At 48.6% G+C, this 70,764-nt stretch overlaps 2 protein-coding genes across 3 annotated transcripts; both read right to left on the reverse strand.

Annotated features, from left to right (window-relative positions):
• Nucleotides 1-23,507: 23,507 nt before the first annotated feature.
• Nucleotides 23,508-28,318, reverse strand: LOC128410339 (retinitis pigmentosa 1-like 1 protein). 2 transcript variants are annotated; one of them, XM_053381590.1, is made up of 2 exons: nucleotides 24,936-28,318; nucleotides 23,508-24,899 (listed from the first exon to the last, which is right to left on the reverse strand). In XM_053381590.1, exons 1-2 carry the CDS (start codon nucleotides 27,948-27,950, stop codon nucleotides 23,805-23,807), a joined length of 4,110 nt encoding a protein of 1,369 aa, XP_053237565.1. In that variant the 5' UTR covers nucleotides 27,951-28,318; the 3' UTR covers nucleotides 23,508-23,804. The 2 variants fall into 2 exon arrangements, with proteins under 2 accessions (XP_053237565.1, XP_053237486.1); XM_053381511.1 differs by having other exon boundaries at nucleotides 23,508-24,755; nucleotides 24,792-28,318.
• A 4,906-nt stretch (nucleotides 28,319-33,224) lies between these two features.
• On the reverse strand, nucleotides 33,225-48,258 carry LOC128402064 (uncharacterized). Its single transcript, XM_053365842.1, has 7 exons — nucleotides 48,138-48,258; nucleotides 44,153-44,325; nucleotides 42,140-43,493; nucleotides 39,508-42,031; nucleotides 34,947-35,254; nucleotides 33,974-34,106; nucleotides 33,225-33,279 (listed from the first exon to the last, which is right to left on the reverse strand). The coding sequence occupies exons 1-7, from the start codon at nucleotides 48,256-48,258 to the stop codon at nucleotides 33,225-33,227; spliced, it is 4,668 nt and encodes a 1,555-aa protein (XP_053221817.1).
• Nucleotides 48,259-70,764: the final 22,506 nt, after the last annotated feature.

The following is a 70,764-nucleotide window of genomic DNA, read 5'->3' on the forward strand; positions in this document are numbered from 1 at the left end:
TCGTTCCGATAACAGCAGAGGAATGTGGCAGGTAAGAAGACAGCGAATAATAATAATAAAATTATTTCTGGTGGAAAGTGCAAATTTCATTCGAGCTTTCGGCTCAGTTTGGAGGGACTTGAAAAGAAACAGGTAGCTCTTGGAATCGCATTTGCTTTGTCTTTGGCCTAATGCTGTTTGCCCCCATTGTTTGGGTACTTCTGGCAAGACAACATAAGAACAGCTTGCTGGATCAGGCCAATGTCTGCCACCCTGCTCTCATAACCAGGTGACCATGGTAAGCCAGAAAGCAGGATTGGAGCACAAGAGCAAGTCTCCCCTCCTGTGGTTTGCAGCAACTGGGATTCAGAAGCATGGCTGCCTCCAGCTGTGAAGTGAGTTCCTTTAGGACACGCTACAGAGTAAATATAAATCAGATTAGCTGTTTATTCTCTACCCAGTCGCCTTCTGCTCCTCCAGCGCCCCCACCACTTGTCATTCAGCCACGTCCTTGAAAGCACTTACTCAACCTATTTTTTTTACTGTGTGTATTAGAACCCTCCTTGTACCTTATCGAGAGTTGTTTTATACTCTGGCATTTAGCCATTAGGTTCCTCCTAGGGACGCGGGTGGCACGGTGGTCTAAACCACTGAGCCTCTTGGGCTTGCCGATCGGAAGGTTGGCGGTTCGAATCCGCCCAATGGGGTGAGCTCCTGTTGCTTGGTCCCAGCTCCTGCCAACCTAGCAGTTCGAAAGCACGCCAGTGCAAGTAGATAACTAGGTACCGTTGCGGCAGGAAGGTAAACGACGTTTCCGTGCGCTCTGGCACTCGTCACGGTCCTCCGTGCGCTAGTAGTGGTTTAGTCCTGCTGGCCACATGACCCGGAAAGCTGTCTGTGGACAAACCCTGGCTCCCTCAGTCTGAAAGCGAGATGAGTGCCACAACCCCATAGTCACCTTTGACTGGACTTAACCATCCAGGGGTCCTTTACCTTTACCTAGGTTCCTCCTAAACCAGAGGTTCTCAACCAGTGGGTCCCCAGATGTTGTTGAACTACAGCTCCCATCACCCCTAGCTAGCAAGGCCAGAGCTCAGGGATGATGGGAGTTGTAGTCCAACAACATCTGGGGACCCACAGGTTGAGAAAGGCTGTACCTAAACTGTTCTTACCAGTTTTGTGGCCAAGCACTGACCTCATCGATAACAGGCCTAAGAAAAACCCCACATCAGACGGCAGTGGAGACGGGTGCAAGTGTGTGTCCAAGACAGCAGGGCAGTGGCATCGCCCCACCTCACGTTCCACAATTGCAAGAGCTGTTGCTTTCTGAATGGTCTGCAACAAGAAGAATAATACCATTTCAAGGCTTTTTCAGATGACATGATGGAGATCCGGTAGTGAAATTATTCCTCGGGCCTTATTAGCATCTCGGTGGTGATGCTTTTGTGACGAGAAGGGCAGCTGTTGAAAAACAGGAGGTTGGCAATTAGGGAGGGGACTCAGATGACCGTGGTGTGGGTTGCCATAGCTACCTTGGCACATCTGTTCTGCAGCGTCCGCCCACTTGAATTCCTTCCGCATCAGGATTTCGCCTGTGCTGGGCTCTGCCTCTGCTCCCCAGCCAGACTCTGCGGAAATGTTAAGTCATGCAAATAACACTGCTTCATGGCCACAAAGAAGGGAGATGGCTGCAAAGGCAGCAGGTGAGCTGGGGAAGGGGGGAGGCAGACGTTGCGCAGAGTGGGCAGGTCTCCACTGCAAACTTCCATCTTCCTTTCAACTACCACGGCTTCCCCCAAGGAATCCTGGGAGTTTGCTGAAGGAAGTGGGAATTACTTTCTCCTCCAACATTTCGCCAGTGAAAATAAGGACGTCCGAAGGAAAAGCAAGACATTACGGGTTCAGATCAGAAACGGGGACAGCTTCTGTAAATCTAGGACTGTCCCTGGAAAATAGGGATATTTGGAGGGTCTGTAATCATGCATTGCAGACCCCCACTTCCATTCATAGACATCTTCTTCTTTCTTCTTCTTCAGCGATCCCTTGTAGCCAAGTAAGATTGTCTTCCATGAACACGGTTTTAACAGTGAGTCCGTAAGTGACTGTGGAGGCCAATTCTGGATCCACACGTCCTTCCACAGTGGGGACATAGGTTTCTGGGTGGGAGATGATCACGGTGTGGATTTGCCAAGCGTGCCTTCCTCTTAGCACGTTTCTCCCTTGCGTCCTGAGTTTGAGTGTCTTCAGAGCCCATGACACCTTTGGTCAAGGCTGTTCTCCAAGTGGAGCACTCACAGACAAGTGTTTCCCAATTGTTGGTGTTTATACTACATTTTTTTTTAGATTTGCCTTGAGACAGTCTTTAAATCTCTCTTGTTGACCACCAGTATTACGCTTTCCATTTTTAAGTTTGGAACAGAGTAGTTGCTTTGGAAGACAATTATCGGGCATCAGCACAACATGACCAGTCCAACGAGGTTGATATTGAAGAATCATTGCTTTGACACGGATGATCTTTGCTTCTTCCAGACCCCCACTTCCATTCATAGGCATAGAAGACCCCAGGATTCCCTAGGGAGGAGAAGACTTTCTTTTAAAAAAGTAGTTTTTGAAAAAATAGTAAGCAAGAACTGACAAAATATGAGCAAAGAAAGGAAATAATCCAACAATATCCCCCAAGGTTCACACGTGTTCGGCAGTGACCATCTTTGGGTGCTAAACAGGGTGGTGGGGTGGTTGCGCATGGCTAAACTGTGGCACAGCACATAGTTCCACAGGAAGGAGTGACGGCCACCAACTTGGATGGTCTGAAAGAGGGTTAGACAAATTCATGGAGGAGGAGAAGGCTGTGTTCTGCCTCGGCTGTCAGCCGTTCTCCTCCTGAATCCCATTGCTGGGATCTTCTGGTGGGCAGGAAGCTGTTGAGCTCATGTCCAGCTTGCAGGCTTGATGAAGGCATCTCCCAGGAGGCAGGGATGGCCCCTGTTATGGTTTGCCCAGGGGCTTGCCGCTTTGCGTAGAAGGCATTTTGACGAGCCACCACCGAGGGCTGCGGCGAGAAGTGCTCCTTCAGCCGTTCCATTATTGTATTGTAAGGAACAGTAGCGACGTCTTCAGGCGTAAGGAGAGCCTGGGCAATTTCGAAGGTCTCCTCTCCGCAGATGCAGAAGGATATCGCTATCTTCTTGGCATCGTTGGTGACCCCTTCTAGGAGGAAGGTGAAATGGGAGGCGTACGCTTCCCAGTCTCCGGATGCTGGGTTGAATGGCGAGAAGCTGTTGTCGGTTGCCATTGTGAGTTCCTTGGGTCCTGGAGCTGAAGCCTGGATACATGGTGTGAGGCAGCGGTGTGGCAGGTGGCAGTGCTGTGGTGCTGTGTGTGGCGGTCAGCTCAGCAGGATCCCATCCTCGTCACCAGTGAAATATACTCGGAGTCGAGAGTGGATTTCATGCTTTTTATTCATCTCATAGTGGTGAGGAGGAATGGAAGTTCCCCCAGAATGTCTGCTTTATATACAGTATTTACACAATGGGCCCCACATGACTGGCTAATTCTGGGATTCTCCTGTAGGCCAATCAGGTTGCGGATTCCCTTCCACCTGGAGCTGGATTGGGTGGCTCCTGTGGACCAATCAGACTGCTGCATTCTGAATCCTATTAAACTCAGTACATAACAGCCCCCAACGTGCATGGCTTTAAAAGAGGATTAGAGGAGGAAAGGGCTTTCGATGGCTCCTGGAGAAACTACAGGAGGCGAGAATTGCTCTTGTGCTCAAATCCTGCTTGCTGGTTTCCCCTTGGGGCATCTGGTCGGCCACTGTGAGAGCAGGATGCTGGACCAAATGGCCCATGGGCCTCATCCAGCAGCTTCTTCCTCTGTTCTCTCCAGCTTCAAGTATTGTGCAGATTAGAGATGCACACTGTTGTTCTGGGGTTTCCTCTCGGAATACAAACCGGCTGCACAGTGGTGATTATGGGGAAACAAATGAGCGAGGTAAAGAGATAAGACTCTCAGCCCAACAATACGGATTTGTACTCGCTTCACATTATTACCGGGGGTGGGAGGGGTGGGGGGTGGGCTTGAAGGGGTCTGTTGGGAACTGGGGGAATCGGACCTTGTGAATTATTCATCGGGAGGCGGTTGGCACCCTCATTATTTCTGGCACTCCAGGTTAGGCTGCATTGCCAACTTGCCAGCTTAATGATGACAAGAATAACGACTTGGCGGTATATCTCTTTGCATTAGCCCGGGCTATTACTCACTCAAACAAACCTCAAGGTGTTTGCAAGAAGAGAAGAGCCCACACTCCATAAAAATAGGGGAGGGGGGGCATTCTGCTGGGGGGGGGAATTGTACGTTTTATAAATTTGCAGGGGGAGGATTGGGAAAGCTGCGCAGTTGCGGAGAGATTCTGCCCCACGTGATTTGGATTGATACGAATTCATCTCTTTATGGCTTTCTTGTTTACCTTGCAGAAATGAGATTCTGGGATATTTGGGTCGCTCCCTTTTTATTGCATATACGAAAGAGGGAGTGTGTGGAGAGAAATAACTTTTATTTGCAGAATGTTGGCAACTTATATTGCAAGCTTCCTTATGGCCCTTCTGCTTCATTACTGCTGTTTTAATGAAGTCCCTTCTCCCCTACCCCACATGTTGCTGGTCTGTAGGCATAAAACCAACTGGACTGAAGCAGGGCTGGCTCTGTCCTCCACCTGGATGGGAGCACACCTGGGAACCCAAAGTCTGCTGCCCTAAGAACCACTCAGTGGATCAGGCCATTCGCCCATCTAGTCCAGCATTCTGTTCTCGCAGATGCCTGTGAAGAATCCTGGAAGCAGGATTCAAGCACAAGAACCTCCTCCCATCCTGTGACATTGCTGACTCTGACTGTGGAGGCAGAGTGGAGCCACCTGATCTTCTGACTCGCTTTAACTGGTTTTATTTTTATTGTCTCTCTTTAATTCTCAATGCAAACCTAGACAGCATCTTAAAAAGCAGAGACATCACCTTGCTGACAAAGGTCCTTATAGTTAAAGCTATGGTTTTCCCAGGAGTGATGTATGGAAGTGAGAGCAGGACCATCAAGAAGGCTGATCGCCGAAGAATCGATGCTTTTGAATTCTGGTGCTGGAGGAGACTCTTGAGAGTCCCATGGACTGCAAGAAGGTCAAACCTCTCCATTCTGAAGGAAATCAGCCCTGAGTGCTCACTGGAAGGACAGATCCTGAAGCTGAGGCTCCAGTGCTTTGGCCACCTCATGAGAAGAGAGGACTCCCTGGAGGGGACCCTGATGTTGGGAAAGATGGAGGGCACAAGGAGAAGGGGGCGACAGAGGACGAGATGGTTGGACAGTGTTCTTGAAGCTACAAACATGAGTTTGACCAAACTGCGGGAGGCAGTGGAAGACAAAAGTGCCTGGCGTGCTCTGGTCCAGGGGGTCACGAAGAGTCGGACACGACTAAACAACAACAACAACAAGATCACGATGGAAGCTTAGAGGCTTATAGCAGCTCAGGTTATTTGTTCACCCCACCTAGGATTGTCCACTCTGGCCTCCCCAACCTGACACCCTCTCGCTGTGATTGCATCACATTTCCCATCAGCCCCAGCCAACTTGGCCAGTGACAAAGGATGATGGGAGCCACAATCCAACATCTGTCAGGGTGGCACCTGGTTGAGGGAGGCTGGTTCAGTCTGTTTCGCAGTTGCTCTCCAAGCTCTCTGGCAGACAGAAGCATTTCCCCGTTACCAGCTACCTGAAATTCTGTTAATAGGAGATCTCAGGGGCTGCACCTGTTGCCTTCTGCCTGCAGGATGGGCGTAACAACACCATCTCATGACTGAAAGAAGATGCAGATCACAGGCCCTCTGCCAGAAACATTCCTCCTTTCATTTTTTCACTTATTTATTTCTTTAAAAAACACCCTGCCTCAAGTTTTCTATGTAATTCCAAAGCTGGCACACCACATTATGGATATTGATTGGTCCTAATTTCAGCATTAGTGAATTTTCTTCTAATGGGATAACTGTTTTGATATTCCCCTCTCTCTTTCTCTCTTTGCAAACCTTTAAATACATTGAGAGAATACAAAGGAGCGAGCCACAAACAGACTCCCTACAGATGCTTTCATGAAACCCTGAATTCTGGGCCATTAATCACCTGTCGGAGGTTAAAATGGTGTGTGGGTGTGGGTGTACGCACACACGCACACACCAGTTAAAAGTCATGGTGTTTTATGCAGCACAGGTTTTGTGATGGATGAAAATCTTGCGGTGTTGATGCCCCGGTTAATAAAAGGTGAGGAGTGAAAACAGCATCTCGTGCAAACATGGTATATCAAAGGCCCCCTTTCCCTTTGTACTTGAGGCCCAGAAGCCAAGGCAGCAAATTGCAATGAAAGAAAGAAAGAAATATAAAAACATGCTGAGCTTGGGGGGATATTATTTATTTATTTACAGAACTTATATAGCCAACCCAGGATCTAAATTCTCTGGGACGCAGACCTTGAGCACGTCAAATAAGGAGAGTAATCCTGAGCTGATATTCAATGACTTGGGGTTGTTAGTGTTCAGAGTAATTGTTTAATTGACACTGAAATGGAGAATGTCTGAATGTGTATTACTGAAGGTTTTCACATGGGGATTTCCCATGTGGCTATATTAAGCTCCCTAAGCAGTTGTATGGGTTGATCATTAAGTGTTGTTGTTTTCTGCTAGCCAACACGTGAGTGTTTAACCTTAGATCAGGTGGCAAAGGTACTTGGTTGCCAATCTCCATTTTGAAAGGGAGTTGCCTTTGGTCTTTGTTCCCAGGCTCTGTAGAAGTAAGGATGTGCAAATGAGCCTCTCCTGAAGCAGGAGAAAAATAGAGGCTGTAAGGAGAGAGAGAGATCTGTGCTTATAGGTCTGTTTGGAGTTATCGTATGTTTTCAAGATGCTGAACCTGTGCTGGACGTGCACAAGATATAGCATGGAATTATTTGCGTGTATCTTTGATGTTTTGGTTCTGTTTTGAAGATAGCGCTGCAAGTAAAGTTTTGCATAAAATCTAATTTTTCATTCCAAGAGGAATGCAGTTTTTATGCACCCAGCCACTTCAAGCTGCACAATATTAATATCCGCAGTAGTTTGCTCCCCTACAGACACCACCACATTGGTTTATCATTATGTATTCCATTATATTTTATTTCAACAAGTATTCACTACTTAACCCCTTACACAGGAAGTTGCCTTATACCAAGTCAAGACATTGGTTCATCTAGCTCTGTACTCTGGACACTGACTGGCAGCAAGGGCTCTCCAGGGTCTCCGGCAGGGGGGTCTCTCCCAGCCATACCTGGGGATTGAACATGGGACTTTTTGCATGCAAAACTGATTCTCTGCCACTGAGCCCTGGCCGTTCCTCTTAGTCTCAGAACAGTGTGCATTGAGATTTTGTTGTTGTTTAGTCATTTAGTCGTGTCCGCCTCTTCATGACCCCATGGACCAGAGCACACCAGGCACTCCTGTCTTCCACTGCCTCCCACAGTTTGGTCAAACTCATGTTGGTATCTTCAAGAACAGTATCCCACCATCTCGTCCTCTGTCGTCCCCTTCTCCTTGTGCCCTCCATCTTCCCCAACATCAGGGTCTTTTCCAGGGAGTCTTCTCTTCTCATGAGGTGGCCAAAGTCTTGGAGCCTCAGCTTCAGGATCTGTCCTTCCAGTGAGCACTCAGGGCTGATTTCCTTCAGAATGGAGAGGTTGGATCTTCTTGCAGTCCATGGGACTCTCAAGAGTCTCCTCCAGCACCAGAATTCAAAAGCATCCATTCAGCCTTCTTTATAGTCCAGTTCTCACTTCCATACATCACTAGTGGGAAAACCATGGCTTGAACAATACGGACCTTTGTCGGCAAGGTGATGTCTCTGCTTTTTAAGATGCTGTCTAGGTTTGTCACTGCTTTTCTCCCAAGAAGCAGGCATCTTTTGATTTTGTGACTGCTGTCACCATCTGCATTGATCATGCAGCCCAAAAAGGTAAAATCTCTCACTGCCTCCATTTCTTCCCCTTCTATTTGCCAGGAGGTGATGGGCCCAGTGGCCATGATCTTCGTTTTTTTGATGTTGAGCTTCAGACCATATTTTGCGCTCTCCTCTTTCACCCTCATTAAAAGGTTCTTTATTTTTTTTAAAAGATATTTATTAAAGTTTTCAATTTTTTATACAAACAAAAAACAAACAACAAGATTAAAAAAACATATAGTTCATAAAACATACTTTTCAATAACAAATTTCTCTGATCTCCTCATACCTCCCCTTCTTGTATTCCATTTCCAATTATTTGTTCAGCAAATCCTTAACTTAAAGCATTACAGCTTATAATATCACCTTATTTTCTATCCAAACCCTTTTTTTCATCCATGTTCCTTTATATCATTACAGCTAGAAACCACTCAATTTCAATCCAACATCATTCAGCATTCCTTAATTTTACAATATTTCTGTAAGTAGTCCTTAAATTTTTTCCAGTCTTCTTCTACCAACTCTTCTCCCTGGTCACGGATTCTGCTCGTCATTTCTGCCAATCCCATACAGTCAATCAGTTTCATCTGCCATTCTTCCGGAGTGGGTAGATCTTGCGTCTTCCAATACTTTGCGATGAGTATTCTTGCTGCTGTTGTAGCATACATGAAAAAAGTTCTGTCCTTCTTTGGCACCACTTGGCCGGCCATGCCCAAGAGAAAGGCCTCTGGTTTCTTCAAGAAGGTATATTTAAATACCTTTTTCAATTCTTTATATATCATTTCCCAGAAAGCCTTAATCCTGGGGCACGTCCACCAAAGGTGAAAGAATGTACCTTCATTTTCCTTACATTTCCAACATTTATTATCGGGCAAATGATAGATTTTTGCAAGCTTGACTGGGGTCATGTACCACCTGTATACCATTTTCATAATATTCTCTCTTAAGGCATTACATGCCGTAAATTTAATCCCGGTGGCCCACAACTGTTCCCAGTCAGCAAACATAATATTATGTCCAACGTCTTGTGCCCATTCATTAAAAGGTTCTTTAATTCCCCCTCACTTTCTGCCATCAAGGCTGTGTCATCTGCGTATCTGAGGTTGTTGATATTTCTTCTGGCAATCTTAATTCCGACTTGGGATTCATCCAGCCCAGCCTTTCGCATGATGAATTCTGCATATAAGTTAAATAACCAGGGAGACAATATACAGCCTTGTCGTACTCCTTTCCCAATTTTGAACCAACCAGTTTTCCATATCCAGTTCTAACTGTAGCTTCTTGTCCCACACAGAGATTTCTCAGGAGACAGATGAGGTGATCAGGCACTCCCATTTCTTTAAACTTGCCATAGTTTGCTGTGGTCGACACAGTCAAAGGCTTTTGCATAGTCAATGAAGCAGAAGTAGATGTTTTTCTGGAACTCTCTATCTTTCTCCATAAGAATTGTAGAGCTGGAAGGGACCCCGAGGTCATCTCGTCTGTTCCATGCAATGCAGGAATCTCAACTAAAGCATCCCTGACAGATGGCCTGCGGTGGTTTTGCTGGAAACCAAAGGAAGGGAGGGTTGCTCTCATGCTGGGATCCTGCCTCCTGGTTTCCCATTGGGGCATCTGGTTGGCCACTGTGAGGACACGATGCTGGACTACATAAGAATATCGGAAGAGCCTGCTGGATTAGGCCAGTGGCCCACCTCGTTCAGCACCCTGTTCTCAGAGTGGCCGACCAGATGCCCCAAGGGGAAACCTGCAAGCAGGATTCGAACACAAGAGCGACTCTTTCCTCCTGTGGTTTCCAGCAGCTAGTATTCAGAAGCATTGTTGCCTCCAACCGTGGAGCCAGAGCTGTTATGTACTAAGCTTGGATCCTAGAACAATAGGCAAGTAGGATCGTAGAATACAACAACTGATTGGCTTGCAGGAAAAGACCAATCAGGCTCCAGGAGGGAAGCAGAATCAGCCAATCAGATGGGACTCATTGTAATGTGTATAAAAGCCTGAGGTTTGGGGGGCAATTCAATCACTGTTTTACAAGCTGCATTAAAGAGCATGAAATCACTACAGCCAGTGTGCTTCAGTGGTTAAGAGCGGTGGACTTGTAATCTGGGGAACCGGGTTTGCGTCTCCGCTCCTCCACATGCAGCTGCTGGGTGACCTTGGGCCAGTCACACTTCTCTGAAGTCTCTCAGCCCCACTCACCTCACAGAGTGTTTGTTGTGGGGGAGGAAGGGAAAGGAGAACACAAAATGAGAGCCAGTGTGGTGTAGTGGTTAAGAGCGGTGGACTCGTAATCTGGGGAACCGGGTTCGCGTCTCTGCTCCTCCACCTGCAGCTGCTGGGTGACCTTACGCTAGTCACACTTCTCTGAAGTCTCTCAGCCCCACTCACCTCACAGAGTGTTTGTTGTGGGGGAGGAAGGGAAAGGAGAATGTTAGCCGCTTTGAGACTCCTGAAGGGGAGTGATAAAGCGGGATATCAAATCCAAACTCTTCTTCTTCTCCGAGTATATTTCAATAGCCATCCTGGCTAGCAGCCATCAACAGCCCTCTCCTCTATGAATTTGTCTTATCCTCTTTTAAAGCCATCCAGGTTGGTGGCCTTTTTTGCTTCTAGCATGGACTGGATGGGCCATTGGCCTGATCCAGCAACGCACTTCTTATGTTCTTATGATGAGACCCCATGACGCCTGCCTCCTCTGCAGCTACTCAAAGGGTCTAACTTGGCTTTGCGTCTTGGAGAGAGCCGCTTATTGTCCTTTTCTTGGTATTATGGGTTTTGTGTTTTTATGTTGTAAACCACCCTCTGATCTTTGGATGGAGGGCAGTATATAAACGTAATAAAACAACGACAGCAATAATTTTCTGGATTCCTGCTTGCAAAACAAAGGCTGCCTGCTGTCCACCTGTGGGCTTCTTCTGGCTTTCTTTGGAACAGGAGTTCACCGTAGCATGTAAGAAAACTTGGAGCCCACCCCCCCCACCCCCGAGATTTGAAAACTATTAATCACGGCTAAATTAAGACAGTTAATCAACCCCCCAGAAACTGACAAAAGATTGTCCCTCGGGCATTTTACCTTGAACATCTTTAGAAAATGATAGTTCCAGCTTTCCACTTGGCTACTCCCATAAGCTAATTCATTTTCTCCCGAAGCAGCTCAAGGTCAGCTTTTATGACAGTGTCAGCCTTAAATGATGCCTCGCCTCCGTCCCGCTCAGCTGTTGTGACCGACACTGATAGCTGAGTTGTCAAGGAGATGCCACCGGCCACTCAGGCGGGAGGTTAACTAAGGAGAAGGAGCTTATTGCCTCAGACCTTCATCCATCTTCATTTGGGGAGCAAAAGGATTCCTGCTGCAGCCACCGCCGCCGAAAGGTGATTGGGAGCATTTGCAGGGAAGGTGGAGAAACGAGAGAAGAGGGCCGTTCCTTTGCTGGTGCCCCAACGCACGTGTTTGATCTCTGCCGCCATTCCCCACTCCCATCTCATAAGAAGAGTCTGCATCAATTCTCCATCAATCAACAAGAAAAGAAACTGCAACTGAAACTTCGGCAAAATTTCAGTGATGGGGATCAAGGTTTTGGGTGTGGAGCTGTGGGTTAAATCACAGAGCCAAGGGCTTGCCAATCAGAAGGTCGGCGGTTCGAATCTCCACGACGGGGTGAGCTCCTGTTGCTCAGTCCCTGCTCCTGCCCACCTAGCAGTTTGAAAGCACGTCAAAGTGCAAGTAGATAAATAGGGAAGGTAAACGGTGTTTCCGTGCCCTGCTCTGGTTCGCCAGAAGCGGCTTAGTCCTGCTGGCCACTTGACCCGGAAGCTGTACACCGGCTCCCTCGGCCAATAAAGCGAGATGAGCGCCACAACCCCAGAGTCGGTCACGACTGGACCTAATGGTCAGGGGTCCCTTTACCTTTACCTTTACTTGACTTTAAAGTACAGTGGATGCTCGGGTTGCGAACATGATCTGTGCGGGAAGAACATTTGCAACCCGCAGTGTCCGCAACCCGCAGTGCCTTGTCTGCACATGCACGGGTTGCAATTCGGCACTTCTGTGCATGTGCAAAGCGTGATTTAGCGCTTCTGCACAAGTGCCAAAACCCGGAAGTAACCCGTTCCGGTACTTCTGGGTTCAGCATGGTGTGCAACCCGAAATCACACAACCCGAAGCGTCTGTAACCCAAGGTATGACTATATGTATAAGAAAACAATAAGAGCCTGCAAGATCAAGCCAATGGGCCATCTAGTCCTCTAGTTATCACAGTGGCTGACTGGATGCCTGTGGGAAACCAGCAAGCAGGATTTGAGCACAGCAGCAACTGTGGAGTTGAGAAGCATCTCTCCCTCTGACCATGGAGGCAGAACATTGGCATCTTGGCTAGCAGCTGTCAGAAGCCTGCTTCTCCTCCATGAATTTGTCCAACTCTCATTTAAAGCCATCCAAGTTGGTGGCCATCTGCCTCTGCATAGTCTAACTATGCTCCCAGTGAAGAAGTAAGCTCAGTCCCCAATGGCATCTCCAGACAGATGGGGAGCTCCTCTTCTGCATCTCATCTCTGCCTCGGCTTCTTCATTGGCCTGTGGAACCAAAGACTGCTATCGCTGAAAGTCCAGAGTGAAGCCCACCTCAGTGAAGCAGGTAGCGCTGACCCAGGGTTCCAGCATAGGTCAGCCAAGGGTGAACACCTGGATGAACAGAAATCCGGGAACGGGCCATCTCCGCCACCCAAATGTCCCCCTGGACTCAGCCACAGGCACAACCCCCTCTCAGGGGTTGACCAAACCACTGAGTCCCTGGATTCCTTTAGCGGAATACCCTTCACATAGGGATGGCGAGAGCGTTCCCCCATCCCTATCACCTGAACCAGAGCCTATCCGCAACCTTACAAGTTGTGACGATTTGCTACCGGCAGGCGAAACCCAAATGGCAACAGCCAATCAGCCAAGTGGGGAAAATTCCTGCCTTGCCCCTGTCCCAACGACAGACGACACACGACGGCATAGCAAGGTCAAGCGCAAAGCCCTAAAAGTAGGGAGAGGTGGGCAAGTGTTCCGAATGCACACACTTAAAGAGGAAGCTCTGGGTCACGTGCATGGGCATAAATAGGTCCCTTGATCCGTTTGGACTGCGTCCCATTGGCCAGATTGCACCCAGCTACGAGGGACCTACTAATCGGGTGTTGTGGCTGACTGATCATACCCACTCACAACACAGGGTGTTGGTTTCCAGGTCTCACTGCAATACGTGCCCTCTTTAATGGAGGACCCGATTTCTCACATCCCATCATGTGCACAAGGTCCAGAAATAAAGATTTAGGTGCATCTCTTCAAAAGGATGCAGAGAATAATTGTGCTAGCATTTTAGAGTTTTGTTTTGTTTTTCAAAGAGGCACATGTACCAGTAATTGAACGTAACAACCTAACATGAGCCTTCTGACTCAGGCCAGTGGTCCATCTAGTCCAGCATCCTGTTCTCACAGTGGCTGACCAGATGCCCATTGTGGTGAAACCTGCAAGCAGGATCTCAGCACAAGAGCACTGTCTCCAGCTGTGGCTTCCAGCAACAGGCATTCAGAAGCATGGCTGCCACTGACCGCGGAGGCAGAGCAGAGCCATGGAGGCATGGATATGGAACACAAAGAGAAGAAGTGTGTGCAGGGGGAGAAAGTAATTGGAAAGCCTCAGCGTAGAGCAGCTGGATGCAGATTCTGTTGCTGAGCACCTAAAGAACTGAGCCCACTCATATTTATTATTGAAACTGATCTTAATGATTTGTTGTTGTTTAGTCGTTTAGTCGTGTCCGCCTCTTCGTGACCCCCTGGACCAGAGCACGCCAGGCACTCCTGTCTTCCACTGCCTCCCGCACTTTGGTCAAACTCATGCTGGTAGCTTCGAGAACACTGTCCCACCATCTTGTCCTCTGTCGCCCCCTTCTCCTTGTGCCCTCCATCTTTCCCAACATCAGGGTCTTTTCCAGGGAGTCTCCTCTTCTCCTGAGGTGGCCAAAGTCTTGGAGCCTCAGCTTCAGGATCTGTCCTTCCAGTGAGCACTCAGGGCTGATTTCCTTAAGAATGGATACGTTAGATCGTCTTGCAGTCCATGGGACTCTCAAGAGTCTCCTCCAGCACCAGAATTCAAAAGCACCCATTCTTCGGCGATCAGCCTTCTTGATGGTCCAGCTCTCACTTCCATACATCACTACTGGGAAAACCAGAGCTTGAACTATACGGACCTAATCTTAATGATTACTCCCTATATAAGGCCATCTGGTTGATTTGGTCTGCTAGATGCCACTGTTACATATTCTGTGAAACCAAAGGACACCGAATAGAGATGGCAGAAGATGGCTTTTGGGTTGTTTTTAGTATGTCACCACTAGGATCGCCATTATTTCAAACCCAGGCTGAAAAGTTGTTAAGCTTTTTTGGCATATTAGCAAAGGGAGACCAGCAATTTCCTGGACTTTCTAAGCAATCTTTTGCCTGGACACTGCTTCCGACTGCAGTATTCCAGCAGATATGTCCGGGAAATTGCGAATGTATGCCAACCTTGGTCACCACCTGCTCTGAGAATTGTTTTCACGATGGAAGGGATAGAATTATTCTGCATAGTTGTAATAATAGCGATCGGTTGCACATGCACCGGTCTGTTAACAGTGCACAAAGCACATTTCCCTATGGGTACCCAAAGAGGCCTGGTCCATATTTAACAGCTGAACATATCCTTATATTGTCTACATATATTGGCTGGGAGAATCATAGAACGGTAGAGCTGCAAGGGTCCCCTAAGGATCATCTAGACCAACCCCCTTGCAATGCAGGAATATGCAGCTGTTGCATACAGGGATCAAACCTGCAACCTTGCTGTTATCCGCACCACACTCTAACCAACCGAGTTCTTGTATTCCTGTCATTCTTATGAAGAACCAGATAATAAGGAAGCAGCTGGAATTTGAGAGATGAGAAACACAAAGGTTTTGTCACCCATCGCAACCATGATCCCTCCACTGCCAGGCGACAGGGAACGTTTACAGATCGAAAGTCCTTGGGGATGAAGACTATATGACAAATTAATACGGAAAAGAATAGCACATTTGTTGTTGATGCATCTCTATCCCGTGGCTGGTTGATACAACAGCTTCACTGCATCGCTTGGGCAGATTATGCTCAGCAGGCAGCGATATGAAAGGCTGCGTCAGCTCAGTTTTGAAATGTGAATGCCGATCGCAGGGAAGCACATCAGTTGCCGGGGGCTTATCTCAGCGGCGCAGCTGAGTTAGACGCAGCAGGAAGGGAGGAGGGCAGGAGCAGATCCGGGAAGGGGCAAGAGGAGGGCAGAAGGTCTGGGGTGGATGCCACACGAGGGCAGGCTGGGGGAGGAAGGAAGGAAGAAGGGAGTTTACGCCCGGCCAGTTTTCAACTCTTCAGGTGGAATCCAGCAAGAAAATTCCCTTTCTGGGTTTAAGTATGGAGCCAGATTCCCAATTAGTCAGACTTTTACATCAGTTTTGCATTACAGGACAAAAGTGTCTGTGAGACCATATCTATTAGTACACCACCAACAAAACAAAACAAAACAAAACAAAACACAGCACAGCACAGCACAGCACAGCACAGCACAACACAACACAACAACACAAAACATCATTTTTGCTACTTATTCTTTGCCCAGCCACCTTTGGTCATCATCTGCCACCCAACCACAGCCCTTGAAAACACTTACTCAACCCAAGTTTTTGTGTTTTTGTTTTGCTGTGCATGCAGAGCCCTCCTTGCACCTTATCTGTCAGTTATTCTCCATTCTAGCATTGAGCAGGAAAGGTAAAGGTAAAGGGACCCCTGACTATTAGGTCCAGTCGTGACCGACTCTGGGGTTGTGGTGCTCATCTCGCTTTACTGGCCAAGGGAGCCGGCGTACAGCTTCTGGGTCATGTGGCCAGCATGACTAAGCCGCTTCAGGCGAACCAGAGCAGCGCACGGAAACACCGTTTACCTTCCCGCCGGAGTGGTACCTATTTATCTACATGCATTTTGACGTGCTTTTGAACTGCTAGGTTGGCAGGAGCAGGGACCGAGCAACGGGAGCTCCCCCCATCGCGGGGATTCGAACCGCCGACCTTCTGATCGGCAAGTCCTAGGCTCTGTGGTTTAACCCACAGGGCCACCCACATCCCTGCATTGAGCATGAGGCTCCTCCTAAAACTGGTTCTTACCAGTTTTGTGGTTGGGCCAGACCCTCGTGTACCTGAAACTGGCCTCACTGGTTTCTTAGAATTTCTCCCTCACATGCCTGCTCAGAAGTAAGGCTCACCGTAAAGCAGAAGAGTACTGCTCACAACACATGCCTTTGTGGGGATTGCGCAAATGTTCCATGCTTTTAATTTTAAAAAGTTGGGTTTTCTGCAGCCTGAGAAGCGATGGAAGGAACCTGGGGAAAACAAGGCTTAGATGACTGAGTCATGAAGACTTGTGGCATTTCTACAATGAATGACTTCTGCGAAAGCAGTCCTGGGGCTGGGAAACATTCCTGGACAGAACAGGTAGGTTTCCGGTGCCACCACTGAGAAGGCCCTTTCTCTGGCTGTCCCTTGCTTGGCCTCTGAAGGGAGCGGCATCTGGAGAAGAGAACTAACTTTTAAAAGAAGCCCTTGCTTATTTATTTATTTTATTTCATAAAACTTGAGACACTGCTTGATTGTTAAAAGAGAGAGAGCGAGTGCCCTCAGAGTGGTTAAAGAAAAAGATTAAAAAATAAAACTACTAATAACAAAAACAAACAATAATTTGAGACCAGTGCACACAGGAAGTCATTGCCTACTTCCACAGTAATTGAATCACAAATCTGAAATACGGTGTTTTGAGGTTCTTTCAGGATTTAACACAACATCTATCGAGAATCATGACCTGGTGGAATGGGCGTGCAAGAAGCAGACATGGAACAGAGTGCTACAGGTTGTAGAGGTTCCTTTGAGCCCAATATGGAAAAAATACAATTCAGCGATGCTTCTAGGACTACAGTTCCCAGAGTCATCTGAGTTTCTTCTAAAGACTCTCCTCCCTGGAAGAGAGGGGAGTGGTTGTGGGCGGGAGCCCGAGCTCCGCCTCTGGCCGGGGGCCTTAGCCCCCGCCCCTCCTCACCTGGCTGGCGCCCACACCCACCGGAGGCAGCCAACCAGGTGTCTCCGGGGGGCATGTTTAGCAGCTTAATGCTGCGGCTCCAGCTCCGCCGCCTCCTCAGTCGTCATCGTCCCGCAGTGAGTCACCCACCCTCCACTCCCATTTAGCTCAGGGTCTAGGTTTTTGGTCTTGCTATGGACCTTAGGTTGGTCGCCCCGGTTGTCTGGGGGGCCTGGTAGGAATTTTTCCATTTGGCATTAGGTTTTTTGGTTTTTTCACCTACCTCGTAGCAATCGTCACAACTTTTGTGGTATTGGTGGGTAGGTTAGGCATTGGATTCATGTGTGTCAAGGGCTAGGTGTGGCCATCGCCTATGCTATCTACCGTGGGTTATTCCGTTAAAGGAATCTGGCGGTCGTGTATTCCGTCCGATGCCTGCTTGGCGGGAGGCCATGGCACGACCCTCGGTGACATCAGGGGTGAGCCTATAGTTGGATGAGCATCAACAGGCTCCACCTTCTGGTGAATAAACCCACCTCCTATACTCATCCAATGCCTAAGCCAATACCTTTTCACTGCTGTAATCAATAAAGTTGTGGCCTTTTCTTGCCCATTAACCTTATATCACGTGTCCTTGTGTGTTTATTTCACATAGCGGGGGTCGGGCCCTTGATCCACAAACCAGTTTAAGGCTGAAGAGTGACGCATATGCCCACCAAATTCAGTGCCAGCCTCCAGCCACTGCACTTGTCAATGTGCCAATGAGCCAAAGGTCCAGGAATATTTATTTCGACTGCTGGGGTTGAGCTAATACCTCATCACCCCTAATAGATCACTCTGCATTACTGCAACTAATACTTTTCAAACATTAATTACCTGGTTACTCTAATACGTGGGTGCTTGGTTTTTTTTTTAAGCAGTTAATGAAAGCCAGCTGTAGTGGCTCAGAATAAAGATTAAGTAGCTGTCGAGTTTGTCTCCTTAGAATGGGCTTTTGCTTTTTTTTTCTATCAGCAAGCGAATCCAGCTGCCCTCGAAATGATTGACAGCCCTGTGATGTAATTAGCTGCATCTACAGTTTGCAAAACTCATTAAGAAGGGAGTGAGGTGTGGGTGTAAAGTTCAGAAACGTTCATATCAGAGCCATAGGTCAGTGACAGAACATTTGCTTTGCATGCAGAAGGTCTCAAGTTTAACGTGGGTGGCACTGTGGGTTAAACCACAGAGCCCAGGACTTGCCGATCAGAAGGTCGGCGGTTTGAATCTCCGCGACAGGGTGAGCTCCCGTTGCTTGGTCCCTGTTCCTGCCAACCTAGCAGTTGGAAAGCACATCAAAGTGCAAGTAGATAAATAGGTACCACTCTGGCAGGAAGGTATACGGCATTTCCGTGCGCTGCTCTGGTTCGCCAGAAGAGGCTTAGTCATGCTGGCCACATGACTCGGAAGCTGTATGCCGGCTCCCTCGGCCAATGAAGCAAGATGAGTGCCGCAACCCCAGAATCGTCCGTGACTGGACCTAACGGTCAGGGGTCCCTTTACCTTTACCTTACCTTTGGGAAAGACTCCCTGCCCAAAATCCTGGAAAGCAGAAACCAAGAAATGTTTAAATCTCTCTATTCTGCAGTCTCTGAATCATGTTAACAGGGAAATCAAAATGGTCTGAAACTATATGATCTATCTAGGTGCTAAACACATAAACCCAGATATTGCACAGCTATAGACTTCCATCTACCTCCAAACATCGTTTGACTTGTATTCTTAGCATTGTCTTCTAAGCACCCACCCCAACAAATTCATTTTTAGGTCCAATTATTTCACCTCCGATAGGATCAGAGTAACATAAAAAATACGATGTGATCCACAGCATGATCTTACTTTCTGGGGAATGGAATCTTACCTTGATTATTTAAAATGGCCAAGGCCAAACACTTGAGTAAAAATAAGAAATAATGCAGATTAAAGGGGGCCCCTTGATGCAGAGCCCCTTTCTAAATGACAATATTCCATTTTAGAAAATTTAAGGTTTTGTACTATCCTGCTCTCACTTTTTTCTGCCCCAAATTTACCTTTGGAAGTTCTCTTTCAACCCTATTATGAGCCTTTTCATACGCAAAAATATAAAAATAGCAGACCCTTTAAGCTTATTACTCTTACAAATTAACTTTATTGTACTCCTTATATGATTTTACAAAATCGCTTTCGCAAAACAGTCTTGATCCTCCTTAATCTATTAGCCAATAATTAAATTGATCCTCTTTGCAATTGTTGTTGCTGCCACAGCCTTGTAATCCTGGTTAAGAATTGCTGTTGGATAGTCTGATTTCACATTAGTGAGTTCTTTCCTTTCTTTCAATATCAAAACAATTTCTGCCGGTGGCCAGGATTCTGGTAGGTACTTATCATTTACTGTACTATTTATTACTACAGTCCAGTGGCGGAGGAACCCTCTCCAGCACCCGGGGTGACATAGCCCATACGGACTGCGCATGTGCGGCATCCTGCGCATGCGCATTCCATACGGAATGCCACACATGCGCAGTCTGTACAGGCTGCCGCTCGCAAGCAGCATCCCATACAGACTGCGCATGTGCGGTGATTCTGCACATGCGCAGTCCGTACGGGATGCTGCACATGCGCAGTCCGTACGGGCTGACTCTTGCACAGTGACCGTACAGACTGCCACATATCGGAATCTCTGCTCAGCCAGGCTGATAAAGCCTCATCTTCCAGCCGAGCCTTCGGAATCGCCTCCCGACGAATAATTAACGACCTGAGCCTTTGATGAGGCTCCAAGGCACGTTCCCACCCATTAAGCAGAGTTTCTGGCACAGGAAAGAGACGAGAGGTATGGGATACACTGCTATGCTTTATTTCTAAGCTACGCAGACAGAAAAGACATCCTCTCTCTATGAAAGCAGAGAGCAACCGAACAAAGGAACAAAGGAAACAAAGGAACAGGAAACCACTAACGTCAAATCCCGTCTCCTTTCCCGTGAGACTTCCAACAGCCTGGAAGGTCTCTGGAATGTAAACAGAGTCCTGTGACTCTAAGCAGCTGCTCAGTGGCAAACAGAAACTAACACCGCATGAGCGGCATCCTGTATGGATTGCGCATGTGCGGCAGCCCGTACGGTCACCGTGCGAGAGGCAGCCCGTACGGACGGTGCACGCATGGACGGCCATCTTGTCACCCCTCCCAGAGTGGCACCTGGGGCGGCCCGCCCCTTTGGCCCCCCTTCCTACGACACTGCCACAGTCAATCTAAGAACTATCTTCGTTATAAAAATGCTGAAGGAATTTTATGTGCCAGACCCTCCCCCTGCCCCAGTTGTGCTCATTTATTCCTGATGGTTCCAGCCTTTCTTCCAATTCTCCTCCCTTCCACTAAACTTATCCTTCAATTCCAGATTCTTAATTTTAAAAACGATTTCCTCCCACGCACCCTCCTGCTTTCGCTTACAATAGATCATTTCTCTTATTAATAAATCCTTCGTGTAAGCTTTACCAGCTTCCCAAATTATAAATGTATGCATCCCTGGGTAAAATTCAGTACAAAAATTGTTTTATTTTTCTTTTAAGTTAATTCACAAATAAATCCTGAACCACCTCTGATTTGTGTGTTCCCCATCTTCTCTACCATGTAAACTGCAGGTTTCAAGGCTGTGTAGTCAAATATTATTCTGGCCAAAATCTCACATCGTGTCATGTTTTTAAAACATTTCTGGAGTTGCCGAGTAAAAAGATCTACACTTGCTCAGTGACTAACCTATTTTTCTCTAACCAAAAGCCCCATTTTCTCTTTGTTCCTGAGTTAAGACCTCAAGAATTTACCGAGCCACAATCAAGTTCCAGATTCATTAGTCAACTGAAAAAAATAAACAATCACATGTTTAACTAGGGCTTATTTTCTTAGTCGTTATATAACAGCTGCATTTGCCCTGCTTATGAAGTCCCTTTCTCAGCCTCTGCCACAAACTCCTTAGCGCCTTTTCCCGAATTAGTCACTGTCCGTTTGCAAAACATTTGACAGTCCAACCACCTTGTTCCATTTATATTTAATGCTTTGCTCCTCATAATATCCATTAAGAATTTATCATCTTTGTCCTGTTCAAAGTCACCAAAACAAGGTCGGCTGATGCCAAGGGCAGGATCCAACAAAGCGTTGAGTGGACATTCTGTCAGTGGTAGGATTTCTAGTTGCACAGTGGAATGGTCTCCTCTGTGCCTCCCACATAATAATAATAATAATAATAATAATAATAATAATAATAATAATCCCCTTGGAGCAGATTTGGGGAAGGTGGGGTGTGGGAGCAGAGGGGCAAAAGTCCCAGTACATCAGCAGAAATCCTTGCACTGACAGGATGAGATAACTGAATACTATCCTAAAATTTCCAAACAATTTACTGTTAATCGGTTCCCTCATCCGAAAATTTCGCCCATTATTTGGTCCCCAGTAGACACGTTCTAAAACCGAACTAAAATCACCAAAACGATGCTATTTCTTTTCTTGTGCACACTGTAGCTATTTCACAGAATAATAAACTTATAGGGCTGGAAGGGACCCAAAGGGCGGAGTGCCCAGCCTCAGTTCCAGATTTGTCATTGTCACCTGTGGTCATCGAACATGGATTGCTGCACAAAGCCAATCATTTCTATTGTGGGTGTTTTTTGTGGTTCTCAAAAGAGAGAATCCTTTGGTTATGGAGATGTATGGCATAGGGTGGGCCAGAGCTTATTTCGGATGCAGTATTGTAACACACCCTCCAACATTTCTCTGATGAAAATAGGGACATCCTGTTCTATAGTAGTAGGAGGAGTAAATTTATTGTTTATACCCTGCCCACATAACTGGGTTGCCCCGATGAAAATAGGGATATCATAAGGAAAAGCGGGACATTTTGGGATCAAATCAGAAACCGGGATGGCTTCTGTAAATCTGGGACTGTCCTTGGAAAGCAGGAACACTTGGAGGGCCTACTGTAATAATAATAATAATAATAATAATAATAATAATAATAATAGTAATAATAATAATAATAATTTATACCCCGCCCTCCCTGGCCAGAGCCGGGCTCAGGGCGACAAACACCAATAAAATCACAGTAAAAACATAATGGGGGGGGGGAACCAATTTAAAATACAGGTTAAAATGCAATTTAAAATGCAGCCTCATTTTAAAAGTAGCCCATAGATCAAGACCATAAGGGGAGGGAAACATAAGGATGAGACTGAGTCCAAACCAAAGGCCAGGCGGAACAGCTCTGTCTTGCAGGCCCTGAGGAAAGATATCAAGTCCTGCAGGGCCCTGGTCTCTTGTGACGGAGCGTTCCTCCAAGTTGGGGCCAGTACTGAAAAGGCCCTGGCCCTAGTTGAGACTAATCTTGCGACTTGGGACTTCCAAAGTGTTGTTATTTGTGGACCTTATTTGCGGGGCAGATCAGGAGAGGCGGTCCCATAGGTACGAGGGTCCTAGGCATAGCTGTCAACTTACAGATTTGAAAATAAGGGATCAGCAGCCTCGAAAATAAGGGATCCACAGCCAAAATAAGGGATTTTCAGAGCACAGGTATGTTCAACTTCTGAGCCCCTCCAAGCCAAAGGCAGAAAGCCCAGCCAGCAGCCAAACGAAGCCTCAAGCGGTGGTTCCCACAGCGCAGCAACCTGGCAAAGGGGATGCAGCAAGGAAAACCACCGTCATCTCTCCGCTGGGAAGCGCTGAGCAAAGGAGTCCCCAGGCAACGCGGCCAATTTGATCGGCACAAGGCATGCAAGCTCCACCCCCCAGTCGTTCTTAGACTCCTTATTGGGTGAGCAACGCAGCCAAGCAACACAGTTGGAGCTGTGAACCCGGGAAATTTAAGGGACATCATCAATAAGGGACAGCAGTGGGACACAGCGCTGGGATAAGGGACTTTCCTGCCAAATAAGGGATGGTTGACAGCTATGGTCCTAGGCTGCGTAGGGCTTTAAAGGTCAAAACCAGCACCTTAAACCTGACCCTGTACTCCACCGGGAGCCAGTGCAGTTGGTAAAGCACTGGATGAATGTGATCCCACAGCAAGGACCCCATAAGGAGTCTCGCCGCGGCATTCTGCACCCGCTGGAGTTTCTGGGTCAGCTTCAAGGGCAGCCCCGCGTAGAGTGTGTTACAATTATCAAGAACCTCGATTGCTTATTACTGAATTTCTTGTTTTTGAAAATTTCACCAGGAAACCTTGCAAGATTTCAACCAGCCGCCCTTCAACCCCATAAAGTCAAAACTGCATGAGTTAAATGTGCCCATGATGTGGTCGTGCTGCATTTCTTCCTCAGCTGAAAGCCCCTGCCTCTTAAGAGCTTCCTGGGTATGTTAAAAAATTAACCGAAAGGACAAGAATTTTGCATACGTTGAAAGACAAAGGAAGGTACACATTTCCCATGTTTGTTTTTTATTCTGCTTCTTTCAGCCTAAGGCTTTTCTTTTCTGACGAAAGAGGCCCACCATGCTCCCAGGAACTTTGCTTCCCCTTGCTAGCCACTGTGCCTTCTGTTCGGAAAACAGGACATGGTGACTCCTGGGGATATCTCTTGGGGATACAGGTGGCTCTGCCACTCAGGTCTCTACGATTCCAAGAACAGGTCATGACTCACAGGGTAAGCTGGGCCTTAGCCATCGACTAACTGTCTGCTCATATAAGGACCTTCTTCTCTTTCCCGCTGTTGCACCTGCTATTCCCCGGGGTTCTCAGGTTCACTCGGCTCAGGATTTTCAACCTGGTCTTCTTCAGGTACTTGGTCACCGTCCTGGGGTTCTTCCACTGCTTCTCCAGTGTTATGAAATGAAGACTCTTCAGTCTGCAGTTGCTGAGATACCAGCGACCTGCCTGTTCTTTTGTTGACAAAGGATCCTTTCGCTAGAGAAATGGAACTGTAAGTCCGCTGAGATACGTTGTCCTCTCCATCCGCGGCTGCTGCTGCTATGCTCTCCAGGGCTGCTTCACTCAAGCGATGGCTCAGCTCTCCCTCAGCATCCTTCGCTTCCTGGAGCCCCTCTTCCTTCTGGTCATCAGAAGTTGGCTGGTTGACAGGACTGGGTTCTTGCTCCAAAGGAATCTGGCTGCCACGGCGGGATCCTTGGCTGTGCCTCGACTGCTGACTAGCACGGCGGGATTCCTGGCTTAAAGGTGGCGGCTGGTCTTCTTCAGGCTTTGCTTCAGCTGTAGCACTGTCCTGATGCACTTCCAAGGCCTTGGCCACCACTCCCTCGCCGCCAGCGCCAAGTCCAGATGGCTTTGAAGCAATTGCGGCCTCTTCCAGTGCTATTTGATTCAGGGCTGAAAGTGAAGTGACTGTTGTCTGCTGACCGTGGCTTACCAAAAACTTGCCTGTCTTCCTGTTCAGCCAAATTCCGTCCGGGAGAGAAACTATGCTGTACGTCTGCAGAGCTACATCCTCCCCTTCGGTAAATGACACAATGCTCCCTAGCGTTCCTTGGCTTTCGGAGGGACCTGGTTGTTCAGTTATTTCACCCACAGATAGGTGCGTATGTAGTGGAGATTCATGCTGTGCAAATAGCTGGCTCTCTTTGCGGGACCCTGGCATCTCCACCTGTTGGCTGTCTTTCCGGGACCCTGGCATCTCCACCTGTTGGCTCTCTTTCCGGGACCCTGGCATCTCCACCTGTTGGCTGTCTTTCCGAGACCCTGGCATCTCCACCTGTTGGCTCTCTTTGCGGGACCCTGGCATCTCCACCTGTTGGCTGTCTTTCCGGGACCCTGGCATCTCCACCTGTTGGCTCTCTTTCCGGGACCCTGGCATCTCCACCTGTTGGCTGTCTTTCCGAGACCCTGGCATCTCCACCTGTTGGCTGTCTTTGCGGGACCCTGGCATCTCCACCTGTTGGCTGTCTTTGCGGGACCCTGGCATCTCCACCTGTTGGCTCTCTTTCCGAGACCCTGGCATCTCCACCTGTTGGCTTTCTTTGCGGGACCCTGGCATCTCCACCTGTTGGCTCTCTTTCCGGGACCCTGGCATCTCCACCTGTTGGCTCTCTTTCCGAGACCCTGGCATCTCCACCTGTTGGCTGTCTTTGCGGGACCCTGGGATCTCCTCCTGTTGGCTCTCTTTTGGGAACCCTGGCATCTCCTCATCTTGGTTATCTTTTGGGGACCCTGGCATCTCCTCCTGTTGGCTCTCTTTCCTGGACACTGGCCCTTCTGCCTGTTGGCTCTCTCTCCGGGACCCTGGCCCTTCTGCCTGTTGGCTCTCTTTCCTGGACACTGGCCCTTCTGCCTGTTGGCTCTCTCTCCGGGACCCTGGCCCTTCTGCCTGTTGGCTCTCTCTCCGGGACCCTGGCCCTTCTGCCTGTTGGCTCTCTCTTCGGGACCCTGGCCCTTCTGCCTGTTGGCTCTCTCTCCGGGACCCGGGACCATCTGCCTGTTGGCTCTCTTTCTGGGACCCGGGGCCCTCTGCCTGTTGGCTCTCTCTCCGGGACCCGGGACCATCTGCCTGTTGGCTCTCTTTCTGGGACCCGGGACCCTCTGCCTGTTGCCCACCTGTTTGCAACTCGGTATCTTGGGGCTCTTGGGCCTCTGGTTGGGGAGGCTGCTGTACTTCTGCCTCTGCTTCATCACCCCCATCAGGGACTGGTTCTTGTTTTTCTTCCTCCTCTACCTTAACTTCCCCCTGGATTTCATCACTCTCTGGGGGCTGATCCTCTTTAGCCTTTGGTTGATCACCTACTGGAAGAGGAGCCTCACCATATCGAGGGCCATATATTTTTGTTAGGTAGTCTATGAACAAACTCTCGCTGGTCTGTTGACTTGCAGATCTGACTTCTACACCAGTTTTTCTGTCCAGGTAGAATGTTTCCTCTTCAGGAAGTTTCTGATGGTCCTCTGGCTGCACTTGCTCCTTTTCAAGTTGTGCTGGCTTGTTCTCATCTGGCTGTTGTGGCTGTTGGCTGCCTCTCCGAGATTCCTGTCCAGTTAGCTGTTGGCTTTCATGTTGAGATCCTTGAGCATCTGGTTGCTGGCTTTCAGCCGTCAATTCCTGCCCTTCTGGTTGTTGACTCTCCAGCTGTGACTTCTTGCCTTCTACCTGTTGACTACCACGTCTTGATCCCTGTCCTTCTGCTTGTTGATTACTATGCCAGGATTCATGCTGGTTTTTGAGAGAGGTTCTACTGCTGGGTAAAGTGTCAGGAGGAAAGTCTGTCTGTTCATTTTTATGCATCAGTTCTTTATGTCTAAAAACGCTTATTTTGCTATCGGTCTGCAGTGTTTTGTCTACGGACATTTTAGTAGAAGCTTTTCTCTTTCCTTCCACCTGTGATTCCTTTCCTTCCACCTCTTGATCACCTTGCTGGGATTCCTGAACTTCATGGCTGCTGAGGCGAGCCTCTGCCACTTCTACTGGTTTAGCTTCCGAATCTTTGGGAGCAACAATCACTTCTTCGGCAGTTTTCACTTTTTCTCCAGCATCACTATCTGCATCTGGTTGGCGAGAAAGACGAAGAACTTCTGCCAGAGGCTTTCGCTCCCAGATTTTACTTGTCTGCTGACCTGTGCATTTCAATAACTTCCCTGTTTTTTTGCTGATCCAAGACCCATCCTCTGTCGGTTGTTGCTGCTTTGACTCTTGGCTGCTGACACGAGCCACTGCAGGTGGTTTTCCTGCTGCTTTCTCTACACTTTTCGGGTAGCCAAGAGGTTGCAGAATTTCAGAGAGTGGCTTGTGCTCCCAAATTCTACTGGTCTGCTGGCTTTCACATTTCATAACTTTCCCTGTCCTTTGGCTAATCCATGTCATGTCCTCCTTGGTTTCAACTTCATTTATAGGTTGTGTTGTGGAAGGTCTATGGCTTTGTAGGACCTGGTGGCTAATGGATTGATGACTGCCTCGGCGGGATTCATGTCCTGGAAGCTGTTGGCTATGCCGGGATTCCTGGCCTGTGAGCTGTTGACTTCCGCGGTGGGATTCATGTCCTGGAAGCTTCTGGCTATGCCGGGATTCCTGGCCTGTGAGCTGTTGACTTCCGCGGTGGGATTCATGTCCCGGGAGCTTCTGGCTATGCCGGGATTCCTGGCCTGTGAGCTGTTGACTTCCGCGGTGGGATTCATGTCCCGGAAGCTTCTGGCTATGCCGGGATTCCTGGCCTGTGAGCTGTTGACTTCCATGGTGGGATTCATGTCCCGGAAGCTTCTGGCTATGCCGGGATTCCTGGCCTGTGAGCTGTTGACTTCCGCGGTGGGATTCATGTCCTGGGAGCTTCTGGCTATGCCTGGATTCCTGGGCTCCAGCTGGTTGACTACCTCGGCGAGATTCGTGTCCTGGTTGCTGCTGGCTATGCCTGGATTCCTGGCCTATTAAAGGTTGACTTTGACTGCCTCGGCGGGATTCATGGCCCGGGAGGTGCTGGCTATGCTGGCTGCCACGACGGGAGTCATGACCAAGTTCCTTTTTGAGAGATGACATGCTAGCACTTACGCTGCCAGGAGGCAAGTCAGGCTGCTGGTTTTCCTCTATCAGTTCCTTATGCTGAATAATGCTGATTTTGCTCTCAGGTCGCTCCACCTCACCTTTATCAGAACTTGTTGTCTTTGGGACATCTTGGTCCATTGCTAGGCCGTTATCTCCACTTTCCTGGTGTGGTGTCAACTCTTCGATTTCATCATTATGTTTCTCCTCCTCACTATCTTTGATTTCATCACTTTCTTTCTTTTCCTCATTGATTTCATGTGCATCTTCTTCATTAATTTCAACAGTTTCCTCCTTGATTTCCTCCTTGATTCCATCATTATCTCCCTGTTCTTCAGTATCTAGCCCACCTTCATTTGCGTCACTGCTCTCAAGAGTTTCCTCAGGCTCATCCATTCTACTCCCATCTGCATATGGCTATGCTAGGTTGTTCAGTCTCCAGAGCAGGACTTCTGGAGTTTCCCAAGGTGTCTGTTAACTACTCCAGTATGATGCTCTTTTCCTTCCTGCTTCTGTTCTTTATTCAGGGCTGCTCTTTACAAAAGCTATTCTGAGGCCCAGATGGATTCATGGCTCTTATATTTAAAAGCCCTGTGACTTAGTGCTTCATTCTGAGTGTGGCTGCCTTCCTCCAATGTGTTCCTTCCTTTCCGTTGCTAATAACTACCATGTTGTTCTAGAAGCTTCAGAACTTGGTTTCCATATATCTATGACATCAGTTATTATTCTGCTCCATCTGTCCTTTTATTTAACAACAAGCAGGACCCAAAGAGGGCTTCAGATAGAACCATACACTTGGAAAGTTTGTAAATGGCATTGGAGCCATTATCCTGAGGTGACAACAAGTGCAATTTAATGAGAAACCTCTTGTATTTTAATCCTGAGACCTAAGCTTCTAGATCCTTAGATCACGGTCAGTTTTCTCATTTGTAAAAATGGGAATAGTAGTTTATCATTGTTGTCTGAATTGATTTTATATGCGATTTTTTAAATCACTAAATCACTTGGAGTTGTTCTATATCATTACCTCATTTCATGATTAATACACATGCGCAATAAGCACTAGCAATTTCTGCTGATTCCCACCATATTCTGTTACATTGTGTTAGTATGCATGTTGGGAACCTGTGCTACGTACAGTAGAACCTCTACTTACGACCGCCTCTACTTGGGCCTGATCCAAGTTGCGACCACGGCAAACCAGGAAGTAAATACAAGGTTTGCCCTGATTCATGCACACATAGAAGCGGCTTCTGCCATTTGCGTATGCGCAGAAATGGCTGCCGCTGTCTGCACACACGCAGAAGCGGACTGCTGCCGAATGTGCCTTCGCACAACGGCGCTTCTACCAGCAACCCGGATCGATTTACGGACGGACATCCGGAATTGTTTATGTCCGTAAGTAGAGGTTCCACTTTATAGCCATTTGCACCATGTAGCAACTTATGTTCTAGCTTTGAGCTGAATCTTTGTGGTTCACATATTAGCTGTATTTCTGCCCCAATGCGTGGGGGGGGGGGGAGGGCCTGCAACTTGCAAAATCATCAGTTTCATAAAGCAACAGGTTACCATAACTTCTCTATTAGAAGCGCACTCAAGGATTTCCAGGGGTACAGATTATCACATTTATTGTGGTCCTTTGGGCCACTACCACAACATCACTTACTAGTGTGAGTGAAGGAAGGATAATACTTATTCAGTAAAATCATACCTCTTGTTACATTTGCTTCCGGTTAAATCTTTTCAGGTTGTGTCCCGCGGCGACCTGGAAGTACCGGAAAGGGTTACTTCTGGGTTTCGCCGCCTGTGCACGTGCAGTCGCTCAAAATGACGTCATGCGCAGAAGCGACGAATCACGACCCGCGCATGCACAGACATGCAGACGGCGGGTTGCGTTCTGCTCAGTTGAGAAACACGGCTCCGGAATGGATCCTGTTCCCAACCAGAGGCACCACTGTATATCCTTCCCTACTGTCTTTAACATTTGGGCCATGGGCCTGATCCAGAAGGCTCTTCTTACATTCTTATGTTAAGAGGATGGGTGCCAAAGAAAATAAAGATGGCTCCTGCCCAATATTCAAGGGGAGGAGTTCCAAAGGGTAGGGGTCATGACACTAGACGCCCCATTACTACACTGTGGGGCACAGAGCTCCTGATAAATCTGCAGGAGTCTGTCACCTGCAGACTGCAAACCCATTAACATGGGCAAGACATTAGGATTTCTCTTGCCCAGTGTCCATCACTAGACACTTCCTTATGTGGTGGTGGCCCAGAGGGCCACAATAAATGTGATAATGTGTACCCCTGGAAATCCTTGATGCCACCTGGAGCTCCTTGGCGCAAAAGGTGGCATATAAATGTAGTAAATAAATTAATAGCAATGACTCACTGATGCCAGCCATCGACCAGCTCCCCTAATCCTTCACCCCGGCTAAATTTCACTCAACTACTGGGTACAATCTGCCTCCAACCCCCCAAATCTCCTCAGGATTGTGCTTGAAGAGTTTAGCAGATAAATGAATAATTATTAGAAAGTTGAGGTCATTTTAATCTGTTTAGCAGATAAATGAGTAAACATTAGAAAGCTGAGGTAATTTTAACCCATTTTGGTATTTTAACTGTTGTACGTTTTAAAGTATAGTTATGAATTTTTATTTTATCGTAAACTACTTCTCGGGGTTTGTTTTTTTTTAAACCCGCAATCAAGCGGTGACTAAATTTTATGAAACACACACACACACTTATGACACTTTCTTCTGGCAAGGCCTTCTCCTCAAGGCCTTCACCCCCCAAAATCCTTAATGCGCTGAGGGATGAAGAGCTGACTATTTCCCCCTCATCCGCCCATTTTCCCCTCAGCTTTCTCTGGCTTTTGCCTCAGGCAGATTTTCCCTCAGCAACTGACTTTCCCGCCTGACCGTTAGCTGCTTTTCTTCACCCAGGAGGCAGCCCTCCGGCCAATCAAAGCCTGCTCTTTCCCCAGACCCAATCAGAACGTATCTTACCTCAATGCAGGTGCCGCCCCCTGCGTATTAAAAGCGCCTGTCTCTCCCCGGCACAAGGCCTCAGGCGGACACAGTTATGGCGGCCTGACATCAACAGAGGCCACAGAAATTAATAATAATAATAATAATAATAATAATAATAATAATAATAATATTTATACCCCACCCCTCTGGCTGGGTTTCCCCAGCCACTCTGGGCAGCTTCCAACAAAAGATAAAAATTATTTTAAAACATCAGTCATTAAAAACTTCTCTAAACAGGGCTGCCTTCAGATGTCTTCTGAACATCAGATGGTTGTTTATTTCTTTGACATCTGATGGGAGGGCGTTCCACAGGGAGGGCGCCACCACCGAGAAGGCCCTCTGCCTGCTTCTCTTTCTTTTAAAAAGGTCCACAGGCTGCTTCAGCTCTCCCCACGGAGGAGGGCATTGTCTGTGTAGGGAATCTGGACCCCAACCGCTCTAGGGAGCGATAAAAAGCCAGGCGTCGTCGCATTGGCAAGGCAACGGTTCCTTCTCCTTTGTTTCTGATTCTTAATGGGTGGATAAATCACAGAGGGTGTCAGAGGCTGACCTGATACTCCATAATGATAGTTATTATATTGCAAGTGTCCCTCAGAGAGCCCGAACAACTGAAGTGGGCAATTGCTTTCTTTTTAGATTTAATTAGAAAAAGAAAGATCTGCAGATGAAAAATGTCCAGGCGAGAGCAAAGTTCCATTAAAACAAGGCCGTGTTTTTGGTGCCTCTCACTTCGGGACTTTGGCACGCCTTAAACTCTCCCAGGCAGAGCCTGCAAAGTTGAGGGGTTTGTCGCAGGGAAAGAAGTGGCCACAAGCCGTGCGGAACCCAGGAATTCAGAGTGGCATGGCTGTTTGCACATGCACGAGGGATGAGAACGCAGCAGGGAGCAGGAACCTACGGCCATGCCAGCTGGGGCTAAGAGGAGCTCTCCAGCTCTGCCCTACAGCATCCTTGTAGAGTCTTCTTTGGCAATCCCTCATAGCCGAGTAAGATTGTCTTCCATAAACACGGTTTTAACAGTGAGTCCGTAAGAGACTGTGGAGGCCAATTCTGGATCCACACGTCCTTCCACAGTGGGGACATTGGTTTCCGGGTGAGAGTTGATCACGGTGTGGATCTGCCAAGCGTGCCTTCCTCTTGTGTCCTGAGTTCGAGTGTCTTCAAAGCCTGCAATAAACCCAGATGCCAACTTTGCTGCCACATACACCCGGACAACACCATTACTGGCCCCAACAACATCACACATACCATCTCGGGACTATTTAATTGCTCATCGTCTAACATTGTATATGCCATCAAATGCCAACAGTGTCCTTCAGCTCTCTATATTGGACAAACAGGCCAAACCTTACGCCAAAGAATAAACGGACATAAATCGGACATCAAGAATCACAAGACAGAGAAACCAGTAGGAGAACACTTCAATCTCCCAGGACATTCTATACAAGATCTCAAAGTAGCTGTTTTACTACAAAGGAATTTCAGAAATAGACTGGAAAGAGAAGCTGCTGAATTGCAACTCATTACCAAACTTAAAACCATGGAGAGACCTGGTCTGAACAAAGACATTGGATTCTTATCTCATTATACATGACAAAGCCATTTTTCACCTTCTCACCCCTTGCTTTTTCCTGTAAGACCTATTGCAGTCGTTAAGAGTCGTCAACAGGCTCATCACAGCTATCTGCCAATCACCCATTCCCACCACCCTTCTGAGTAATACCCCTCCCCACCTTCTCACTATATAGAAGGATCTGGCAACTTCTGTTTCAGTGTATCTGAAGAAGTGTGCATGCACACGAAAGCTCATACCAAGAACTAACTTAGTTGGTCTTTAAGGTGCTACTGGAAGGAAAAAAATTTTTTGTTTTGACTATGGCAGACCAACACGGCTACCTATCTGTAATTCAAAGCCCATGACACCTTTGGCAAAGGCTGTTCTCCCATTATAATTAAATATGAAGCCTGAGCCCCCTTTTTACCTTGGGATCCAGCAGGCCCGCCAACCCCAGGTCGCGGAGAGTAACAAAGGTTCCAGGGAAACGAAGGTTCGAAGAAAAGAGATTTATTGGATAATGCTGCAGCAGGCAACCAGCAGAATAACTTCTGAAAACTGGCTGCGTCACATAGCTTCAGACAATAACATTTATACTTTCACCCCACCCTGGTTCCCCATACATTGTTGCATATGGCTCGTGATCAGCTTGAGTGTCTATTCCTGATTGGTTCAAGGGGTGCATGGGTGCCTCGTGGCCTTCTGCCAGATTGGTGTAGAGGGGCATGGGTGCCTCGTGCTCAGAGGTGGCATGATGTGGTGTGACAACAGGAGGGGGCCATGCAGGTGCATCCTCCACAGTTCGGCAGTTAGGCCATGACCTTATTTCCTTATATGGGTAATTAGGGCAAGAGGAGTGCTTCTCGAAGCTTCTCCTTCTCAGTCTAAGGAGAGTAAAAACTTTCCCTTCAAATTGCAAAGTTAGCATTGTCATAGCAATATAAGTATACTCTCTATTAGTAATATAAGTAGATACTATAAGCAAAAAGCTCTATATGTAATCAGCTCCCTACAATCCCTCCTCTTCTTCTGGATCGCCATTTGGCGCATCCATAGGCAAACCATGATACCCTCGCATAAAAGCAATCACCTTTGGACCAAGGAGCTGAGATGTAACGCGGTGTACCATTTGTTGCAAACACTGCAGCAAGCAGGGGGTACAGAAGCAAAGAAGCAATAAGATTAAAACAGGTCCAGCAATTAAAACCATAACATGACGAAGCCAGCTGCCGTCAGGCAACCAGGAGTACAACCATCCCCAGGGATCCCCAGTATCTGAGGGTCCCATGGGATTTTGAGATACCATCTGTTCCATCTGGTCAATGGTTGCAGAGATGTTTACTGACTGGTCAGAAATGTACATGCAGCAATGCGAATGAATTAGTGCACAAACCCCTCCCTTAGATGCAAGAATAATATCCAAAGCAAAGCGATTCTGGAGAGATACTTCTCTCAGATCAGATAGTTCCTTATTGATGAGTCTCAAAGATCTAATAGTGGAATTAAACAGGGCCTCAGTCCAATCTGCAAGCCTGTGCAAATCACGGTAGTTCATGGCAGCACCAAATGAAGGTAAAATGCCTCTAGAGACGGCAGTCTCGACATAGCGGGTAATAGGTGACTGCACTTCTCTTTTGTTGCGCAAACGGACCGCTGGGAGTTTGTTCACTTTATATACCAGGGGTATAACTACCCCCAAGGTGCAGGTCCCAGAGAAGGTAACAGGGACCGCTTTGTAGGCCCTAGTGCCACAAAATAACCACAAATCAGGTTGGAGCAAGAACGAGGATTTTTTGCTCCTTTTCATCCAAGTGAACCATCCGCTAAAAGCTGACCCTCTGTAGGCGGCCTCATAGTCATTACATAGGGCCTGCACCTCACGGGGTGCCTTGGCGCAAGGGGCTGAATGGTTCCAGGCTGCTGTGGTATTAACGTAGTTGTAGGTGCGGTTACAAAACGGGTATTTACCTAAAAAGGGACCAGATTTAGAAGTAAACACAAAGCAAAGTGGTGCCTGCTCTGTTAGAGAAAGAAATACAGCGGGCGACCTTGTCCGTTTGTCAGGGTAAGTATTATTAATATAATAGGAAACATTTATCGGGAGCCCATGTAATAACAAACCAGGTCTTCTGGACTGTGGGGGAATGTGCATACATACCCAGCACTCAGAGAGATTGAGGGTAGATGCAAAACTGTTCATATCCTCAATATATGTATTGTTTTTCCAAATTTGATGGTAGGGCTCTGACCGTCCGGTCTTCCGCATAGGTGTATCATCTCCTAGACCCATCCCAAGTAGGGCCAATAACAGGAGGGTTAAGGGAATAGGTGCTGACCTTTTCCTCCCACAAAACCGGTGGCGTTCATGCCAGCAGAAATAGACAAACATCCAAATGACCAGGGCAAGAAGGAGCCCTCCTATCCACCATTCCCACTGGCTCCACAAGTCAAACATTGTGGAAAATATTTTAAGAATTGGACCCCAAACTGTAACAGTAGTGACCAGAAATCCCAGGAGGGTGTACGTGGCTGAAATGATCTGGGGGAAGAGACTCTCTAGGTTGGAGAAGCGGGGAGGGAAAATAACAAGCCACACACCCGCAAGAGAAGACTGCCACCCGTACCTTACTTGAAAAGGGAGACAAAATCTCCACAGGGGAATTCCCACTCCAAACTACAGCTATACAACACCTTGCTCTTGCATGGGGCAAGATGTTCTCTGGGGGTTTGGTTTCCAATACAGGTGCGTTGGGGACGCTGCCCGCGGGCGCCCCTCCCATCCACTTCTTCAGCCGTGCGTTGAGATACCAGCGTCCGGAGTGGTATCAGCAGGGCGGTCGTCCGGTGCCTTTCTGGAGATGGTCAGCTTCAGAGGATAGTCAGGATTCGGTGTAGCTGTCCAATTAGGCAGAACCTTCTTAACACGGGTGTGGTGGACCCACGGGGTGATGCCTGCGACTTTAACAGCGGTGGGGGTGGATATCAGCACAGTATGCGGGCCTTTCCAGCACGGTTGCAAGGGTGCCTGGGCCCAGTCCTTGATCCACACCTCGTCGCCTGGCTCAAACTGATGCAGGGGCTCGGTTAAAACACAAGGCGTGCGAGCCTGGGTCCACCTATTGAGAGAAGAGAAAACTCGGGAGAGTGATTGTACATAGTTTTCTAACTGGACATCTCTGCTCGCGCTTGGCGTTATCATCCTGACGTAAGGGACTGGCCTTCCAAACATCACCTCAAAAGGTGACAAATGGGTACGCTTCTGAGGTAGGCTCCTGACCCTTAACAAGGCTAGGGGCAACATGGACACCCAATTAGAGCCAGTCTCCTGAGTGAGTTTGGACAACTGGTTTTTCAGTGTCCTGTTCATCCTTTCTACTTTCCCAGAACTCTGAGGCCTATAGGCGGTGTGTAGTTTCTGTTAGGAGAGGCTCAGAACTTACAGGGTTAAGAGTTCTGAGTGATGACGCCTCACATTCCGAGAGGTGTGTTTAGAACACGGAAGTGGGAGTGGTCTGTATCTCTGAGAGAGAGAGAAAGACACACACAGTGTGCGTGTTTGCTCCGTTGAGCAAGCAACATGGGCGAACTATCGCCAGGAGATTTATAGCTGTTGTGTTTTGCTAAGGAATAAAGACTTTAAGATAAGGAGACTGCTGCGTTTCAGCCTGAGTTATTACCACACGACAGAACGTTCTTGCTTCTGCTTCGGCTGTGTTTTATGCTCTGCTGAGTCAAAGGTCCCAGGGGGGAAGACCAGAGCTGCGCAAGAGAAGTGTGCCGGACTCCTGGACGTAATTGACCACCCAACAGGTTATGGAGGTCAGCAATAAAGATAAGCAACGTTCGTGCGTGTGAGGAGGCTGCAGCCAGAGGCCAGCCGATAAGACGCTGGGAAGTGAAACTGCAGGCAAAGAGGCTGAGGAGCAGCCAAAGGCCAGCTAAGGAGTAGCTGGAGCCAGCTAGAGCGAACGGAGCTCGCTGGGAAGGATCTGCCGGACCGGGAGGTGCTACTGTACCTGTAAGTAGGTTGGGCCCCCGGGGGAGAGATGGCAGACAGCCAGAAGTTGTCAATCCCTCTTGATAAGGTGGACGGGAGCAAGCCCTGGGCCGGGAGAAGGCAGGCACTGAAGAAAGCAGTGGGAGCCAGGCCAGAGGGGGCTGAGAATTGCTCTGAGGAGGCACCATGCCCAGGAGGGGCTGGTGGACGCCCAGGAGGCCCAGAGGGGGCTGGGACTGTGTTGGAGGGCTGCCGGAATGCCCCTGCACGTGAGCTGCATGCTGCAAAGCAGCTGAGAGAAGAGAAGAGCTTTGCACAAGAGAATGGAGTTGCAGGCCATTCCAAGGGTCTTGAGAGTGCCCAGGCTGTTTGGCAGGAGCTGGAGGGGGTTTGCAGAGAAACCACAGCAGAAGCCAAAAGCCATTTTCCCAACGGCAGAAAAGCCTCAAGGAGGAGTGCTGCTGGAAAGGTTGGGGGGGCAGAGAAGACCAAAGGCACGTCTGCAAAGTTTTCCACTAGGCGATGTTTTGTTTGTGCCTCGGCTGAACACCTGCGTCACAACTGCCCAAAGAGAGCAAGGAAGCCAGGGCAGGATGTGTTCAAGGTCGCTTCCCATGGGAACCAGCCGGGTTTCCATGGCAACAGAGGGAGCAGGCGTGGAAACGCTTATCAGCTGACTGCGTCGATGGCTGTTTTGGAGAACACCTGCAGCGAGAGCCCCAAGGTCGGGGGCAGCAGGAAGTCAGTTGCTAAGGCAACAAAGAAGGACAACTCCGGAGGGGGGAGAGTCCTACGTTGGGTTGTTGACTCGGCTGCGAATGCCCATTTGGTAACAGCGCCACCTGATGGACAAATGTGGAACTGCAAGGCTGTTTCAACTGAGAAAACAGTTAAATTTGCTACAGGTTCAAAGGGACGTGTAACCCATGTTTCTAACATGTTTGTCTCTTTTTTACAGGCTGAATTGAAGGTGTATGTTCTCCCTGAGATAAAACATTGCCTGCTGTCTGTACCTTCTCTTTTACAGGAGGGATATTCTGTGAGTTTTGAAAAAGATGTTTGTACAATTTCCAGAGATGGGAAGAAGCTCCTAAGTGTTGGAAAGGATCAAAACAACCTCTTTGTTTTGGAAACACCACTGGAGGGTGAGGGGAATTCTGGGAAAGCCACTGATCACACTCATGTGTCGTGTGCTTGCGTGTGGCACAGGAGAATGTCACATGGGTCCTGTGAGGACGTCCAGATGTTATCAGAGTGCACCAAAGGTTGCAAGGTAAAAGAATGTGGTAAATCTTTGAATTGCAGGGCTTGCAGAAAAGCCAGAAACAAGGGATTTAATGATCCCAGGGTGGAGAGAGTAACCACAAAGCCTTTTGAGCTTGTGCATGCAGACCTTTTTGGTATGCCACAGCCAGGTCTGGGCAAGGCCAAATGGCTGATGGTGCTGACAGATGATTATACGCAGAACGCATGGGCGTACACGCTGAAAACGAAGGAGGAGGCAACGCAACTGATCAAAGATTGGGTTGCAGAGGTGGAACTAAGGTTCTCCACCAAGGTGCAAGGGTTCAAATGTGACCGAGGTTCAGAGGTCACTAGGTCTGCTCTAAAGGGTTTCTTTCGCCAGAGGGGGATACGTCACAAGGTGACTTCTCCTCAGGAGAGTGGCGTGGCAGAGCTTAGGAGTAAAGCTCTGGTTCGAGCATCCGAGATTCTACTGGATGACTCTGGTTTGCCTCAAAGTTTTTGGGGGGAGGCGGTAAAAACGGCCAATTTCACGATGAACAGGTGCTACAATGCAGTGGTAGGTGACACCCCGTATTTCCTGCTTCATCGGCAGAAGCCGCTTGTGCATTTCTTTCGCACTTTTGGTAGCAGAGCCATGGTGCCTGTACCAAAGTTTCTGCAGCAGGAGGGTGGCCCAAGGTACCAGGAAATGATCTTCTGTGGATATGAGCCTGCGACAAAAGGGTGGAGATTCGCATACCCAGAAGGTGATCAGACCAAGCTTCTGGTCAGTAAACAGGCTGAGTTCTTTGAGCAGGATGGTTGGGCAAGGCGCAAAGCGCGCTCTGACGTTCACTCAGATTGTCTGTCTGACTCTGAGAAGGAGGAAGAGCCAGAGGCTGAACCTGCTGGTGGAGACCAGCTCCCTGAACAGAGTAGGGCGTCTCCACAGGTTGTTAAGGGAGTGTCCAAGAGTGAGCCCTCATCTCCTGTGCGCATAATGGAGAAAGCTCACAGACGTGTCAAGTCAGAGGGGGAGTCTTCTGATGAGGAAGACGCACATGCTGGCCCCAGTGGGTCAAGAGGAGCACCCCAGTTTGTGCCCAGGCGGTCATCGCGGGCTACAAAGGGAATTCCACCTGAGAGGTTTCAGGTCACAAATGCGTGGGTTGGTTTCGCACAGTGCGAACCTAAGGTTTGTGAGGTTCAACAGGTGCCTAACAACGATGCCAGGAAGGGGCGGAAGGCAATGGGGAAGGTGTTGAACACTCAGAAGTCCTCTCAGAACGTGATTCGAGAGGGGGTGTTAGGAGAGGCTCAGAACTTACAGGGTTAAGAGTTCTGAGTGATGACGCCTCACATTCCGAGAGGTGTGTTTAGAACACGGAAGTGGGAGTGGTCTGTATCTCTGAGAGAGAGAGAGAAAGACACACACAGTGTGCGTGTTTGCTCCGTTGAGCAAGCAACATGGGCGAACTATCGCCAGGAGATTTATAGCTGTTGTGTTTTGCTAAGGAATAAAGACTTTAAGATAAGGAGACTGCTGCGTTTCAGCCTGAGTTATTACCACACGACAGAACGTTCTTGCTTCTGCTTCGGCTGTGTTTTATGCTCTGCTGAGTCAAAGGTCCCAGGGGGGAAGACCAGAGCTGCGCAAGAGAAGTGTGCCGGACTCCTGGACGTAATTGACCACCCAACAGTTTCCAGTTGATTTGTAGAACTTTTGCCAGTTCTTGCAACACTGAATGAACAAATGCTGGCCCATTATCAGATCCGATGGACCTGGGTAGGCCATAACGGGGTATAATTTCTTTCAGGAGGCATCGGGTCACCTCGCTAGACCGCTCGGATTTGGTGGGCCATGCCTCAACCCATCCAGTATAGGTGCACACTGCCACTAACATGTAGCGGTAAAGTCCACATCGGGGTAGTTCTGTAAAGTCCACCACAAGATCTTCCATAGGGGCACTTCCGGTGTGTTGGGTTCCTGGGGGGACCAAAGGTCCTGTCCTTGGGTTATTCTTCTGGCACAAAATGCACCCTCTGGATACCTGGGCAGCTAATTGATAGAGATTAGATATATAGAAGCACTTCCCTAATTGTTGAGTGGTGGCATCCGGCCCTGTGTGGGTGGACTCATGATACCGCTGGACGATCTGACGAGACAGGGAAGTTGGTACCCATATCCGGTCATCAGGGGTGAGGTACCAGCCTTCTGTAGAAGCTTGCAATCCTTCCTCTTTAGCTGAAGCTTTCTCTGCATCGGAATAACGGGGCTTTGCTGCAGTGTCCAGAAGTGCTTCAGGGACCAGGGCTCCAATAAACGGTGCTGGAGGTGATTCTCGAGCTGCCTCTTTCGCTACCTTGTCTGCCAATCGGTTGCCTCTGGCTTCTTCGCCCGGTCCAGTCTTGTGCCCATAACAATGTACTACTGCCACTGCTTCCGGCTTCCAGACTGCATCCAAAAGGTCCAGGAGCGCTTGGGGGTGTGCTACCAGACTTCCCTTGGAGGTAAGTAGTCCTCTCTCTTTCCACAGCGCCCCATGGGCATGCAAAGTCAGAAAAGCGTACTTGGAGTCCGTATATATGTTGATCTTTTTCCCTTCTGCTAGGCACAAGGCCCTAGTGAGTGCTGTTATTTCTGCGAGTTGCGCTGAGGTACCAGGAGAAAGGGGCTTCGCCTCAATAACCTGGTCTTCTAGGGCTACTACGGCGTATCCTGCTTTTCGCTGGCCATTTTCCACAAAGCTACTTCCATCCACAAACCAGGTGGACCAGTGAGGGTTGGCCTTGTCCTTCAAGTCAGGTCTGCTAGAGTACACTTCATCCATGACTTCCACACAATCGTGGGTTGGCTCTTCACCTTCTCCAACCGGTAGTAAGGTTGCTGGGTTGAGAGCTGCAGTAACTTGGAACTTTAAGCGTGGATTCAATAGCAGCACCTGACACTTCCTCATCTTTGCTTGAGACAGAAAATAAGTGCCTTTCATATCAAGCAGAGCTGGGACTGCATGGGGTGTCACACAAATGGTATCTTGTCCAAATGTGAACTTGTCTGCCTTTTCCAGCAGGGTAGCCACGGCTACTACTGCCCTCATGCAAGGGGGCAATCCCTGTTCCGTTGGGGTCAGTCGCTCTGATAAATATGCGACGGGCTGCTGCCAGCTTCCCAGTCTTTGACACAACACTCCCTTGGCTATCCCCTGATCCTCATCTGTATACAAGGTGAAAGGCTTCTCAGGGTTGGGGATGCCGAGTGCTGGGGCCTGCTGTAATGCAGCTTTAAGATCCTGGAAGGCCTGCTGTTGTTCAGGTCCCCATACAAATGGGTCTTTCTCTGTTCCTCTTGTGGATTCATGCAAGGGCCGAGCAATGCTACTATAATTAGGTATCCATATTCTGCAAAACCCTGCAGATCCCAAAAATCCGCGGAGTTCCCGGCGGTTCTTAGGTTCGAGTATTTGAAGTATGGCCTGCTTCCTTTCATCCCTTAGCTTGCGTTGCCGGTGGGATATATCAAACCCCAAATACTTAACGGTAGGCTGGCAGATTTGGGCCTTTTTCTTTGAGACACGGTATCCGGCCTCCGCCAAGTGATTTAACAGCTCCGTTGTGGCTTTTAGACACGTGTCCTCGTCAGAACAGGCCAATAAAAGGTCATCTACGTATTGCAACAAAACTCTGGTGGGGTTGGTGGGGAAGTTTGCTAAGTCTGATGCCAAGGCTACCCCAAAAAGGGTGGGTGAGTTCTTGAAACCTTGGGGAAGCCTGGTCCAAGTATACTGTACTTTGGTGCCAGTTCCCGGATCTGTCCATTGAAAGGCAAACAAGGGCTGGCTTTCTTCCGCTAGGCGGCAGCAAAAGAACGCATCTTTCAAGTCCAGTACAGTAAAATACTGTGCAATGGGTGGTATAAGGCTGAGCAGAGTGTATGGGTTTGGCACATTCGGGTGGAGGGTCTCCACGGCCTGGTTAACTAATCGAAGGTCTTGGACAGGACGGTACCCGCCATCTTCCTTCTTTACTGGCAAGAGTGGGGTATTCCATTGAGATTGGCACTGTCTTAGAATGCCATGACGAAGTAACCGCTCTAAATGGACCCATACTCCTTCTGCAGCTACTCGTGGGATGGGGTATTGGTTTACTGCCACGGGGTTTGCGAAGGGTTTGGGTTTCACAATAATAGGGGGGATGTTCCTTGCCATTCCTGGAGGATTGCCTTCAGCCAATACGCAGGGGTTTGTTCCTTGCAAAATTATTTCTGGGATCTGGCCCTCCTCTTCTTTTACCATCATTAACCTCCAGTGTTCCCTCAAAGGGACTTCTAGGGATAGTACTCCCACAGGACCAGTGTTCATGACAATCTTCCCATTGGGGGAAAAGGCAATCTGAGCTTGTAATTTGGTTAACATGTCTCGACCCAACAGTGGAATGGGGCACTCGGGGATGTAAAGAAACTTGTGCTGGACTGTGTGTCCTCCCAGTCTGCATGTGACAGGTTGCAGGAATGGTGCCTTTTGTGCTTCGCCCGTGGCCCCTACAATGGTGATTGCTTGTTGGGTTGGTTTGGATATAGCTGTGGGTAATACTGAGTGGGCAGCTCCCGTGTCAATCAGGAAAGAAAAGGTTCGGTTCCCAGTTTTCATTTTGACCGTGGGCTCACGGGAACCTAAGTCAGTTGGGCCCGGTCTGTCCTAATACTGGTCCTCTTGGAGACTCATGGCTCCTGCGGGTCCTCTTGGGGTAGGTGACTGCCAAGGGCGTCCCTGCCCACGACCTCTTCCTCTCCCGGGTACCCAAGGCTCAGCTGCGGGGTTCATTGAGTTCCCTCTTCCTTGGCCCCTTCCTTTAGAGTTTGCTTGGGGGCATTCCCGCTTCCAGTGCCCATCCTGCTTGCAAATGGCGCACTGGTTTCGACCTAGTCGGGCTCGCCCTCCTCCCTGGGTGCCTCCTCTTGTTGGGGTTCCTGCCTGGAGCGCCATCAATTTCTTTGCTTGATACTTTTCCTTCTTCTTCTGAGCTTCCTCCTCTCTCTGGTTATAGGTGTTCTGTGCTATTTCTAACATCCATTCTAGGGGGTGCCCCATGAACCCATCGTGCTTTTGGACTTTTCGGCGAATATCAGGCGCCGCCTGTGCTACAAAAGCTGCCTTTATGATAGGGGCGTTAGCAACATCATCTGGGTCCACTGGGGTATATTGGCGGTAAGCCTCCTTCAGGCGCTCTAGGTATGCTCCTGGGGCCTCATCATTCCCCTGCACTACCTCTCTGACCTTCATCAAGTTGGTGGGTTTTCGGGAGGCTCTCCTCATCCCAGTCAGAACGTGTTGGCGATAGGTATTCAGGGCATTTTGACCTCCCACCTCCTGGTAGTTCCAATTTGGGGTGGTGGATGGATATGTCTGGTCTAGGTTGTCATCCCCTACCCCATTTTCCCTTAAATGTTTCCTCGCCTCCGCATGGACCCTCCTGGTTTCTTCTGTAGTTAGCAGTGAGTCCAGGAGGTACTGGACGTCATCATAAGTGGGATTATATGTCTTAAAAATCCCCTCAAATAGCTTTATAATCTTAGCTGGATTCTCCTCGAAAGAGGGATTCTGGTTGCGCCAGTTGCACACATCGGAACTGGTAAAAGGGACATGTTGGACGGTATATGTCCGCGGTGCTTGCTCCCCGTTTGGCCCCGGGGGTCCCGGTGGGTCATAAACTCGGCGTAGAGGGGCTAGCTTTTCTACTTTTGCCTCATGCATCTTTGCCATTTCCCATGCATTTAGCAAGGCTCTCTGCTGCTTCATCTGTCCTGCCGTTGCTGCTGTCAGCAAGTGTAGCGACACATCCGCCTCATTCCGCCATGGTTCAACATCTCTCATTAACTTCTCATCATCCCGCTTTGACCATCTATTCCCTTTCTTAATACGTTCCTCGAGCCTCTTTCTAAATTGTTCATCACTCTCATCCTCGTCCTCATCCTTCGAATCCTTATGTTCCTCTGGGCTTCCCCCTCCTGGCGCCCCTCCCGTTGCTTGTGGTGTACGTCCCTGCGGGGCCGGAGCTGGTTGCGCTGGGGGTGCTATCGGTGGGGCATACGAGGGAGGAGGTCTCAATATCCCTCCTTCCTCTTCTTCAGGGTCCTGGAGGACAGGGGGCTTTGGTTTTTCTTTTACTGCACATACCCGGGCACTTCGCCCAATGGACGTTCGACAATTTCTTAGCCAGGGTGGGTTGTTCTCTACATTTCTCTTCCAAGTGGAAATGTAAGGGATTTGGTCTGGATGGATTTTAATTATGTTCCGCCACAGGGGGTTTATCAGTTGCAGGTCAAATGTCCCCTCCGATGGCCATCCTGTTCCCTGGGTGGGCCAATCTACCTCACATAGTGTCCTGAGGCGCTCCTTTTTTAGTTTAAAGCCCCAATCATCATCCTTCGTGGCTGCCTTCCAATTGTCCAGGAAACACTGCAAGGGGGTACCTTTGCTGCCTGCAGACCCCATTTCTAACAGGATACTCCGCTCCTATACAGGGTTTTTCTTCAAACACACGGGATTCGCTACAGACCGTGGCTTGGACGAGCTCGCGCTGCCAAGAACCGCACGGACCTACACACGCTTGACCAAGGGGACGCTAAGCCCCGGCCACTCACACATTCATCCGTTCACTGGAGTATCCTGCACTCTCCACACTCCACAACACAAAACCCCTTCTCCCTCTACCCTACTGGCGGCACCTTACTGCCACGGCCAGTCGAGGCTGATCGGACCTCTTGCCCTATTTTAATTCCCTTAGGGCTCACCTGTTCCGCTGCGGACCACTCCCTCGCCGGCTGTCCTCTTTTCTTCCCCGACCAGGTGTCTCCACGCAGGCACGGTGTAGCGATCTCCCCCCACGAACTGGCAGGGTGCGCGCTGGAGGTTGCAGACGCCGGTCCTGGCTGTTCACCGTGGTCGGGCCTGGCCCTCCGGACCCCTGTGGGGTGGGGGCCTTATCCCGGACGAGCCCCCAAGCTGAAGCCTGAGCCCCCTTTTTACCTTGGGATCCAGCAGGCCCGCCAACCCCAGGTCGCGGAGAGTAACAAAGGTTCCAGGGAAACGAAGGTTCGAAGAAAAGAGATTTATTGGATAATGCTGCAGCAGGCAACCAGCAGAATAACTTCTGAAAACTGGCTGCGTCACATAGCTTCAGACAATAACATTTATACTTTCACCCCACCCTGGTTCCCCATACATTGTTGCATATGGCTCGTGATCAGCTTGAGTGTCTATTCCTGATTGGTTCAAGGGGTGCATGGGTGCCTCGTGGCCTTCTGCCAGATTGGTGTAGAGGGGCATGGGTGCCTCGTGCTCAGAGGTGGCATGATGTGGTGTGACAACAGGAGGGGGCCATGCAGGTGCATCCTCCACAGTTCGACAGTTAGGCCATGACCTTATTTCCTTATATGGGTAATTAGGGCAAGAGGAGTGCTTCTCGAAGCTTCTCCTTCTCAGTCTAAGGAGAGTAAAAACTTTCCCTTCAAATTGCAAAGTTAGCATTGTCATAGCAATATAAGTATACTCTCTATTAGTAATATAAGTAGATACTATAAGCAAAAAGCTCTATATGTAATCAGCTCCCTACAAATACACAATAGATTTAATATATTCAATTATTAAGCAGATTTAATACACAAACAGATCTATACACATTCATTAGAAACACATGACACAAAAAATAAAGCTTTAAAGCTTTAAGATTTTTTTTCCTTGAATGTTGCCGAGGCCCACAGCCCACAAGCTGTGGATTAGACCACTTCGAGATAGACAATTTCCAGCACACACAGGATAACACAGGAACTGCCTTAAATCTGAGTCAGGCCATTGGTCCACCTAGTTTAGGACTGCCCACACAGCCGATCTCGAGGGTTTCAGGCAGGTGAGATTACCATCCCTACCTGGATATGCCATCGGGGATCAAACCTGTGACCTTTTGTCTGCAAAGCAGATGCTCAATGCCTGAGCTATGGCCCTTCCAGGTGATGACTCATTCCAGCGGCCCTCCATTTATCTGGGTGAATTACAAACTTGTAGAACCGGCCCTCACTCGCAGCCCCTGGTTCCTATGTTCGTTTTGTGGGAATGGAGAATTGATTGTTATCCTTTACTTCCCTTCGTTTAAGCAACTTATGACAGGACAGCATAGCACAGCACAGCGTGCATGTACGGCAATTATTCACAAGTGACAAATGCCCTTCAGGCCCTGTGTGCTGTCACCAGAATCTCATATTATTACGTTCTGGAGAACAGGATCCCTATGTGGATAGTGCCATTATACAGTTTAGTCACTAGGTGGCACCAGAGTTCCTTCTTCCTGTCTCATTTAGCAAGGAGGTGAGACAATTGTCCTCTCTTTTTCTGAGTGGCCAATGAGAGGCCTGAATCTCTGTTGTCCCCATGTATTCTGGGACCCATAAATCCCATCAGCAGCACCCGTTCTCTCCTACTCTCCCTGGGACCTCAATGGCCCTGACTGTTCTTGCTTTTGCACTGCCTCCTGCCTGTGCACAGGAATGCCTGCAGGTCGCAAGGAACTGTGGGACTTGTACTTCTCTAGAGAGAGCATCGTGTATATCTGTATACAGTGGTACCTCTGGATGCGAACAGGATCCATTCCGGAGCCCATTTTGCATCCTAAAGCGAACGCAACCCGTGTCTGTGCATGCACAGGTCGCAATTCACCGCTTCTGCACATGCAAGTGACGTCATTTTGGGCGTCTGCACATGCGTGAGTGGCGAAACCCAGAAGTAACGCGCTCTGTTACTTCTGGGTCACCACGAAGCGCAACCCGAAAACGCTCAACCTGAAGCTACTTCAACCGGAGGTATGACTGTATTTCATAAAATCTATATGTGTGCTTGATTGTGGAAAACCTCAAAGTGATTGACAAAACGAATAAAACAAGAAGATCCTTAATAAAAACAAGTTAAAAAATTAAAACCAGCAATAAATAAAAAACACACCAGCCTTCTAAATATTTGGGTAGGCTTGCCAAAACAAAAACGTTTTTAGCAGACGCCCCAAAAGAGTACAGTGAAGGCGCCTGCCTGTTGTCAAAAGGGAGGGAGTTCTGAAGGTAGAAGATTGATTCCTTCCAAATCCAAAACGGGTATTGCGTGACATCAATAACCATGTTAGTTCCGCAGATTGAAGTAGTCGAATGGGCGCGCATGGGGTGAGGCTATCTCACAGGTTGACTGGTCCCAAGTTGTTAAGGGCTTTGTATATTAACGCTTTGTTTTTTTTTTTTTTTAAATGAATTTTTATTAATTTTCCAACACATATTAAATAACAATACAAGACAATACAAAAACAAACACACATATAAACATGTATAATTTCTTAACCTTCTTTTCCTTAAACCTTCTTTCAACGACTTCCCCATACCTCCTTTTTCTGCATCCTTGTTTTAAATTTTTCCAGCAACCTCTAATTTTATTTACTTATGGCACTTCCTTTAAATCCTTTTTCCCATATCCAATTGTTTATCGCTGCAATTCTATTTTGCATTACTCAAAACATTTTAGCACTCATTAATTTTACAACAGTTCTTAAGGTAAACTTTGAATTTCTTCCAGTCTTCTTCCACCGTCTCTTTCCCTTGGTCTCGGATTCTGCCGGTCATCTCAGCCAGTCCCATATAATCAATCACCTTCGTCTGCCATTCTTCCAGTGTGGGTAGTTCTTGTGTCTTCCAGTACTTTGCTAAAAGTACTCTTGCTGCTGTTGTCGCATACATAAAAAACATCCTATCTTTCTTTGACACCAATTGGCCTACCATGCCCAAGAGAAAGGCCTCTGGTTTCTTCACGAAAGTGCATTTAAGCACCTTTTTCATTTCATTATAGATCCTTTCCCAGAAAGCCTTAATCTTTGGGCATGTCCACCAAAGGTGATAAAAAGTACCTTCAGTTTCATTACATTTCCAACATTTGTTATTGGGCAAATGGTAAATTTTTGCAAGCTTGACTGGGGTCATGTACCACCTATAAATCATTTTCATAATATTCTCTCTTAAGGCATTACATGCCGTAAACTTTATACCGGTGGTCCATAACTGTTCCCAGTCTGCAAACATAATGTCATGTCTGTATATTAACGCTTTGAACCTGTCCCAGAAGCAAATTGTCAACTAGTGCAGATCTCTGAGCACTGGTGTCATAACCTGACAAGGTCTTTGTGTAACTGCTTAAAATCCAACACAGAAAAAGCTTGCTCTGTGCAAAAATCACCAGGAACAGTTCCTGGTAAAGGAGAAGCAAAATCTTCCCAGAGTACAATCACTGCTGTGGAAAGCTCTATAAAGAAGATCTAATCCAGTGTGCTTGAATCCTGCTCGTGAGTTTTCCCCAGGAATCTGGTTGGTCACAGTGAGAACAGGATGTCGGACTAAATGGGCCCCCTTTGGCTGGATCCATCAGGGCTATTCTGACGTCGATATCATTTCGTCAAACGGAAGCAGCACTACTTTTAAAAAATCAAAGCCTTTTGTGGAGCAGAAGCTAAAAACCCATAAGAAAGTAACAATGAACTGGAAGCTTAAATTGCCAGGCAAAAAATGTCCCGTAGGCTGAAGCCAAGCTGTAGGCATGCAATGCAGTCCAAGCCTTCAGGCCTCCTGGAGTTCAGGAGCTTCATGTGCATAACAAAAGACAGAGAGGATTCTAAAACCCTTCAATGACATTTGCTGGTAACTGGCAGGCTGCCCATCGCTGCTGAGACAGGGCCAGTGAGCAGGGGCGTCTTACCCATAGAGGCTAGTGGAGCGGGGCACCAGGGTGCTAAGTTCTGGAGGGCGCCAGGGAAGAGGTAGAGGCTGGACGTGGTACCTCCTGGCATCAGCTCGCCCCCCTCGCCTGCCTCAGCCATGCCGTGGCAAAGCAGCACCGCTCCAGGAGCCTCCGTCTGCCGTGGCCACCGTGGCACGAAGCGGCCGGCTGAGCCGGGAGGTGCCGCGTCCAGTCTCCACTTTTTCCCTGCAGGAGGAGCTGCCCTGAATCCACTGCCCGCCTCCTCCAGCCCCACCGGCAGCGCCATCCTCCCTAAAAAAGAGTCAACAACTCTGGGATACGGGGTGGGTGGGTGGTGCTGCCGCCGCCGGAGGGAGCTTTGCAACACGGCACCAGATATGTTTAAGACCGCCCTGCCAGCGAGGCAATGAAGGAATTTGTCAGACCTTACATTCTTGGCAGAGTCTGACTTCCATCAGATATTGGGGTACTTGAAGTCTCCCATGACTGCTTGTTGTTGTTTAGTCGTTTAGTCGTGTCCGCTTCTTCATGACCCCCTGGACCAGAGCACGCCAGGCCCTCCTGTCTTCCACTGCCTCCCGTAGTTTCGTCAAACTCATGCTGGTAGCTTCGAGAATACTGTCCCACCATCTCGTCCTCTGTCGTCCCCTTCTCCTTGTGCCCTCCATCTTTCCCAACATCAGGGTCTTCTCCAGGGAGTCTTCTCTTCTCATGAGGTGGCCAAAGTACTGGAACCTCAGCTTCAGGATCTGTCCTTCCAGTGAGCACTCAGGGCTGATTTCCTTCAGAATGGAGAGGTTTGATCTTCTTAGAATGGAGAGGTTTGATCTTCTTAGAATGGATAGGTTTGATCTTCTTTGTCCATGGAGTTTTCTTGGCGGGGATACTGGAGTGGCTTGCCGGTTCCTGCTCCAGGTGGATCATGTTTGGTCAAAACTCTCCACGCTGACCTGTCCGTCTTGGGTGGCCCTGCACGGCATAGCTCATAGCTTCTCTGAGTTATTCAAGCCCCTTCGCCATGGCAAGGGAGTGATCCATGAAGGACCCATGACTGCTATATCTCTCCTTTTTGAATGTTTGGTAATATGCTATGGGAAGGCACTATCCAAGTCCTCAGTCACTGTTGTTTCTCTCCTGTTCAGAGAGAGGGTTGGTCTTCCCCAAATCCGTCAGTGCATTTGGAAGCTGCCCTTTCAGCCGAGTCCCCGTGCTGTGGGAGTCAGAAGGGCGCAATAGCAAAGTCCCCCCTCCCCTGCCAGCATACATTACAGCCTGGGTTGCGTTTCGCACGCAGGTGAAGTGAATCAGGGTAATAAACTTCAACCGGCACTTTGTTAAAAGAGGGTAATTTAATTTTAATGCTTTTGCAGAGAGCCTCCTTTTCTTCAAAAAAAAAGAGGCCTGCAGCTACTCCTGCCTTATTGGACAAGTGCGTCAAAGTTGTTAACATTAAACGGGAGCTATTTTAACGGCATTATCCGCCCCCACAGACCGGCTCTCGCTTATCACATTCTCCTGGATGCAGCTAAGGTTATTGTGCTCGGGCTCCCAGCCATGTGAAGGACTTGTCAAATTATCATGTTTAGGAAAAAATGGGGAAATACTAGGCAGAGGAGAAGAAAGACGGGGAGGTGAAAAGAGCTTTCTGGCTACGGCTCGCTTGTGTCATTTGAATGGCCAGAGCCATTAAGCCAAAGTCACGATATGCCTATCATTTTAATGCGGGCTCCATTGAGGCCCCTCAAAGCGCACACAAAGGGAGCTAATTCCCAGGACTTAATTCATGTTATTACACAGAACCGTACAGCAGAGGTAGGGGCTGGAGGGGTGTTTGACAAAGCAAGCCCTCCTTAACTCGGCCGGTGAAGTGTAGGCGGGTTCAGGCATGACCTGAGACCAAGATTCAGCTAAAAAAAGGATTTATTGGAACATCAGGAACAAGAAGAACAAGAATGACAAGCAAGCACAGAGAAATGCTGTTGGGTGGCAGAGAAAAGGCGGAATTGCTCAACACCTGCTTTGCCTCTGCCTTCACCCAAAAGGAAAGCGATGCTGAACCTGGTAATAACAGATTAAATGGTGTAAGGCAGGGGTAGGCGACCTAAGGCCCAATGGCCGGATGCAGCCCAATCATCTTCTCAGTCCTGCCCACGGACAGTCAACCACTTCCACACAGAAAGGGACATGATGCTTGAACCAATTGTGGCACCCATAATTTTTAAAAATATATCTTTTAAAATTAATTTTTCAGTTTATACATCTCAAAATAAACATTTTACGTAATACAATGTAACAATTGACTTCCCTCCTTCCCCTTTCATGGTTCATTTTACTTATCTATCATTCCTACATATTTTGCTATAGCCAATCTAATCGTTTCTCTATTTTACCTCCTTCAAATATTTACCATACTGTTGAATTGGTATCTAAATGCTGCCGATGTTTTCAATTGTACACAATTATTTTCTGAATATTGAGCAAAAAATTTCCACTCCTCTTTGAATAAAGGTTCTTCTTGCTCTCTTATTCTATAAGTTAAACCTGCTGCTTCCACCGATTCTCAAGTTGCCAATCTTCCTTACTAGAGATCTCACTCACTTTCCATCTTTGGGCTAGCAAAATTCAAGCCACTGTGGTTTAGTACATGAATGATTTTTTCCTGACAACTTGGAACTTCAGATTGAAGTATTCCTAATGAAAAGGCCTCAGGTTTTTTGGGGGGAATGTTGTTTTAAACATTTTTTTGAAACTCATCATAGATCATTTCCCAATAGCCTTTAACCTTTTTGCATGTCCACCACATGTGAAAACATGTTCCTTCTGTTCTTCTGCATTTCCAACACAGATCTGACCCAAATTGTGGCACCTGTATTTTTAAACTTGTTCATATAAGCAATCTAGAAATAGGAGTGAGCAGTGAGGTGGCCAGGTTCTCTGATGGTACAAAATTGTCCGGGGTTGCTACGTTCCTGTCCTTAATCTCCTTCTCCAACTGATTCAGAGCACGTTCAGAGATCCCAGAACGGATATTCCAAGCAGCAGGGCTGGAGCCAGTTTCCAAACGAGGAATCAGGATGGACAAAAACACACACACACAACCCCTTCTGCATTCTGCATCTCTTTTCCTCTCTTGGCTTCTTCTTCCTGCATTTCCAATTTACTAATAAATTGCACAAACAATAGTGTAGGGAGCCTGCCATCTGGACAAACCCCAAGGATTTTCCGTGTAGGAAGACAAGTCTGATCTTGCACGGCATGCGGGAGAGTCTCCTGAGCCCATTTTTTCCTGTGGCGCTCAACTGCCGGCGCATTTTAGCCACAGGGCGAATCCCATGATGTGGATTTTGGAACATTGCTAATGTGCCAAAACATCTGGGGCTGTTTTGTTTAGGAAAAAAGTGAACAAGGGTTTATGAAATTATTCATAATGTGGAAAAGCAGAAAGAGAGATGTTTCCCCTCTTCTGTCTCTTATAAACACTAGAATTCAAGCTCATCCAATGAAACCATGGTGTGATGGCCTGGGAATCTGGTTCAGAGGCTGAACCTGAGGAATCCCAGCCTGCACAGGAATCCCTGCATCTAGGGCTGGCTGAGCTGGGGCTGGGGCTTGAACCTGAAGGGCCCCCACCTGTGCTGGATCCTCAGGAGCAGATACCAGCTGAATCCACTCTGGCTCCCGAGGTGATCAAGGACCCATTGCCTGCAGGTGCTCCTCTCCCAGCCCTGTCAGGGGAAGGTGAGGTTGCCTCTGGGTCCAGTAACCCTCAGCCTCTCCTGAGCTGCAAAGCCTCAGGGCAGAGAGGCGGAGGGAACTAAGTTCTCTCAGGAGGAGTGCTCGCCTTAAGGCCAGGAGAGGCAGGTCACCTGTGGGCCGGGACCGCCCCAGGCCTCAGAGGAGATAAAGGCCAGTCAGCCCAGTCCCAGGTTGCGGGAGCAACATCATTGGAAACCTGTTCCTGCCAGCACCTAGACCTCTTCCAGAGTTCCTGACCACGCCCGGCTCCTTGCCTTGGACCCTGCTTCGCCCTTGACGGACAGCCTCTAGACCCTCGACCCAGGACTGGGTCGGTAACCCCCCCGGGACCAGCACACATGGGGTCCTAGAATGGTGAGGTTGGAAGAGACCCAAGTTCTGCAGGAGATTTAGGATAGATAAAAGGAAGTACCAATGTTAAACAAAATAATTAACTTCTGGAACTCAGTGCCACAAGACCTAGTGATGACTGCTTGTTTCAATGGCTTAGGAACACAGGAAGTTGCCTTCCACTATCTACAAAAGATAATCTACAGATGGTACTTCACCCCGACTAAATTGGTCAAAGTGCATAAAAGGGGGTCTAAGATATGTTGGAAATGCAAAGAAACAGAGGGGACATTTATACATTTATAAGGTCCTTGACCATGATCCAGTAGGATCTTATGTTCTTAGTCAAGGTTTAGGCAAATCCCACTGCTGGAAACAGGACGTAGGACTGGACTGGCCCTTGGTGTGATCCAGTAGGACCTTCCTTGCGCTTTGATGGACAAAAGGGAGAAAAGTTCTCATTCCCCACACCTTCTTAGAATAGCACTGCTGTAGAAATCAGAGACTCGATTTATCCCAGCACGGCAGTCTAGCGTAGAAATTTCCTTCCTGCAAGGCCTTTCACAACCAGTCACTTTCTCGGTGCAGAATGTCACCCCCACACTTCATCTTCAAGGTTAGAGACACTTTCATGATTAATCGCTCTGTCTTCTAAGACCTTTGCCATCACTGGCTTGGTCAAGTGCTAATTAACCCAAGTCTACAGTTTTGGAAGATGCCTCTGACCTTGATAATGACTCTCTCTCACAGCCAGCTGTGCTGTGGCGGCGAGCGAATGTCTTGTGTGTCCTCTGGGTGCCAAGGGCAGTGAGCAGAAGGTCACCCAGGGTCTCTGACTGTAGGAACATGAACAGCGATAATAACTTTGGACTGAGCGCTGGTGGTTTGTGGGTAGCAGTGGATCTTTTGGTTTCTTCCTTCAGATTTTGTAGCGGCAAAACCCAACAGAAGACTCTAACTTGAGGAGCTGCAAGCCTATACTTGGTACACCATGCAGATAATGGGTGACAACATGCCCAAACCGAGTACAATGGATTTCTTATATGTCCCGTGATTTTGCTTATAGCTTTGTCAGTTCCAGAACATGACGGGGTGAAATCATTTTGTAAGATAAGATTAGCACAAAAGAGGACTCTGCTCTCTTGTGGTTTCCAACGACTGCTACTCAGAAACATTGCTGTCTCTAACTGTGAAACCATTGTGGCTAGTAGCCATTCAGATCCATCTCTATGGATTTGTCTAATCTTCTTTTAAAGCTACCTAGCTTGGTGGCTATCTGGTGGCAGAGAGTTCCATCGCTTAACTATGTGCATGGCAGGAGTCTGTGCATGCCAACATGGACTTTACTACGAACTGGGAAACGAATGCTTTTGAGGCAATCTCTCAGATGTTCAAAGGCACGCAAACAGCTGGAGTTTAAGAATCTTTGAGTCACTGCAGGCATTAATGGAGTTATTGGAAATACTCCGAAAAGCATGTTTCATCTCTGCATCAAAAGACAGATTCCTGTTGGGCAGGTGAAGGTCTCCCTGCTCCCCCCCTTGCAAAATGCTATTATCAGCATGAGTGCAGCTGATGGGATGGCCTGACTGCCAGTTGGAGGGAAATTATCACAACTGTGGGAGAAGAAGAGGAACTGCCTTGGATCAATGCATCAAGTTCCTTTGCATACTTGCAGGCTAGTCTGTCTGTGGGCAGCAGGTTACAAGGCACTGGGGTGGTGGGGACATCTAAGGACACAAGAAGAGCCTGCTGGATCAGGCCAATGGCTCATCGAGTTCAGCATCCGGGTCTCGTGGTGGCCAACCTGATGCCTGTGGCAACCAGGGAGCAGAACATGGGCACAAGAGCAATCTCCATTTCTGGGGTTTCAGCCTGTGGAATCCAACAAACCATGCCAGTCACACTGAGCGATGGGATCCTTTCAATGCCCAGGGACAAGATGCAGGCAAAACCTTACCTGGGCAAGGACCGCCCATGTTGAACATGGGCAAATTTGCTTGGGAATCGGCCCCCGGTGAGCTCACAGTTGATCAGAGGTTTAATAATAATAATAAAATAATAATCAAATTTTATTTATATCCTGCCCTTCCCAGCCGAAGCTGGGCTCAGAGCGGCTAACAACAATAAAAGTAACACAGCATTCTAAAATCAATTCAAAATCAAATTAATGGCAACCATTGGGCTAAAGTTCTGTGAGGATTAGCAAAGGAGGGGGTCAGACTGTGCCTTGGCCAAAGGCCTGGTGGAACAGCTCTGTCTTGCAGGCCCTGCGGAAAGATGTCAAGTCCTGCAGGGCCCTAGTCTCTTGTGACAGAGCATTCCACCAGATCGGGGCCACGGCCGAAAAAGCCCTGGCTCTGGTTGAGGCCAGCCAAACCTTTCTGTGGCCCGGGACCTCCAAGATGTTTTTGTTTGAAGACCGTAAGGTCCTCCGTGGGACATACCAGGAGAGGCGGTCCCGTAGGTACGAGGGTCCTAGGCCATATAGGGCTTTAAAGGTTAAAACCAGCACCTTAAACCTGATCTTGTGCTCCACCGGGAGCCAGTGCAGCTGGTATAGCACTGGGTGAATGTGATCCCACAGCAAGGACCCTGTAAGGAGCCTCGCAGTGGCATTCTGCACCCACTGGAGTTTCTGGGTCAGTCTCAAGGGCAGCCCCACGTAGAGCGAGTTACAATGAAAGTGAGTGAGCAGAGTGAGTTTGAATGAGAAGTCCAACATTGCAGGTGATTGTTCATGTGAAAGCATCTACACACCTTGGGTTCTTCTTGAGTACACAGCACATAGTTAAACTATGGTGGCGAACTCTCCTTCTATGGAGGTTTTTAAGCAGAGGTTGGATGGCCACCTGTCCCGTGTGATCTAGTTGAGATTCCTGCATTGCAGGAGATTGAACTAGATGACCATTGGGGTCCCTTCCAACTCTATGGTTCTAAGAACATAAGAATGACCTGCAGGATGAGGCCAATGGTCCATCTAGTCCTGCAGATGCCAATGACGAAAACCCAGCAAGCAGAATTCAAGCACAAGAGCAATTATTTCCCCTCTTGAAGTTTCCAGGAACGCCATCTAGGTTGGTGGCCATCACTGTCTCCTTGGAGCCAGTTCCATAGTTTAACCATCTGTCCTGGATGCTTTAGCTGAGATTCCTGCATCGCAGGGGGTTGGACTAGATGACCCCTGTGGTCCCTTCCAACTCTGCATTTCTATTATTCTATGAACTAAGGGCTCATCCACACTTACCTTTTGCCCCATGCTTTCCAGGTGCAGGCCTGTGCTTTAAAGCACCATGTCCAAATACTCTTTGTTCCTCTGGCGCTTTCCCTGCTCTTTAATGTTGAATCGGAATAAAGAGCCATTTGGGTTTTCGGCGAATTGCCATTTGTTCCGATCCAGGGGTAAAGAGTGGTTTTTTTGCAGGGAAAGCACTGGGGCAAAAAGAAAAGGTGCTTGGACATGGCGCTTTAAAGTGTGGACCTTTCCCTAGAAACATGGCACAAAACGAAGTCTAGATGAGCCTCGGCCAATAAAGCGAGATGAGCGCCACAACCCCAGAGTTGTTTGCGACTGGGTAAAGGGAAAGGGAAAGGGAAAGGGAAAGGGACCCCTGACCATTAGGTCCAGTCGCAAACAACTCTGGGGTTGCGGCGCTCATCTCGCTTTATTGGCAGAGGGAGCCGGCGTACAGCTTCCGGGTCATGTGGCCAGCATGACTAAGCTACTTCTGGCGAACAAGAGCAGCACACAGAAATGCCGTTTACCTTCCCGCCGGAGTGGTACCTATTTATCTACTTGCACTTTGAGGTGCTTTCGAACTGCTAGGTGGGCAGGATCAGGGACCGAGCAACGGGAGCTCACCCCGTCGCAGGGATTTGAACCGCCGACCTTCCGATCGGCAAGCCCAAGAGGCTCAGTGGTTTAGACCACAGCGCCACCCGCGTCCCTTAGATGAGCCCAAGTCATACCTAAAAAAGGACTTTCTTTTCTCTGTCCTGAACCTTCCAACTTTCAGGTTCATTGGATGTCCCTGAGTTCTTGCGTGAGAACAACTTTTCTCTCTCTGCTCTCTCCGTGGCAGGAACCATTTTCCAGCACTCCCAGACCCTCCGGGTGTCCCTGTTTTCCAGGGACAGTCCCAGATTTACAGAGGCTGTCATGCTTTCGATCCCAGAATGTCCCGCTTTTCCTTTGGCCATCCCTATTTTCGTCAGAGAAATGTTGAAAGGTATGCAGTCCTGCTTTGTAGGGTTTAGGGTAAGTGGTTCTGCTCCAGCTCATTGCAAAAAGAAAAGAAAAAACTAACGTTTGGAGACAGGATTGCAGTCTGAGCTCCGACAACCAATGTCATGTCAAGAAGAATTAAAATAGGTAAATAAATAAAAAACCCTGTCACACAACTTCGTCTCTCTTTCTTTCTGCTCTGAAGACACACACACCTTTTGCATCACTTCAGCTGGGTGCAGGTATAGCTTATCTTCAGCTGAAAGAGGGGAGCAACAGCCGCTGTGTCTGATGGGTTCTACCCCTCAAATGTGGTGCGTTTTCTGGGACCACGGAAAATTGGATGTGCAAGTCAATGGAGGCAAAGGCCTCTGCTTTGGGCAAGATCTTGGGCCTCCTTCTCATCTCCTTAGCAGCTTGTCGTCAGCCCTTCTCGCCGGGCATTAACAGAGTCGGTTTATCACCAGTCATTAATCATCGCGGCTGGAATGCTATTATAACTGTGTGACCTCCGTGTGGCCCAGCAGCACTTGATGTGGACACTTTGTGATCTGTGTTAAGAAGTTAGTCCTGGATAAAGAGCAACTCTACAATTGTAGGATTGTAGAGTTAGAAGGGACCCAAAGGTCATCCGGCCCAATCAAGCAGGAATCACAGCTGAAGGACCTCCTTCCTTGGAGGTTGTAAAGCAGGGGTCCTCTACTGTGGAGGAGGGCGGGTGTGGGGGACTCCCTGGTCCTGAATGGGGTAACTGTGCCCCTGAAGGACCAGGTGCGCAGCCTGGGAGTCATTTTGGACTCACAGCTGTCCATGGAGGCGCAGGTCAATTCTGTGTCCAGGGCAGCTGTCTAGCAGCTCCATCTGGTATGCAGGATGAGACCCTCCCTGCCCGTAGACTGTCTCACCAGAGTGGTGCATGCTCTGGTTATCTCTTGCTGGACTACTGCAATGCGCTCTACGTGGGGCTACCTTTGAAGGTGACCCGGAAACTACAACTACCCGTAATCCAGAATGCGGCAGCTAGACTGGTGACTGGGAGCGGCCGCTGAGATCACATAACACCGGTCTTGAAAGACCTACATTGGCTCCCAGTACGTTTCCGAGCACAGTTCAAAGTGTTGGTGCTGACCTTGAAAGCCCTAAACGGCCTCGGTCCAGTATATCTGAAGGAGCATCTCCACCCCCATTGTTCTGCCCGGACACTAAGGTCCAGCTCTGAGGGCCTTCTGGCGGTTTCCTCATTGCGAGAAGCCAAGTTACAGGGAACCAGGCAGAGGGCCTTCTCGGTAGTGGCGCCCGCCCTGTGGGACGCCCTCCCACCAGATGTCAAAGAGATAAACAACTACTAGACTTTTAGAAGACATCTGATGGCAGCCCTGTTTAGGGAAGCTTTTAATGTTTGATGCATTACAGTATTTTAATATTTTGTTGGAAGCCACCCAGAGTGGCTGGGGAAGCCCAGCCAGATGCGCGGGGTATAAATAATAAATTATTATTATTATTAGTATTTAGTTGAGAGCCCTGCATTGCAGAGGGTTGGACTAGATGACTCTTAGGGTCCCTTGCAACGCTATGATCCCTGACTGATGGCCACCCAACCTCTGCTAAAAAGCCTCCAATGAAGGAGAGTCCGCCATCTTCTGAGGGAGCCCTTTCCATTTCAGGTAGTGAAGTTATTGGGCAGAACTTCCTTGTCTGGACAGGAGGCTGCTGACAGTTTGCTCAGCTCCTCAAACTCCTTGGCTAAGTGGGACCCTTTCATACGCCAGCAGTTCCCAGGATACCACCAGGATCTGCCCATTCTCTCTCCTGCCCCGGGGAAGAAAATGAAAACAACTCCCTCTCATATGCCTCCAGGAGCTTCTGTCTACCTGCTCCATTGTTTCAGAGCACCGAGGTGAAATATGCTTAAATGATCTGCAGCTAATTAGCAGTCGCTGGCCAAAATGCAAAGCTGATTACGTCTTCCACCGCAAGGGGACCCCCGACTGGTTAACCGGCCAAAAGCGGTTACCTTAATGTACTCATTATCCTTGTCTTTTCAGTTCAAATTAAGCTGCTTGGCAGAATGAGATCTCTTGCAGGCTGCGGGGGCGGGGATGAATTGTTTGAATCAAGGATGATTTGTTATGAATTAGGAAGAATCAAGATCATTTCTGCAGAAAAGAGTAATTTATTTATTTATTTGTTTATTCATTCATTCATTTGTTTATCAGGGTGATTTCTACCCTGCCTTTCCCATGTCAGAAAGGAAATGCTGGATGGACCAGTGGTCGGACTCAGTATACGGGAGCTTCCTGTCTTCCTCTTCCCAAGGCAGTGGAATGGATCAGAGAGGTATCTGCCTAAAAGCAGCAGTGGAGACTTCAACCTTCCTTCTTTTGGGGTTGTTAAAAGAGATGACCAGCACAGCTGTGGATGGGACTTCCCTGCCTGGAGACTGGCAATAGATTTTTCCTGGCCAGGGAGCTACAATGGAAAAGCAGATCCTGCAGGGTTTTGCACTGCTTCAAAACTCTGCATCACTGGCTTGACCCAAGGGGGCAGTGGGGCCAAAGAAACAAGGCTACTGGCCAGGATGGCTCTACTCTGGCTCCGCAGTTGGAGGAAGCAATGCTTCTGAATACCAGTTGCTGGAAGCCAGAGGAGGGGAGAGAGGTTCTGGTGCTTGAATCCTGCTTGCGGGTTTCCCTTTGGGATATCTGGTCGGCCACTGTGAGGAGAGGGTGCTGGGCCAGATGGGCCCCCTTTGGCCTGATCCAGCAGGCTCTTCTTATGTTAAGCCAGTGCCATAACTACAGGGGAGATAGCCGGGTATTTTTGCCCCGGGGTGAAGCCTCCATAGCAGTGCCATGGAGGCTCTCAGCCTGTATGTGTGCATGCAAATGCGCATGGGTGTGTGTGCCAAACTGGGCCTTTGACCCGGGTGAAATAAAGTCTAGTTCTGTCCCTGGTTAAGCAAAGGTCTGTATAGTTAAAGCTCTGGTTTTCCAAGTAGTGATGTATGGAAGTGAGAGCTGGACCATCAAGAAGGCTGATCGCTGAAGAATTGATGTTTTTGAATTCTGGTGCTGGAGGAGACTCTTGAGAGTCCCATGGACTGCAAGAAGATCCAACCTCTCCATTATGAAGTAAATGAGCCCTGAGTGCTCACTGGAAGGACAGATCCTGAAGACTTTGGCCACCTCATGAGAAGAGAAGACTCCCTGGAAAAGACCCTGATGTTGGGAAAGATGGAGGACACAAGGAGAAGAGGATGACAGAGGACGAGATGGTGGGACAGTGTTCTTGAAACGACCAGCATGACTTTGACCAAACTGCGGGAGGCAGTGGAAGACAGGAGTGCCTGGCGTGCTCTGGTCCAGGGGGTCACGAAGAGTCGGACACCACTAAATGAGTAAACAACACAACAACAACATCTTTAAGCAACAGTGGGGTCGATCCTACCACCACTCCTGAAATTATTCTTGCTTCCAGCGTCTATCTTCCAAACGATGAGGGAGGAGACCCTTGGATCCACTCCAGAATATTTTATTCCCCTTTCATCTTCAGATGAACTCTGCAGAGAGGCTCACTGGAGAATATTCCTGGTTTCATCCTTTGTGACAGCTGAACTCTTCTGGAAACACAGAACATTTTGCACTATCTGTGTCGGCGCCATAAATACACTTCCGAGCATTTAAGGCTAGGTTTGCTCCGTAGCCTTTCGGAACCTCTGCATTATGAAACAAATTCCCAGCGAGGTGCTTCTGGGAGGAGCCATCCATCACTCCCAACCCAAGAAGCAGCCGGCTTCAGCTACTTGCGGCCACACTGACTGCATGCTTTTAAACTCCCCGACATTGTTTCCTGCTGACTGCACCCTAACCTTGGGAACCATCCAGCCAGCAAAGTGGACCTTGATAGTCCAATGGCATCAGGGAGGGCCCATCTATCAAGCCTGGGAAGTTCAGGTCTCTGCTAAGACAGGCTCGACCTTGACGGGCTGCCCTATCTGGAAGAAAAGGGGGCAAAGCAACGTTGTTGGCTGGGCTCCAGGATTCTGTCGATATTGGCCGTTTCAGGAGGAGGAGAGGCTTTTGGAGGAGGGGGAGGAGGACAAGAAGCCATGAAGGGCAAAGGGGAGGAGGCAATATCAATGTTCCCAACCAGGGGATCGCAGAAGCTGAAGACGACAAAGCAGATGGCTCGCGAGCTGTGCTGTGGCTCCTCTTAAAAATGTCCAGCTGCTGTTTGTGCCTTCCAACAAAAGCCAAAAGTTAAGATAATAATGTCACAGGCTTTGGCTTCTTACCAGACTGTCAGCGTTCTGCAGAGAGGATTCAGTCACACACCCAGCAAATTCAGTTTTGAATTACAAAGGAGTTGATGCTTAGGGGCAATTTGTGTGGGTTCAGTGCTCTGGCACAGCAAAGCCACTTCTCCCCCAATCCGACTCGCCAAATCTGAGTTTTTGCAATGGGCAAGGTGCACTGGGATAGCATTTCCTCTGGGACACGGGTGGCGCTGTGGGTTAAACCACAGAGTCTAGGGCTTGCCGATCAGAAGGTCGGCAGTTCGAATCCCCACAAAGCGGTGGGCTCCCGTTGCACGGTCCCTGCTCTTGCCCACCTAGCAGTTTGAAAGCACGTCAAGTCCAAGTAGATAAATAGGTACCGCTCCGGCGGGAAGGTAAATGGCATTTCCGTGCGCTGCTCTGGTTCTCCAGAAGCGGCTTAGTCATGCTGGCCACATGAGCCAGAAACTGTACGCCGGCTCGCTTGGCCAATAAAGCAAGATGAACACCGCAACCCCAGAGTCGTCTGGGACTGGACCTAATGGTCAGGGGTCCATTTACCCTTTACCTTTGCTTTGATGGGAACTAAAAAAGCTGCCATGACTTATCTTGCTTAAACTCCGCTGCCCAAGACTTAAGCCACTCTGCTTTTTAGAAGGATGTTGACAAGCTGGAAGGTGTGCAGAGGAGGGCGGACAAGATGATCCAGGGTCTGGAAACTAAGCCAGATGAGGAACGGTTGAAGGAGCTGGGTGTGTTTAGCCTGGAGAAGAGGAGACTGAGAGGAGATAGGAGAGCCATCTTCAAATATCTCAAGGGCTGCCACATGGAAGACGGACCCGAACCACTGAATTCAAATTGCAAGAAAAGAGATTCTAACTAAACTTTACAAAGAACTTTCGGATGGCAAGAGCTGTTTGCCAGTGGAACATTCTCCCTCTGGAGATGGTGGACTCTCCTTCCTTGGAGGTTTTTATGCAGATGTTGGATGGCCATCTGTCCTGGATGCTTTAGCTGAGAATCCTGAATTGCAGAGGGTTGGACTAGATGATCCTTGGAGGTCCCTTCCAACTCTATTATTCTTTAGGGAAATAGAGATGTTTGGAGTGCAGGCACGCAGGGAATGGCAGGTGGAGATAGAGGGGTGGTGGTGGTTTCACCTGTCTCCTCAGAGTCCCACAATCACAACCTCTTTGCAGATTTTGGGAAGTGGCAGCTCAAGGCTTGTCCTGAAGGTGGCAATATTGCCACTCGGATGGAGAGGCGTTTATGCCTCCCTGTCATTTAGGAGGCTGCCCTGGCTCCCCTCACCCACCCGCTGGACGAGTGGAAACTAAGCATTTTCTGGCACCGAGTAGCCACTTGCCTGAGCATGACGGATCCCCTGAGCAGGATCAGCCCCTCCTTTGGAGACCACCCTTCTTGAGGAACGCTTGTGAAGACACATCGTCAGAGGAAAACCATTTGTTTTCCTTGGAAGTTTTAGAAACACACACACACACACACACCAATTCCTCCTTTGAACAGATCTGGCTTCCTGGGGGGCTGGCTGCCATCTGGGGGGGGGGGGGGGCTTGGTTGCCTCTTCCTTCTTGTGAGCTCAGGAGCCAAAACAAAAACCCCTCACACAGGTGTGCTGTTCACAAAACCCAAAGCTGGAGAAATCTCTGCAGCAGCACCTTGGATGCGTAAATGAAAACGAGACCGTGTACAGTGCTACCTCGAGTTACAGACGCTTCAGGTTACAGACGCTTCAGGTTACAGACTCTGCTAATCCAGAAATAGTACCTCGGGTTAAGAACTTTGCTTCAGAATGAGAACAGAAATTGTGCGGCGGCAGCAGGAGGCCCCATTAGCTAAAGTGGTGCTTCAGGTTAAGAACAGTTTCAGGTTAAGAACGGACCTCCGGAAGGAATTAAGTTCTTAACCTGAGGTACCACTGTATTTATTTAAGTTTCTCTCTTAAAATTCAGGGCAAGGGCTTCTCCCCCCTCCCTGTTTTATCCTCACAACACCCTGGCAGGGTAGGTTTGGCTGAGAGATGGTGAGGAGCCCAAGGTCACTGTGGGTTCTCATGGCTCCGTGGTGAAGATTATTATTTATGATTTGTTTATTACTCTTTCAGCCCCTCTCCTCTGCCCCCAGGAGCTCAAGGGGGTGTACATGGTTCTCCCGCCTCCACATTGAATTACTATATTTTAATATTTGGTTGGAAGCTGCCCAGAGTGGCTGGGGAAGCCCAGCCAGATGGGCGGGGTATAAATATATTATTATTATTATTATTATTATTATTATTATTATTATTATTATTATATCCCCGCAACAGCCCTGTGAGGTAGGTTAGGTTGAGAGAGGCAGTGACTGGCCCAAGGTCACACCCAGCGACAGCTTAATAGTCAAGTAGGGATTTGAACCCTGGTCTTTCCCGGGTCCTAGTCCTGCACTCTAACCACTATGCTACACTGCCTAACTGCAGCCATTTGAACAGAGGTCTTTCCCATTTCAGCCAACTCGTTACACTTGCTCTTGGCGAATTCAGGCAGCAGGGGGGGTTCAGGAAAGGCTGTTGCTCAGCGGAAGAGCATCTTCGGATAGAGTTGGTAGAAAGTCCCTGTCCAAAATCCTGGAGAGACATTGACAGTCACTGTAGACAACAATGAGCTAGAGGGACCACAATGGTCTAACTCTGCGTAATGCAGCTTCCTGCAAACATGACATGAAGACTGGCAAGATCAACCCCAACATTTGGGAATCCCTTGCAGACAACCGCAGTTGCCCTGGTGCATCTGCAGCAACACAACTGGATGCCTTTTTCTGCCCCGGCTGCAACAACACATGCCTCTCCCATATCTGTCTCTGAGGCCACCGCAGGCGCTGTAACTCTCTGATGGTTTGACCTAACCTCTAAAGGCAGACTCCTCCATTGTCTCCCGAGACAGACGGATGCCAACAATTTTCCTAAACAACCATCTTGTGAACCCCAACAACTGGCGTCCACAGGCAAACTGTGCTCATGGCCATTGATGGCCTTTCCATCTGTGGATCTGCCTGGCTCTCTTTTAGAGCCGTCCAAGTAGCTGTCGCTGCATCTAGTTTAACTATGGCTGTCTACACAGCATACACGGAAAGAACATTGGAAGCACAATTGCTAAGAATAAGAATAAGAATAATTTATTATTTATACCCCGCCCATCTGGCTGGGTTTCCCCAGCCACTCTGGGCGGCTTCCAACAAAGCACTAAAATACTATAACCAATTAAACATTAAAAGCTTCCCTAAACAGGGCTGCTTTCAGATGTCTTCTAAAAGTTTGGTAGTTATTTTTCTCTTTGACATCTGGTGGGAGAGTTCCACAGGGCGGGCGCCACCACCGAGAAGGCCCTCTGCCTGGTTCCCTGTAACTTGGCTTCTTGCAGTGAGGGAACCGCCAGAAGGCCCTCAGAGCTGGACCTCAGTGTCCGGGCAGAATGATGGGGGTGGAGACGCTCCTTCAGGTATACTGGACTGAGGCCGTTTAGGGCTTTAAAGGTCAGCACCAACACTTTGAATTGTGCTCAGAAATGTACTGGGAGTCAATGTAGATCTTTCAAGACTGGTGTTATGTGGTCCCAGCAGCCGCCCCCAGTCACCAGTCTGGCTGCCGCATTCTGGATTAGTTGTAGTTTCCGGGTCACCTTCGCAGGTAGCCCCACGTAGAGCACATTGCAGTAGTCCAAGCGAGAGATAACCAGAGAACCTCCAAAGAACCCAGGGAACTGTAGCTTACCCCTCCACATTAGAATCAGTGCTAAAAAAATAAATCGAAAAGACAATTCTACTTTAAGTTGGCCAAAGCTTGTAAAACCAGCTCTTCCTTCATTTCACTTTTCTTCCTTTCTTTTTAAAAGGCATAGCTAACGGAATTTGAGAACTTTCATCTCACTTCAAGGTGTTTTCTCCCTGCCTTTGTCTCACCTGGCTTCACCCTGAGCTGAGGTTGCAGGGTGCCTTTAGCGCCTTCATCTTTCTGGTTCTTGCTGCCGATGGCCAGCTGGACTCTCACCTTTTATGATAAAACAAAAGTATTTTGGATCCCAGCTCACAGTATGTGAGCATGCCTGACCTTCCTGTTTCAGAGGTGACCGTGTCGTTGTCCGGGATGCTTCTGAACACCGTAGGTGGAGTTCTAAGGCATTGTGGATTGCCAGCTGAGATGAGGTTGTCTTCACTTGGGACCATCAGGAGAACTGCTTAATCTCTTCTGTGACACTTGTGTCCTGCTGTATTGCATTAAAAAAAAATCAATTTCAAATTGGGGCATGCTCCAGAAGTATGATAGTCTTCCTGAAAGGACTCCAAGAAGTTACACAACACCGTAAAGGTAAAGGTAAAGGTACCCCTGACCATTAGGTCCAGTCGTGACCGACTCTGGGGTTGTGGCGCTCATCTCGCTTTATAGGCCAAGGAAGCCAGTGTACCACTTCCGGGTCATGTAGCCAGCATGACTAAGCCACTTCTGGCAAACCAGAGCAGTGCACGGAAACGCCGTTTACCTTCCCGCCGGAGCGGTACCTATTTATCTACTTGCACTTTGACGTGCTTTTGAACTGCTAGGTTGGCAGGAGCAGGGACCGAGCAACGGGAGCTCCCCCCGTTGCGGGGATTCGAACAGCCGACCTTCTGATCAGCAAGTCCTAGGCTCTGTGGTTTAACCCACAGTGCCATCCGCGTCCCACACAACACCATAAAGACTAGCAAATGTATCATTATACGCTATGTGTTATATATCTCTGAGCCGCAAGGGGCTTCATGGGTCCCAGCACACACCCTGGGTGGTTTCAGAGAATCTCCACCCCCATCATCCAGCCCGGACACTGAGGTCCAGCGCCGAGCGCCTTTTGGCGGTTCCCTCGCTGAGAGAAGTGAGGTTACAGGGAACCAGGAAGAGGGTCTTCTTGGTGGTGGCACCTGCCCTGTGGAACGACCTCACTTCAGATGTCAAAGAAATAAACAACTATTTTACTTTTAAAAGACAACTGAAGGCGGCCCTGTTTAGGGAAGTTTTTAATATATGATGCTGTATTGTTTTTAATATTCTGTTGGGAGCCTCCCAGAGTAGCTGGGGAAACCCAGCCAGATGGGTGGGGTATAAATAATAAATTATTATTATTATTATTATTATTATTATTATTATTATTATTATTATGAGAGTTAGAAGGGACCCGCATGGTCATCCCTAACAGATGGCCATCCAACCTCTGCTTACAAACCTTCAAGGAAGGAGAGGTTTTGAATGAGGTCACTGGAGACTTCTGTGATATGAGATTTATTTGCACACACGGAAACATAAGAAGAGCCTGATGGCCCATTTTATCCTCCATCCTGATCTTGCAGTGGCCAACCAGTTGCCTGTGGGAAATCTGAAAGCAGAAAATGAGCACAAGAGCCCTCTGAACTCTGAAGGCAGTCATGTTCCGGGAAAAAGTATAATGTTTGATGTTGTTTTGTGTTTTTACTATTTTTTGCTGGGCGGCACATAAATGATAGCATTCTTCTTCTTCTTCTTCTTCTTCTTCTTCTTCTTCTTCTTCTTCTTCTTCTTCTTCTTCTTCTTCTTCTCCTCCTTCTTCTCCTTCAGCATTGCTGCCTCCAACTGTGGAAGCAGAACAAAGCTATCCTGCCTAAAGTTAAAGGGACCCCTGACTATTGGGTCCAGTCGTGACCAACTCTGGGGTTGCGGTGCTCATCTTGCTTTATAGGCCAAGGGAGCCAGCATACCGCTTCTGGGTCATGTGGCCAGCATGACTAAACCGCTTCTGGCGAACCAGAGCAGCTCACGGAAACGCTGTTTACCTTCCCGCCAGAGCGGTACCTATTTATCTACTTGCACTTTGACGTGCTTTCGAACTGCTAGGTTGGCAGGAGCAGGGACCGAGCAATGAGAGCTTATCCTGTCACGGGGATTCGAACCACCGACTTTCTGATCGGCAAGTCCTAGGCTCTGTGGTTTAACCCATAGTACCACCCGCGTCCCCTATCCTGGCTAGAAGCCTTCAACAGCCCTCTTCCCCTCCATGAATTTGCCGAATTCCCTTTTAAAGCCACCCAACTTGATGACCATCAGTACCTTCTGGGGAAGTGAGTTCCATAGTTTATATGCAGGCAGTTGAGGGTATAACCATAGTGATGTTCAGAGGTCTGGGGCAGAGACTGCTGGTGCCCCAACACGTATGCACAGCCTCACACACCCAAATCCAGCACCTGCATTACCTGCCACCTGCCTGGTCAGAATGTTGGACTGGGACCTTGGAGATGAGAGTGCAAATTCCCACCTGGCCATGAAGCCTAACCCACCTCACAGGGTTATTGTGGGAATTGATTGGCAGGGTAGAGAGAGAGAGAGAAAACTTTATTCATATTAGCCAATGGCATAGCAACAGTAAAACTTGACAGTATACGCAGAAAAGGAAATTTGATATAAGAGCGCAATCAGCCGTCATTTAGTGGCCCTTATTCTGATTGCCCCTGCTATGAACCTAGCAACCTTTGCTGTTATCTGCTCATTTTGATCTGAGAGAAGGAAGGGCGTTGTGGGTAGAGAAGCTAGTAGGCTACCTTGAGCTCCTTGGAGAAAAAGGTAGGATGACAACAACAGGAAACCAGAACTACTTTGTATCAGAGCAGAGCTTTCCAAACTGTGTGTCGCAACACATTCGTGTGTCAGCTGCAGTATGTAGGTGTGTCATACAAACGGTCCCTGCGATCCTCCAGAGGCTGGAATGTTGTTGTTGTTTAGCCGTGTCCGCCTCTTCGTGACCCCCTGGACCAGAGCATGCCAAGCACTCCTGTCTTCCACTGCCTCCCGCAGTTTGGTCAAACTCAGGCTGGTAGCTTCGAGAACACTGTCCCACCATCTCGTCATCCGTCGTCCCCTTCTCCTTGTGCCCTCCATCTTTCCCAGCATCAGGGTCTTTTCCAGGGAGTCTTCTCTTCTCATGAGGTGGCCAAAGTCTTGGAGCCTCAGCTTCAGGATCTGTCCTTCCAGTGAGCACTCAGGGCTGATTTCCTTCAGAATGGAGAGGTTTGATAGGTTTTCCAGAGGCTGGAAAGGGGTTAGTATAACCTCCAGTTTGCTAGTAAAACTGAATTACTGTGTCGCAAAATGATGCATGTCTAAAAAGTGTGTCGCCAACACGAAAAGTTTGGAAAGCTCTGTATTAGAGAGTTGAACTAAGTTCCTTCCCTGACAATTCATTTCCTTTTCTGTCCTTGGAAAACGAGAAATAAAACCTATAAATCCAGGAACAATCACACACATGCCAAGTTATTACATTAGTACTCGGAGAAATTATTGAATTAATGCGTTTTGCATTCCAGAAATGCATTATGGATTTATGCAAATGGCATTAGTATTTCTTATTTGAAATTCTTCCCAGTTACAGCATTTATATTTCCTATTTGCATTACTGAAATGTATGTGTTTCACTCAGCTCTGGAGACAGAGATATAACTTTTTCCACCCTTTTCCTACCTTGGCTTGCTGCCTCCCTCGGACTACTGTGCCAATATTAAGGAGCTTTCCCATAAGCCATTCTTCTCATGCAACACACTGACTCTTGTGAAGGGCAGGGTCCAGGGACTGGGGACCCCTTCTCCCAGTGGAAGGAATCTTCAGAAGAAGGAGAGGAAAAGAGCAATTCCTTTCAACAAGCAGAACATGAAGGCAGCAGGCTTGACTTATCCTTTCTAAGATGGCGGCACTTCCTCTGTTGACGCCCATCTACAACAACAAAGAGCAGAGGCATGGTCAAATCCTGATGCTTGGGCTGTGGGTGACTGGACAGCTGGCTTGACAGCAGGACAGGGGTCTAGGGGGTCTTAGTAGACCTCAAGCTTAACATGTGTCCGTGTGATGCAGCAGCAAAAAACCATAACATTATTCTCGGCAGGATGAACAGAAGTCTAGTGTCTGGATCAAGGGAAGTCATAGTCCCACTCTATTCTGCCTTGGTCATGTGCTGGGCCCGGGGGTAACCCATGAAACATGGTCCAGGACTGGTCCAGAATCTGAAGGTTCTGCTGGGAGTCAGTCCGACAGGGCCAAGTTCTTCCTGATGTTGAGTTGGGATCTCATTTCTTGTAAACTGAATCCATTGATTTGGGTCCTCCTTGTGCTGGGCCCGGGGATAACCCATGAAACATGGTCCAGGACCGGTCCAGAATCTGAAGGTTCTGCTAGGAGTCAGTCCGACAGGGCCAAGGCAGGACATGAGGCAGGAAACCAGGCAAGGACAAGTACAGGATCTCAGGCAGGGTCTGGCATACAGCAATATTGCTCCCACAACCTGGGGTGGGGTCCGACAGCCTTTTATCTCTGATGGCGTAATGGCTGGTCCTGATCCCCCGGCGACTCACCTCCCTGTCTCGCCCAAAGGCAAGCACTCCTCCTGCGAGTACTCAGGTCTCTCCTTCTCTCAGACCTCAATCTCTGCAGCTCGGGAGACGTCGGTGGGTTACTAGACCCAGGGGCCACCTCAGCCTCCCCTGACCCAACCGGTAGTGGAGCAGCTATAAGTGATGGCCCAGCTGGAGGCAACGAGGGAATCCCCACATCTGGAGCCAGGGCAGGATCAGGCCCCGGACTCGGCCCAGCTGGTGCTTGTTGCAGGGGAACCTGTGCAGACTGGGACTCTTCAGGATCAGGTCCCAGACTTGGTTCAGATGATGCCTGAGGCAAAAGATCCGGTGCAGACTGAGACTCCTCTGGCTCCGAGTCCGAGTCCCAGGCTATCACAGGTCAGGCCACACCTGGAATACTATGTCCAGTTCTGGGCATTTCAGTTTAAAAGCGATATTGACAAGCTGGGAGGTGTGCAGAGGAAGGCAACCAAGATGATCAAGGGTCTGGAAACCAAGCTTTGTAAGGCACAGTTGAGGGAACTGGGGTGTTCAGCCTAGAGAAAAGAAGACTGCAAGGTGATGTGAAAGACACCTTCAAATATCCAAAGGGCTGTCACATGGAAGATGGAGCAAGCTTGCTTTCTCTTGCTCTGGACGGGAGGACTCGAACCCAGGGCTTCAAGTTACAAGAGAGAAGATTCCGACTCGACCTTAGGAAGAACTTTTATGACGGTAGGAGCTGTTTGACATTAGAACGGACTCCCTCAGGAGGTGTGGACTCTCTATCCTTGGAGGTTTTTAAACAGATTGGATGGTTGAATGTCAAGGATCATGAAGCTGTGATTCTTGCATTGCAGAGGATTGACTAGATGGCCCTTGGGGTCCCTTACAATTCTAAGATTCTTTGAGTTTTCCATGCTGGACAAACCCTGAGCTGATCCTGCAAAATCTGAGAGCAGTTTTGTGCATCCATGTGGCCAAGCTTAGAGCAGAACCAAAGATCATCTTCTGAGGCCCTCCTTCACGTGCTTCCTCCTCGAGAGGTCCAGAGGCTGGCAACAAGAGAACAGGGCCTTCTCTGCAGTGGCTCCCCATCTGTGGAATGCTCTCCCCAGGGAAGTTCGCCTGGCGCCTTCACTATACACCTTTAGGCGCCAGGCAAAAACGCTCCTTTTTAACCAGGCCTTTGGTTGATCCGACTGAAATCCTATGCCCTTTTAAAATGTGGTGTTTTTTGGTGTGAGTGTGTGTTATTAGGTTGTTGTTTTTTATTTTGATTATGTATTTTGTGGTTTTATATTTTGATTTTATTCTGTGAACTGCCCTGAGACCTCCGGGTATAGGGCAGTATAGAAATTCAACAATCAATTAATCAATCAATCAATCAATCAATCAGTCAGTCAGTCAATCAATAGGAGTCCAAGATAAGTCTCCCTCTTGCAGTGCTCTCTGTCTGCAGTCCCTCCACCCTCTGAAGCCCGTGAAAACTCAGGGTCTCTGTGTGGGCAGGATCCACAGAACAGAGGCCATCATGCCAGGCTCCTTGCCCCCGCCTCTGGCTTCCGATCTCACCCGCATTCCGGATAAATCGTGTCTTGGCGATGCCACCGCCACAAGCCGAGGGAGGATGGTAATGAGTTGTGTCTCTCATTTGCATT

The sequence above is a fragment of the Podarcis raffonei genome, chromosome 1, assembly GCF_027172205.1.
Source record: "Podarcis raffonei isolate rPodRaf1 chromosome 1, rPodRaf1.pri, whole genome shotgun sequence".
In the NCBI taxonomy this organism is placed as follows: domain Eukaryota; kingdom Metazoa; phylum Chordata; class Lepidosauria; order Squamata; family Lacertidae; genus Podarcis; species Podarcis raffonei.

Coding starts and splice junctions, on each gene's coding strand:
- LOC128410339 (XM_053381590.1), bottom strand. CDS start 27,950: ATGGATGAGCCTGAGGAAACTCTTGAGAGCAGTGACGCAAATGAAGGT. Junction 24,900..24,935: donor CCCGCAAAGACAGCCAACAG/GTGGAGATGCCA, acceptor GACAGCCAACAG/GTGGAGATGCCAGGGTCCCG.
- LOC128402064 (XM_053365842.1), bottom strand. CDS start 48,258: ATGGCTGAGGCAGGCGAGGGGGGCGAGCTGATGCCAGGAGGTACCACG. Junction 43,494..44,152: donor AGTGGTCCGCAGCGGAACAG/GTGAGCCCTAAG, acceptor CCTGTCCTCCAG/GACCCTGAAGAAGAGGAAGG. Junction 42,032..42,139: donor GGTACCCGGGAGAGGAAGAG/GTCGTGGGCAGG, acceptor CAACTGACTTAG/GTTCCCGTGAGCCCACGGTC.